The sequence below is a fragment of the Gorilla gorilla genome, chromosome 8 (genome assembly GCF_029281585.2).
Source record: "Gorilla gorilla gorilla isolate KB3781 chromosome 8, NHGRI_mGorGor1-v2.1_pri, whole genome shotgun sequence".
NCBI classification, from domain to species: Eukaryota; Metazoa; Chordata; class Mammalia; order Primates; family Hominidae; genus Gorilla; species Gorilla gorilla.
Window position 1 is genome coordinate 81,029,536 of NC_073232.2, and position 72,089 is coordinate 81,101,624.

Consider the following 72,089-nt stretch of genomic DNA (forward strand, 5'->3'; position numbering starts at 1 on the left):
GTTCATCACAAAGAGTTTGCATCTTAGCTCTTACCAGAGGAGATGGGAACTAGAAGTTACCTCATTATCTATCTACCAATGATTGGTAACACAAGCTTAGATGCATAATACCGGATAGTGTTCACATGTAATCCTCCCTTTAAACATGTAGACAGAGAACATGACAAGGAAATGCAAAACAACAACTCCATGAAATCACTGAACAAAGCAGGATGTTCATCTTCTGATACTGTTAGCATTTTGTATATATTTACATGCACCTCTATGCACAAAGCTGCCCTTTTTGTTATAATTTTTGTCAAGTTCAAGCCTCTTGGTTGTCTTTGTCTGTCTCCTCTCTTCCATTCAAGTGGTACCTTCCGAGAATACACCACGGATTACCAAGCTATGTCTGCTTCCACCGGTGCCTTAAAAATATCCTTAAAAAGGAAATGTGATTTATCAAGATATCTGTCTTTCCCACAGTTCCTTCATTCATTTGTGCTGTCTCCTTTCCATGTGAACCTGTGGGACCAGTCAGAATGCCTTGCTCTAGTTCATAGCTTGTATCTGCAAAGATGCCAGTCTGTTATTATTACACACGGACACAGTTGCATTTTGCTTTAGGGTTTCTTTAGGGTGTGCATACTCCAAACTCACTGTTTACTTCCAGATGATCGGCACATCATCATCCAGATGATACTTTTCCTCATTTTTTTTTTTTTTTTTTTGAGATGGAGTCTCGCTCTGTCGTCCAGGCTGGAGTGCAGTGGCGCGATCTCAGCTGACTGCAAGCTCCGCCTCCCGGGTTCATGCCATTCTCCTGCCTCAGTCTCCCAAGCAGCTGGGACTACAGGCGCCTGCCACCACACCCAGCTAACTTTTTGTATTTTTAGTAGAGACAGGGTTTCACCGTGTTAGCCAGGATGATCTCAATCTCCTGATCTTGTGATCCGCCCACCTCGGCCTCCCAGAATGCTGGGATTACAGGTGTGAGCCACCGCACCCAGCCTTTTGTTTTTTAAAAGAGACAGAGTCTTACTCTGTCACCCAGGCTGGAGTGCAGTGGCACCACCATAGCTCACTGCAGCCTTGAACTCCTGGGCTCAAGCAATCCTTCAGATTGATTCTATTAACTGGGGTATTACAAATCTCTCTCCCAACCTCACCTCACATACACAGAGGCTGCATGCCCATACACACGCACTCATAATAGTCTCACAGTTTCCCCTGAAAATAATCTGACAAATGTCTTACGCAGCATTGGGACCATGCCGTTAGGTGTTGAGTTTGATTTTTTTCAATAGCGTCCCAACATATTCCTCATGTGCAGAGATGAGAGTGTAGCATGGCCAAATGCCAAATTTCCAAGAGACATTTTGTCTTCGTCCATTTGTGTGAACCATGGAGTATAACAAACCACCTGAGACTAGGTCATTTATAAACAATAGAAATTTACCTCTCACAGCTCTGGAGGCAGGGAAGTCCAAGATGAAAGAGCCAGAAAGGTGAGTATCCAGTGAGGGCCAGGTCTCAGCTTCCAAGGCAGCCCCTCCTTGCTGTTTCCTCTTGAGGGGAGTGACACTGGGCCCTCACATGTCAGAAAGGGGAGGGGCAGAAAGGGGTCTAGCGTGTTCTCTCCAGCTGGCTCCTAAGATCACTAATCGTTCATGAGGTAGAGCTCTCATGACCTTACCACCTCCCAAAGGCCAAACCTTTGCAAGCTATTGCACTGAGGATTCAGTTTCAACATGACTTGTTTTTTGTTTTGTTTTGTTTTGTTTTGAGACGGTCTTGCTCTCTTGCCCAAGCTGGAGTGCAGTGGCACCAACTTGGCTCACTGCAACCTCTGCCTCCTGGGTTCAAGCGATTCTCCTGCTTCAGCCTCCCAACTAGCTGGGATTACAGGCACGACCATGCCCAGCTAATTTTTGTAGTTTTAGTAGAGACGGGGTTTCACCATGTTGGCCAGGCTGGTCTTGAACTCCTGACCTCAAGTGATCCTGCCGCCCTGGCCTACCAAAATGCTGGGATTTGTGCTCGGCCTCCCAGAGTGCTGGGATTTGTTGAGCCACTGCATCTAGCCTCAACATGACTTTTGGAGGGGGCACAAACACTCAAAGCATATTGGATGTCACAGTCACTCTCCCTATGTTCAAGGTAAGGTCATGTAGTCTGTGGCCCAGGTGTAGGCCATCAGGCCCCATGATTGCAAGGTTCACCCTGTGGCATGTTGGCAAGCAGCAATGCCAGGCCACGCTCAGGCACACTGGCAAGGGGTTTTGCATTTGGAGGGCAGGAGAGTTACTTCCTCTGGTAATCTGGGGAGAACTGGTATCTTTTTCTCTTCTCATCAGCACCTGGACCATGGGCCACCATGCATGTGCATCTTGACACTCTTAGGGGTCAGGAAAGCATGTGTGGTGGCAGCAAGTGAAGGAGCAGCACAGGAAAGGGGTGCAGGTACTACCCTTCCTGAATGCCTCGTTAGGCAACTGGAGTGCCACACTCACCTCCCTCAGTTGTCTCCTGCCTTTCCACAAACCTCACAATAGGCCATCTGCATGCACAAGCCAGGGGTGTGCAGTAACAAACAATAGTCTGTAGGGATGTTCCATGCAGCCAGTGATGATAATCAGAGAGCTCCAGCCAGACCTTTGGAAAGTGGGGCTCAAGTGCTGATCAGTTCGTCACTGTACAGTGACTGTCAAGTGCTGTACAGCGTAGTCACTACCTGTACAGGTGGGAGCCTCAGAGACCACCTGCCAAACAGGCTGAGCCCAAGTCAAGTCATGAAGGGATACAGCCAATAGGTGAGCACTCTTGTCCTGTGCACAAGAGCATTTTAGAATGGGAAGAGATGCGACACTCACCTCCCCCAAGAAAAGTGCATTACAGCACAGGCCAAGTGCAAACCTGCCAGCAACTGGTGGTTCTCTCCAAGAAGCCTTTGCCATAATATGGAACCTGACAGTTAGCTAAGAGCAGTTAGTTAAAATTGGACTAGATGACCCTGGCTTCGGATGGGCCATCCTGTTTATGCCAATGGTTGTAACTGCTTTTCACCCTGATGGTGAAGGAAGGATCCCCACCCCAATGCTATAGAAAGGTTGAACACTGAACACCTGACACTGGACAGATAAGATCTAGGTGAGTTTGTCAGTCACACCAACTCTCAGAAAGGTGAGAAGGACACCACATGCTGGGCAGAGCCACACAGGGTTCGACTAGGGAGCAGAGTGGAAAAGGAGGGGTTGTGGCGAGCAGTTGTATTATCCAGAGTACAGTGACCACTGTTTGCTGTGGGAGGATGTGAGGGGTTTGGTGAGTAATTCCAAGAGCTGGCAGGGAAGCAAATCTTACTACTTAGGAATAAGCAGGAATTGTGCCTGGCCCCCCTGACAAGGAGGACTGGCTGCTAAGTTACCTCACCTGTGGAAGCAGAGTGGGGATGGAAATGAGGTTAGGTCATTTGAGGCCCTATTGGCTTCAGATGTCAAGAGAACCAAAAATACTAGTCCTTAATTTCAGGTCACAGTTACCATAATTTAAAATACATTAAGGACGTACAAAAGCAATTCAATTGTTCATTAATGATGATTTACATGTTCAGTCAGAAACATGCAACTAACAAAAGAACACCTTAGTACAGAAACAAGATGTTCCTCAGGGTTGGTTGGTTGGTTATTTATTTACTCGATAAACTTCATTTTTTAGAGTAGCTTTAGGGTTACAGAAAAGTTGAGCAAAAAGTACAGAGAATTCTCCTATAACCCTTTCCCCTCCCATCTTCCACAGGCTCCCCAATCATTAACATCTTGCATCATTATGGTTCATTTGTTACAATTAATGAGCCAACAGTGATACGTTATTATTAACTGAAGTCCAGAGTTGACATTAGGGTTTACTCTGTGTTTTCCGTTCAGTTTTCCATTCTCTGCGTTTTGACAAATTACAGTACCCTAGAGAGTACTTTCACTGCCCTAAAAATCACCTCTCTACCTGCCATCCCTCCTTTCCCCTCAACTCTCAGCAACCACTGGTCCTTTCACTGGCTCAATAGTTTTGCCTCTCCCAAAATGTCATATAATTGCAATCATACAAAATAGAAAGCCTTTTCAGATTGGTTTTCACTTAACAATAAGCATTTAGGGTTTCTCCGCGTCTTTTAATGACTTGATGTCCAATTCCTTTTTATCATCTACCTGAGGACTGTATCCTGCAATCCTGCTGTAATTGCTTATTAATGTCAGCAGGGTTTTTGTTGTTTATTTAGAATTCTCTACAAAGACAATCATGTTACTTGTGAACAAAGTTGTATTTCATCCTTTCAAATCTATGTGCATTTTATTTCCTTTTTTTTTTTTAACACTGCATTAGATAGCACTTCCAGTACAATGCTGAAAAGCCGTGGTGTGGTGTTCCTTGCCATGTTCCTGATCTTAGTAGTAAAGTGTCTAGTTGGAAGCATCAAGGATGATGTTAGCTGTAGGGTTTTTTGTAGTATGTTCTTTACCAACTTGAGTAAGTTCTCCTGTATTCCTTCTGTGTTGAGAGGTTTTAACATGAATGGATATTGGATTTTGTCAAATGCTTTTTCTGTACCTATTGATATGATCGTATTTCATCTTTGAGCTGCTGCTAATGCATGCAATGGATTACACTGAATATCAAATGTTGAACAAGCCTTGCATTCCTGATTTGCTAATATTTTGAGGATTTCTGCATCTGTGTTCAATGGAAATATTGATCTGTAGTTTTCCTTTCTTGTAATATCTTTGCCTGGTTTTGCTATTAGGGTAATACTGGCCTCACAAAATGAGTTGGGAAGTGTTATCTCTGCTTTTATTTTCTGAAAGAGATGGTAGAGACTTGGCATCATTTCTACCTTAAGTATCTCAAAAACACATCAGTGAACCCATTTGGTCCTGGCACTTTTTTTTGGAAAGTTTCATTATTATTTTTTGAGATGGAGTCTCATTCTGTCACCCAGGCTGCAGTACAGTGGCACAATCTCGGCTCACTGCAACATCCACCTCCCAGGTTCAAGTGATTCTTCTGCCTCAGCCTCCTGAGTAGCTTCGATTACACATGCATGCCACCATGCCCAGCTAATTTTTTGTATTTTTAGTAGAGAGGGGGTTTCACCATGTTGACCAGGCTGGTCTCGAACTCCTGACCTTGTGATCCACCCACCTCAGCCTCCCAAAGTAAAGTGCTGGGATTACAGGCGTGAACCACTGCACCCGGCCTTGGAAGGTTATTAATTACTGCTTTGGTTTATTTAATAGATATATATGCCTATTGAGGTCTATCTTGTGTGAGCTTTGAGAGAATGCGTCTTGCAAGGAATTGGTCCATTTTAGCTAAGTTATCAAATTTATGGACAGAGTTGTCCATGTTTCTTTCTAATCCTTTTGGTGACCATAGGATTAGCTGTGATGGCCTCTTTCATTTTTGATATTAGCAATATTTGTCTTCTGTTTGTTCTTAAGCTAGCTAGAGGTTTATCAATTTTACTGACCTTTTCAAGGAACCAGTTTTGGGTTTTATCGATTTTCTCTTTTCAATTTCAATGATTTTTACTCTAATGTTTTTTCAGGTTACTTTGGATTTAATTTGCTCTTCTTTTTCTAGTTTCCTCAAGTGGAAGCTTAGATTACTTGTGTAATCTAGGATCACCAGACTGTATAATCTTAGATTATTTGTATGATCTGATCATGTAATATAGTGTACAATCTTCACACTGTCAATAAAAGCCCCACACCAGCTTGATTCTGGTTCTGCTCCAGCCTCAACCCTCCTCTTCATATTCTCAAAAGTCTGAGGGCCCAGATCCCTGTCTGGGGACAATGAGCCTTGAAATGACAGTCCAACAGCCCTGGGCAGCCCTGGGCTGTATGTGTGGGCCTTTCCAGGGCCCTGTCTTGGAGAGCAGCTGCTTAAAGAAAATTTGGACTATCACTTATGCTGAAGGCTGGAATGTTCACATATGTACCCTAGGCAATTCATGGCATGGCATGAGCCACAGGTAGGAAGAGAAAGGGAGTAACATGGAGGCAAGCCTAGACCTTCACATGTACAGGATAGATTTTTTTTAGATAATTTGTTATTTTGATTTATACTTTTTAAATGGATAAACATTAGCTCTGTGGGTCTCCTTTTAAATTGTTTCAGGACATGACAAACATTTGGGATGGGCCTGATAATGTAACCACTACTAAACTAGGATACCTACTTCCTATTCACAATTACGTTAAATTCCATTATGCATATGAAACACACAATTTATATCACATACCACTTATACATATGTAAGTCTTTTGAACTTCAGGGATAATTCGCAGATGTGCTTAATGCTATTGCCCTGATTATTCAATTTATCTGTGCTTTAAAAAAACTTCATAGTCAAGTGGATGCAAGGGATAGGGTTGCAGAAAGGGTGTGGTTATTAATACAAAAAGGGAACTACTTGAGGCTAAATCCTTTGTAATCCTGATACAGTACAGATCTCAGATTCCTTTTCAGTTCTGTAAACTAATCGTGTTGATGGTTACTCAAATGTAAAAGTGGTAAAAGTTTGATATAACCACACACACACACACACACACACACAGAGTGCATGCAAACCATAGTAAAATCTGACTAAGTCTGTATCTACCAGCAAGGTAACATCGATTTCTTGGACTTGACCATATACTATGATTATACATTATCCTTAGAGGAAGTTTGGTGAAGTGTACATGGGAATTCTCTCTACTCATTAAACTTCTTGTGAGGTTATTTTAATTATTACCTTTTTTTAAGTTCTTAAAGCTTTACATTCCACAATATACATCTATAAATTATTGTTAGGTGCCCTAAAAACTATTATGGCATCAAACTCAAAACATAACTTGTCGTATTTTATTTCTAAGCAAAATTTTCACTTTAGATTTCTTAATTTTCTCCTCAGTGTAAATTCTAACATAATCTTATTTGCATTTTTGCCAAAAACTTTCACAAATTCAAAAAAATCTGTAAGGTGTTATGCCCTTATTAACCATCTGATATTACATAGAATATCACTTCCTAACAAAAGCTGTCCTATAATTGTTGTAGTCTATGGGTTTATCCCCTACTGTTACTTTGGAGTAACATAAGGCGAGTTTGTGGATAGTTATTGAACATTCAGGATGTCATCAGGGCTTTCTCCACAGTGTGAATACTCTGAGGCATTATGGAGGCTGACTTGTGGCTGGAAATTTCTAATATCCATTTCATTCATAAGGTTTTCTCCTATATGTCTTCTCTGATGTACAATGAGATTTGACTTTTGAGAGAAAGTTTTCCTGCATGTGTTACATTCATAGGGCTTTTCCCCTGTATGTGATCTCTGATGTTGAGCAAGTTCTGATTTACGGTAAAAGATTTTTCCACATTCATTACATTGACAAGATTTCTCTCCTGTGTGAGCCCTGTGATGTACTGTGAGTGATGATTTGTGCCTGAAGAACTTCCCACATTCATTGCATTCATAGGGTTTCTCCCCCGTGTGCTTTCTCTCGTGGAAAATAAGTCCTGACTTTACACAGAAAGATTTTCCACATTCATTACATTTATAGGGCTTTTCTTGTGTATGGGTTCTCTGATGTACAATTAGAGCTGACTTATGGCAGAAAGCCTTTCCACACTCATTACATTTATAGGGTTTCTCCCCTATGTGAATTCTCTGATGCTGAGTGAGTTGTGACTTCTGGTAGAAGGTTTTTCCACATTCATTACATTCATAGGGTTTCTCCCCTGTATGTGTTCTATTATGTTTAGTTAGGTACGATTTATTGTAAAAGATTTTTCCACATTCATGACATTCATAGGGTTTCTCCCCTGTGTGTGTTCTATAATGTTGAGAGAGGGTTGACTTATGGCTAAAGAATTTCCCACATTCGGGACATGCAAAGGGTTTCTCCCCTGTGTGTGTTCTCTGATGTACTGTGAGGTCTGACTTCAAGCAGAAGGTTTTCCCACATTCATAACATTCATAAGGTTTCCACCCTGTATGAATTATCTGATGCCTGGTGAGTAATGACTTGTGGTAGAAAGTTTTCCCACATGCATTACATTCATAAGATTTATCTCCTATGTGAATTCTCTGATGCTGTGTAAGATTTGACTTTTCACTAAAGGATTTCCCACACTCAAGACATTCAAAAGGTTTCTCACCTGTGTGAGTTCTCTGGTGTACTTTAAGGTGCGAAGTCACACGGAAGGATTTTCCACATTCATAACATTCATAGGGTTTCAGCCCTGTGTGTGTTCTCTGATGTTTAGTGAGGTCAGATTTCTGGCAAAAAGTTTTCCCACACGCATTACATTGATAGGGTTTCTCCCCTGTATGTGTTCTCTGGTGTAATGTGAGGGCTGACTTATGGCTAAAGGCTTTCCCACATTCATTGCATTCAAAAGGTTTCTCCCCTGTGTGTGATCTTTGATGTTTAGTGAGGTTTGACTTATCCCAGAAAGCTTTTTCACATTCATTACATTGAAAGGGTTTCTCTCCTGTGTGCACCCTCTGATGTCGAGTGAGATGTGACTTCTCCCAGAAAGCTTTCCCATATTCATTACATTCAAAGTGTTTCTCTCCTTTATCACCTTTCTGAAGGTGTGACAGACACAATTTCCTCCTGAAATTATTCCCACTTTCACCACAATCATAGTGTTTCATAGATACCTCATGATGTTTAGAAAGGGTGGACTTCACACATAAGAACTTCTCACAATCACTAAATTCATAGTGATTGTCCTTTGACGGAGGTATCTGATGGAACAAGAGGGATGAACTATCACACAAAGTTCTCCCAAATTCATTATAATCACAGTTATTCTCTTCTGCATTCTCTCTCTTCTGGGTATTGAATACTGCCTTTTCAAGGAGGGTTTCCTGACATATACTGTATTCAAAATTGTGCTCTAAAGTTTGAATCTTCTCATGCTGCAAAGTCTCCTCATGATGACTCAGTGTGTTCCTATTTTTCAAAACTTCATTTTTCTCTTGAGTATGAGTTTCATCATGCTTAATATTGAGTAACAATTTCCCACAGGCATTAAATTCATCAGACTTTTTTCCTAAATAGTTTATCTTACTGATAACCAATTCTGAAACAGTGTTGAAACTCACTCCACATGAATCACACTGACAGAACATTTTTCTGGAAGGAAAAGAGCTTACGTCCACATTAAATGGTATTCCTATTACATCACCTTGTTCCTTAGTCAGCATTTCATTATTGATGAATACAACTTCCCACAAATGTTTAGATTGGTTTTCTTGGCTCCTCTCTTTCAGGTGATCAGCTGTCCAGACTTCTAAAAACAAGCAAAATTAATCTTACCATATAAATACCAAAACATTTCTTAGGGAATGAAATCGCTATACAAATGCCCCATGTTGTAGCTGACTGGTTTTTTGGCCAGTTTCCAGAGATGAACATAATTGCAAGTGCATATTTTTTGTATTTCATGGGTTTGGGGTGAAAAAACAAAAACAAAAACCAGAAACAAAAGTCCTAGGCTAGTGGAAAAACAGAGAGGAATTTATTGAATGCACACATTTGGTTTCTAGTGTAAGAAGAATAATAGCAACTGCTTACATCTGCATTTCCCCATGCATCCCCCCGAGAATTATAAAGGTCACCATAAGTGGAGCAAATAACACTATCTATAACAATCCATGACTTTAACATAACTAGGAGATGGAGAATATTACTAATTTCAAATCACCACTAAGCAACAGATACTCAAATACAGCAAAAAGTGACAGCCCATGCCTACAAAGAGAGTCAGCCAGAGATTGTGATGATTACATGGAATAGAGGAGACACACAGCCCAGAGAGGATGAAACACAAAACTACTCCCAGAAAGGGAAGGTTTCACTATGAGTGGGAAAATACTCAGAAGATGTCTGAGTTCACGTAGATTAAAGCTCAGGTTAGTGGGAAATCCAAGAGAAGAGACTTGGGCTGTATGCAAACTAAAGAGGCAAAGGGTAATCAAACTCAGGAATGAAGTTGTAAAGAGGACAGAGTAATCACAGAAAATAGGACTTGTAATTCAAGTCTTATTAAGACTTATTAAAGACATTCCTTATTAAGGAATCTGTTATGGACTAAACTGTGCCCCCCAAAAATGTGTATGTTAAAACCTCAACCTCCAGTGTGACTGTATTTGAAGATGGGGACTTTAAGGAGATTAACTAAGGTTAAATGAGGTCATAAGGGTAAGACACAAATACAATGGCATTGGTGTCCTTATAAGAAGAAGAGGATACTGGAAAGCACATGCATGAGCTCTCTTTCTCCCCCAACCCACCACCCCCAACCACTGGTCATATGCACAGAGAAAAGCCTGTGTGAGGACACCAGAAGAAAATGCCATCTGCAAGCCAAGGAGTGAGACCTAACCAGAAACCAACCCTGCTGGCACCTTGACTTTAGACTTCCAGCTTCCACAATTGTGAGAAAATTTATTTAAGCTACCCAGTCTGTTGAATTTTGTTACAGCAGCCTGAGTAAACTAATACAGAGCGAAAGGGGAAACTACACTTGACTGAAACTTGAATAAACAGCATTGCAAAGGAGAATGAAACAAGAAAAAGAAGAAGCAATAATTTTAAAAGAGTAAGAAAAAAGAAAATTGGATCAGAAAAAAAGTTCTGGATAAAGATGGTCTACAATTAAATAAATAAATAAAATTATAATATAGTATATATGTTATTGCAGTCCTTAAAGAAGAAAAAACAACAGAATAAATCTAATATTAAAAAGTATAATCTAAGAAAACTGTCCAAAAATAAAAGACCTGATCCACATATTCAAAGGAACCATCATGAACCTGGGAAAAATGTTCAGCAACAGTTTTCTCCAAAACATATCTTAATAAAACTACTAGATGTGAAAATTGAAGAAAAAGTACTCTGGACAAAAAGACCAAGTCTCAGCAAACTTTTACTTTGAGTCTTGAAATCAGGTAATCCTATCCATACAACTCAGCTTTTATTTTTCAAAGTTTTAGTTATTCTAGTTCCTGCGTATTTCCACATAAAGTTTAGAATTACGTACTCAATTACTACAAGAAATCCTGCTAATTACTACATGGAATTATATTATTTTGAATCTATAAGTCATGTTAACGACAAAACATGTTAGCAATATTGAGCTTTCTGACATAAGCAGGGAGTTCCACTTGTTTAGGTCTTCAATTTCTCTCTGCAGTGGGTTATTGTTTCTAGTGTGGTCTTGCACATCTTTTGCCAGACATAGCTGCAAAAAAAATATTTTTGATACTATTGCAAATGGAACTTTTAAAAATTTCAAGTTCCAATTGATCATTGCTAATATATAGAAGTAAAATTCATTTTTACATATTTTTCTCCTGCCACCTAGCTACACTTAATAATTATAGTCATTGTTTTTCCCATTCTTTTTCTTGGGTGACTCCATTAGATTTCCTACATAGATAATCATATCTTTTGTGAATAAAGACATTTCTACTTCTTTTCTATTCTAATCTCCTTTCTTTTTCTTCCCTGGTTATACTAGGTAGTATATATTACACTATCAAGTATGGGTGGACATCCTTGTCATGTTCCTGATATTGGAAAGAAATCATTCCGTTGTTCACAATTATATACAATGTCAATATAGATGACTTTTATCAGATTAAAGAAAGTTATCTTCTATTCTTCATTTGAGAGTTTTAATCAGAAATGGATGCTAAATTTTGTCAAATGCCTTCTCTGCATATATTGAAATGGTCATATGGGTTTGACTTTTTTTCTGTTTTTTTCTTTTTAATACAGGGCAGAGATGACTACATAATTGATGGGGCCAGTGCAAAATAAAAATGTGAGGCAGTTACTCAGAATGTATAAAAAGAAGTATAGTAAAAGGTAAAATAAATTATGCTTTTTTCTTTTAATATATTTTATTACTTGTAAAATGTAATAGGTATAATCATAATATATAACAAATTTACAAATCACAAAAAAGTTTTGTTGTAATAACTTTAAATGATACAATAATTACTAATAGTTTTTAATATGATATCTTGATTGATCATAAGATTTTCTGGCCCTCTTTTTGCAAATTAATTTAAGTCATCAAAATTTATATTTTTAGCAACTTTATTTTCAATATATAATTGAAAGTAACATGTATTCTTGGCAAATGCAAGGTAAGTAATTTTTGCTCATTTTTAATTTTGAGAAGGTTGATTTTTCAGCTGATGCAATCATTAGGAACCTGTTGGTTCTTTATACATTGTGACAATATGGGTTAAATTTCTGATTTCTGATACATTATTGCACAATAAAAGTTAAAAAAATACAAGTTTCGGTATGTACAAAGACTGGAGTAGCAGTTCTCTGAAATTAATTCTTCGTGAATATTAGTTTTGTACAAAGCAGAATTCAATTTGACATGTAAATTTATACAATGGCATTTTAATGTTTCCTCTGACATTTCCTACATCTTGTACAAGAAACCAAAAATGGCTTCATGATTTGCATATATAATTGGAAACACCTGTTTATGCAGTGTATTGCTGTATTTTCAGATGTAAAAAAAAAAAAAACTATTTTTAAAATTGACTTCTTTGTTAATACTTGATTGATCCAAAATTTTATATGAAAATCATGTTCTTTCCCATCAAATGAAATTCCTATTTCTAAGCCTGTGGATATTTGCTTTGCAATGTTGCAGCAGTTCTGAAGACCAGAGAATCTACACTCCAAAGAATTCTAGGAACTGCCTAGTGTGCCTTAACACAATGTCTACAAGTATGCTTTTATTTTCTAATACTTTACTGACAATGGTGACTGCCTGAAAGCTGGAAGTTACTGCCCAAGTATTCAGCCCAGAAAATTAGTATTTCCTAAGAATGTCAGAGGGACAGGCTCAGGGGAGAGACAAGCAAGCCAGCCTCACACTGTGGGTCCTCTCTGGGGTGCAACTGTTTGTGAGTTTGCTGCTGCTGCAACCAATGCAGACAAAGCTCATGGCCCTGGCTACCCACACACAATTCCAGGACACTCCCAGGCCATACTACATAGACCAACAGCTTAGTAGGGCACTGCCTCTCAAGTATCCTGTCTACTTGCACACGTAGTCCAGTGTCCATCAGACTTTACATACAAATCACAAGTTCAAAGATAAAACTGTGAAGAACTTCAAGATGGCAACAACAGGGCATTAAGCCAAGTACAGGATCCCTTCTTACAAGAGTGCAGCAACATGTGACTGCACAGGTCACCTAGCTATGAAGTTGGCCTAGACACAGTGAATTACACTGACTGCTTTTCAAATGTTGAAAAAGCCTGCCAGGAATTAACCACATTTGGTCATGAGGTATTAATAACCATGTTATACACCACTGGTTTCCAATCCCTAGAGTTTTTGAATTTATGTTCATGAAGGACACTGGTCTATAGCTTTCTTTCCTTGTAATGTCTTTGTCTCGTTTTGTTATTAGGGCAATGCTGGACTCAAAGAATGATTTAGGAAGTACTCCCTCTTCTTGAATTTTCTGGAAAAGTCTGTATAGAAGTGGTACTATTAATTGTTTGCTGGAATTCACTACTGAAGCATCTGGGGACCTGGGGTTTTCTTTGTGGAAAGGTTATCTATTTGTTTTGAAGTAAGCAGTAGTAGCTGTTTATTTGAAGGAAACTGTTCATCAAAATCGTCAAATTGATAACTTACAGGTATAGTATTTCCTCACTTCCTTCATGATATCTATAGAATCTTCAGTGATTCATCATTCTTATTTTTGATATTGATAATCTGTTCCACCTAGAAGTTTATCCATTTTATTGATCTTCTCAATGAAACAGCTTTTGGTTTCACTGATTTTCTCAACTGTTTTTCTGGTTCTACAGATTATATTGTTCTCCATTTTGTTTTTTGTTATTTCCTTTCTTCTACTACTATATGGATTTGTCTTCTTTTCTACATTCTCAAAGTAGAAGTAGCTAAGACCATTGATTTAGACCTTTCTTCTTATCCAACACAAGTTAAACTTCATACATGTGTATATTAGATATATACATATACATAAATACATACACATATGAAATTCCCTATATGTGAAATTTACACATTAATATACATTACACATAATACATTATATCCCATATATGAGAAACTTCATATATGCATTTACATATGGTAGATATATACGCACATAATACAAACACACACAATGCGTATTTGTGTTGCCTAAGAAAGATCTCAAATCAATGACCTCAGGTGCTTCCACCTTAAAAAGCTAGAAAAAAGCAAATTAAACCCAAAAGTAAGTAGAAAAAAGGAGTAAGGATCAAAATGGAAAACAATGAAATCAATGAGTATTATAGGTATTTTATATTTGCTATATCTAAATTTCCTATATGTAAATTTCCCATAAATTCTGTTTTCATTAAACCAAAGTTCAAAATACTTTCTAATTTCCCCTTTGAACTCTTCTTTGAAGAATCCATTATGTAGAAGTATATTCAGTTTCCAACTATTAGGGATTTTATAGATACTTCTGTTATTGATTTTTAATTTAACTAAATTTAAACCCCTTATGGTGGGAGAAAATACTCTATATGACTTCAATCCTTTTACATTTATTAAGATTTGCTTTATAATCAAGAATGTGATTTACCTTTGTTAATATATTCATTCATCTGCCCTTGAAAAGAATGTATATTCCACTGTTTTATTTGGGGAGGAGGGTGCAGAAGATATTTTATAAATGTCAATTAAGTTATTTAGGGTTAAGTCTATTATATCTTTGCTCCTTTTCCTTTTCCTGTTTTATCAATTATTAAAAGGATGCTAAAACCTCTGATTATAACTGTGGATCTATTTCTCCTTCCAGGTCTATCAGATTTTGCTTCAAATATTTTGTAAATCCATTACTAACCTAAAGCTTAGGATTGTTAAATCCTCTCGATGAATGGATCTCTATCAATATGAAAAAAATCTTTATCACTGGTATTCCTGGCTCTGAAAGCTATTTCATCTGGCTGTCACATCACTGCAGCCTTGTGAATAATTTTACCATTCTATATCTTTTCCCATTCTTTTTGTTTATTTGTCTTTGAATCTAACATGTTTCCTTTGTAGGCAGCATGACTGGATCTTACTTTTATTTATCTTATCAAGAAATCTCTGCCTTTAAATGGGGTGTTTTAGACCATTTATATTTTCTGTGATCATCAATATTTATAAAAGCTTTTGCAGTGTACTTTTCAGTAATAGTACATATATGGATCTTCCAATAGTATATACTTTACTTCTTTTTCACAGCCTTTTTAGGCTATGATTGTCATATATTTTAAATATGTTATAAACCCCACAATACATTTGATGTTATTTTTGTATAAAGTCAATATACTTTTTAGAGATTTACATGAAGAAAAATATCTTGTATACATATCCAAGAAGTCAATATTTCCTGTCCTTCACCCCCCTAGGTAGATCCAGATTTCCTCAGACATCAGAACATCTCTTGTGGTGCAGGTCTGCTGGAGAGGAAATCTTTCAGCTTTGTTTAACTGGAATGTCCTTATTTCTTCACTGTTTCTTATAGCTATTTTTACTGAGTATATAACTCTACATTGAGTTTTTTTGCTTTTAAAACTAAAAATAATGTTCTACTCTTTTCTCTGTTGCCTCATTTAAGGAGAAATCTGCTATCAACCTTACCTTTGTTCCTCCATAAAACATGTCCTTTGTCTCTGAATGCTTTGAGGATTTCATTTTAACACTGATTTAGAGCATTCTGGTTATGACTCATATGGCTTAGTGTAGTTTTCTTCATGCCTCTTGTGCTCAGGGTTTGATGAGCTTCTTAGATCAGTAAGTTCCCATCACATTTGGACATTTTTTCATCATCTCAAAATATGGTTTTCTGTTCTTTTCCCACTTTCCTTTTACAGACTCCAATTCCATGTGTGTTAGAGACTACTTGAAGTTCTCTTAAAGCTCACAGGGGCTTGCTTTTTTTTTTTTTTTTGAGACAGAGTCTTGCTCTATCGCCAGGCTGGAGTGCAGTGGTGCAATCTTGGCTCACTGCAACCTCCGCCTCCCATGTTCAATGATTCTCCTGCCTCAGCCTCCCGAGTAGCTGGGACTACAGGCGCCTGCCACCACGCGCAGCTAATTTTGTACTTTTAGTAGAGACGGGGTTTCACCAAGTTGGCCAACATAGTCTCGATCTCTTGACCTCATGATCCACAGGCCTCGGCCTCCCAAAGTGCTGGGATTACAGGTGTGAGCCACCACACCCAGCCCAAGGGCTTGCTTATTTTTCACATGTTTTTTCTCTGTTTCATTTGGATGGCTTCTATTACTATGTTAAGTTCAGTAATCTTTTTCTTCTGCAATGTTTAAACTGCTATTAGTTGTTGCCCTATGTGTTATTCTTTTTTTTTTTTTTTTTTTTGGCGGCGGGGGGGAGACGGTCTCACTCCATCACCCAGGCTGCAGTGCAGAGGTGCAATCTTGGCTCACTGAAACATCACCTCTCAGGCTCAAGTGATCTTCCCACCTCAGCCTCCCAAGTAGCTAGGACCACAGGCATGCACCACCACACCCAGCTAATTTTTTTGCTGTTGCATTTTTGGTACAGACAAGGTTTCACCATGTTGCCCAGGCTGGTCTCAAACTCCTGAGCTCAGGAGATCCTTCCCTTGGCCTCCCAAAGTGCTGGGATTACAGGCATGAGACAACAATGGCTGGCCATGTATTTCTCATGTCAAGCATTATAGTTTTCATTTCTAGAAATCTGATTTCTATCTTTTGTGTTATACTGAATTTTGATTTTTTTTTAAATCTTCCGTGTCTCTACTTAAGTTTTAGAACATATGGAATCCAATTATAATACTATTTTCAATGAACTTGTCAGTTAATTCTAATATCTATGGCAATTCTGAGTCCATTTCAATTTCCTGGTTAGTCTCTTTGAGAAAGCTCATGTTTTCCCACATGTCTGTAAGTCTGGTAACATTTCAATGGACAGAAGACTGAGAGTTTTACTTGGTTGGATGCTGGGTCCTTTTGGCTTCCTATAAGTATTTTTGTGCTTTTTTCTAGGATGCAGTTAAGTCACTTGGAAACAATGTGACACTTTCAGGTCTTGCTTTTATGATTTGTTAGGCAAATCTGGAGCAGTGCTCAGTTTGGGGCACATTACTCCTCACCACGGAGAAAAGACCTTTATGAACACTCTACCCAATACTCTGAATTACGAGTTTTTCCACTCTGGCTGGCAGGGTCAGTCCTTTTCCAGGCCCTATGTGAGTATTGTGTACTGTTCCCTTTGATTCTTTTCAAAAGTTATTTCACTCATTTCCTCATATACATGAGCTGATTAGTACTTTGCTGAACATTCATGGAGGCCCCTTTACAGATCTCCAGACCTCTCTCTGTGTGCATCTATCTCCTGCAAGCCACCAGTGCTCCTCAACCCCTACAGCTTCAAATTCTAGAAAAGAACTGCCAAAAGGCCTTGAGCCAGCTTCCTCCACCACCCCAATTAAAATATCCAGCCCAGTCATGGCAGTCTGAGAATAGCGGAGTACAATGCCCACCTAGGTCATTGAGAAGAGATTCCAAAAGAAACCAAGAAGACCAGAGACTACTGCCCCAACCCAGATCCCTGATCATAAAGCACAGTATCACTCACCCAGAGAAAAGCAAAACACTGCTGTAGCCTCTAGATCCTGAATAATGGAGCAGGACTCTCACCTAGGGCCAGCTGTAAGGACAGAGAGTTCCCAAACTCTCCTCCAGAAAACTCACTTTGTTCAGAGCAGAGTGTGGGTGAGTGCAAGCCTAAGGTCACCCTCAAAAAGAATGGAAATTCAATGATAACCAATTAAGAAGAGGGTGGCAGTTCTATGAAAGCAACAAGCTAAACCACAGACCAACTGAAAGTTTACTGGAGAGAGCAAGGGAAAGAGATGGCTAAGAAGAGACATCCAGGGCAATTAGATGTGTTCCTATCTACCAGAAACACTCATACGAACACATACACAGATTTTCTACAGTAACGATTTTTAAATTTATGTTTTCTAGGAGGTGACTTTCAGAATGGCAACATAAAAAGCAAACTCAAAGCCTCAAAGACAACCCTCTAGAAGGAACCCAAATTTAACAAGAGCAAACTAAGAGCAACATATGGTCCAGGACAGTGTTGAAAACAATAGAGCAATACATCAGCAATCAGTAGCGGCTATCAGCAAAGTGTAACAGCAACAGAGGCAGACAGGCTAACACAGCAATCACAGAAAGAGACACTCAAAGAGAGCGCTGTTAACACCACTGCCATCCCAAAGATAGTGTGCATTTCCAAGGAGGAGCCCTCTGACAAGCAATATCAGTGAGAACCCAATGGGAGTGAAAAAGCTTCTCTCAAATAGTACGGTCAAGTCACCTAAATAAATAACAACAAGCCCTAGAGAGAACAGAGGAACCAGTATCTAGAGGAAGCACAAAGTATTCTCTAAAATGTCTATACTTCAAAAAAATTACAAGACATACAAAGAAACAGGAGACTGTCACCTATATACGGGAAAAACGACAGGCAACAGCAACTGCCCTTGAGAAGACCCAGCTATCAGACTTAGCTGACCTCAAAGCAGCTGTTATAAATATGTTCGGGCCGGACACAGTGGCTCACGCCTGTAATCCCAGTACTTTGGGAGGTCGAGGCAGGTGGGTCACCTGAGGTCGGGAGTTCAAGATCAACCTGCTCAACATGGTGAAACCCCGTCTCTACTAAAAACACAAAAATTAGCTGGCCTTGGTGGCAGGCACTTGTAATCCCAGCTACTCTGGAGGCTGAAGCAAGAGAATGACTTGAACCTGGGAGGCGGAGGTTGCAGTGAGCTGAGATCATGCCTCTGAACTCCAGCCTGGGTGACAGAGCGAGACTGTCAAAATAAAAAATAAAAATAAATATGTTCATAAGGAAACACTACTTAGAAAAGGGAGTATGATGATGCCTCATCAAACAGAAAATATCAATAAGAAGACAGAAAAGAATACAATGAAAATTCTGGATTCAAAAATTATAACTGCAATGGAAAACTCACTAGAACGACTCAACAAAAGATTGGGCCAGGCAGGGTGGCTCATGCCTGAAATCCCAGCACTTTGGGAGGCCAAGGCAGGTGAATCACCTGAGGTCAGGAGTTCAAGACCAGCCTGACCAACGTGGTGAAACCCCGTCTCTACTAAAAATACAAAAATATTAGCTGAGTGTGGTAGCGCACGCACCTGTAATCCCAGCTACTCTGGAGGCTGAGGCAAAAGAATTGCATGAACCTGGGAGGCAGAGGTTGCAGTGAGCTGAGATAGTGCCATTGCACTCCAGCCTGGGCAACAAGAGAGAAACTCCATCTAAAAAAAAAAAAAAAAAAAGAAAGAAAAGAAAAGAAAACAAAGGTTGTAGCTGGCAAAATAATCAGTAAACTTAAAGATGGATCAATAGAGATTAAGTAATCTAAAGAACAGAGAGAAATAAGAGTGATGAAAAATGAAGAAATGCTCAAAAAAATGAGGAACACCATTAACTACATCAATATATTCATAACAGAAGTACCAGAAGGAGTGGAGAAATACCAAGTAGCAGAAAAAATATTCAAACAAATGAATGGCTATGCTCACCTTGCAACACATATACTAAAACTGGAACAATACCAAGATTAGCACAGCAGCTACACAAGAATGACACACAAGTTCATGAAGTGTTGCATTAAACAAAAAAAAAAAAAAAAAAAAAAGAGGCCAAAAACTTGCACATCTGTTGACAAAGAGAAAATCTTGAAAGCGTCAAGAGAAATACAACTTCTCACATGAAGGGAATGTCCTAAGATTAACATATGGCTTCTCATCACAGACTACGTAGAGGCCAGAAGGAGGCAGGATGACATATTCAGTGACTGAAAAAAATTTTTGTTTTTTTTTGCAATGAAATACCTTTTATTCATACAGGAAATTATTTCTTTGATCTTCACCACAATACTGGTGGAGTTGTTGGGGGGAGGTGGGGAAAATATTGTGTTCCCAGTTGTCAAATAAAGAAGCTAAGGCTTACAGAATTTGACCTGGGGTCACACAGCTATTTTTTTTTTAATTTTATTATTATTATACTTTAAGTTTTAGGGTACATGTGCACAACGTGCAGATTTGTTATATATGTATACATGTGCCATGTTGGTGTGCTGCACCCATTAACTCGTCATTTAGCATTAGGTATATCTCCTAATGCTATCCCTCCCCCCTCCCCCTACCCCACAACTGTCCCTGGTGTGTGATGTTTCCCTTCCTGTGTCCATGTGTTCTTATTGTTCAGTTCCCACCTATGAGTGAGAACATGCTGTGTTTGGTTTTTTGTATTGTGATAGTTTGCTGAGAATGATGGTTTCCAGCTTTTTAAATAACCTGTCACCTAAAATAGCAGAACTATTTGCAAAACAAAGGGTGAAAATTAAAAATCCTCAAATTAAAAAACAAATAGAAACCAAAAAAACTTGAGAATCCATTGCAAGTACACTAACCATGAAAGAAAAGAAGTTCTTTAGGGTGAAAACAAGTGATTTCAAACACTAGTTCAAATCCACAATTACTGTGGGTAAAGGCAATGATACGAGAGAGTTTCTCCTTTCTTTTCCTACCCAATTTAATAAGCAAATATGTATAAGTCAATGTTTATAACTGTATTGTTGGACCTATAACATATAAAAATGCAATGTATTTAACAATAAGACAGGCCAAGCACAGTGGCTCATGCCAGTAATCCCAACACTTTGGGAGGCTGAAGCAGGAGAATCACTTAAGCCCAGGATTTCAAGATCAGCTTAGGCAACATACCGAGACACCATCTCTAAAAAATAATTTGTTTAATAAGCTGGGCACAGTGGTGCACACCTATAGTCTCAGCTATTCAGGAGGCTGAGGTGGGAGTATTGTTTGAGCCCAGGAAGTTGAGGCTGCAATGAGCTGGGATCCTACCATGGCACTCCAGCCTCGATGACTCAGAGAGACCTTGTTTCAAAAAAAATAAATAAATACATTGATAAACAAGGAAACAAATAACAAAGCAAAAAAAAAAAAGAATAAAGCAAAAAAATAGAGCGGCTGGGTGCAGTGGCTCACGCCTGTAATCCCAGCACTTTGGGAGGCCAAGGCAGGCAGATCACCTGTGGTCAGGAGTTCAAGACCAGCCTGGCTAACATGGCAAAACCCCATCTCTACTAAAAACACAAAAATTAGCTGTCGTGGCGCATGCCTGTAATCCCAGCTACTCGGGAGGCTGAGACAGGAGAATCGCTTGAACCCAGGAGGCAGGAGGTTACAGTGAGCCCAGATGGTGCCACTGCACTCCCCCCTGGGCAACAAAGCGAGACTCCCAGGGGAAAAAAAAAAAGACAGAGGAACAAATCTGTGCCAGAGTAAGGAAATTACACTAGATGGTAACTCTGAATCCACACAAACAAATGAATTGAAGCAGAAATGATGAATAAGAAGGTTAGCATAACAAACTCTACGAATAGATACTTCCTATCTTTCTTTCAGCTTCTTTAAAAGACATCAACACATGAACACAGGGAGGGGAACAACACACACTGGGGCCTGTTGAGGTGTGGGGGCAAGGGGAGGAAACTTAAGAAGATGGGTCAACCACCATGGAACACATATACCTATGTAACAAACCTCCACATTCTGCACATGTATCACAGAACTTAAAGTAAAAAAAAAAAAAAAAGCAACAACAAAAAAAAGCCATCAAATGACATAAAGTAACAATTACAGGTTGAGTATCTCTTATCTGAAATGCTTGGCATCAAAAGTGTTTCTCACTTTAGATTTTTTCCAAATTTTGGAATGTTTACATTATACTTACTGGTTGAGCTTCCCAAATCCAGAAATCTAAAATCTGAAATGCTCCAACAAGCATTTCCTTCCAGCATGTTGAGCATGTTGGCACTCAGTTTCAGATTTGGGAGCATTTGAGATTTTCGGATTTGGGATGCTCAGCCTACATAACAACGTATTGTTGGGTTTTAAATATATATGTAATATATATAAAAATAACAAATAGAGAAGAGAAAATAGAGATACATATAAGTAATGTTTCTGTATTTTACTAGAGTTAAGGAAGCAGAAATCTGAAGTAGATTTTGATAAGGCAAGACTTATTAAGTAAGTTCTAGAGCAACCACTAGGTAAATAAATTTTCAAAGGGACAGTAATTTTAAAAATTAAAATGTTATACTAAAATATATTCATTTCATGTTGTATACACATAAACATAGAGAGTGGAATGAGAGACACTGGACACTTGGAGGGGTGGGGAGGAGGGTGAAGGATAAGAAATTACTTGATGGGTGCTATTCTGCTGATGGCCACACTAAAAGCCCAGACTTCACCTCTATGTGCTATGTCTGGGTAACAAAACTGCACTTGTACCCTCGAAACCTATAAAAATAATAAAATAAAATATATTCATGCATGTAAAAGAAAGCAAAAGTAAAAGGAATAGAGTACCAAAAAAGCAGGAGACCGAAAACAAAAATGGCAGAGGTAAAACCAACTACAGATGCTCCTTGACTTACGATCAAGTTACATCCTGATAATAGTCAAATTAGTTGAAAATATTGTTTTTTCACTTAAAATGGAAATACATTCTAGTAAGGACAGAAAAAATAGTAAGTTGAACCTCTGTAAATCCTAAACATACAAAGGGGTTTCAACCCAATAAACCTATTGAAAAGTTAAAAAATCGGCCGGGCGCGGTGGCTCACGCCTGTAATCCCAGCACTTTGGGAGGCCGAGGCGGGCGGATCACGAGGTCAGGAGATCGAGACCATCCTGGCTAACACAGTGAAACCCCGTCTCTACTAAAAAATACAAAAAATTAGCCGGGCGTGGTGGCGGGCGCCTGTAGTCCCAGCTACGCGGGAGGCTGAGGCAGGAGAATGGTGTGAACCCAGGAGGTGGAGCTTGCAGTGAGCCGAGATTGCGCCACTGCACTCTCCTGGGCGACAGACCGAGACTCCGTCTCAAAAAAAAAAAAAAAAAAGAAAAGTTAAAAAATCATAAGTCAAACCATTTTAAGTCAGGAACCATCTGTATAGCAATAACAGGAAAAAGGGAATGATTTGAAAATCCAATCAAAGAGCAACCATCCTCAGGTTGTCAAAAGTGTGAAAATCCAAACATGTGCTGTCTATAAGAGATAGATACAAACAGGTTGAAAATTTGAAAACAGAAAAAGATATATCCAGCACATGGCACCTATAAGGCTGGAGTAGCTATCCTAATATCACACAAAATACACTTTAATACAAAAATTTTACTAAGGATAAAGAGGGGAATTTTATTAATACAACAATAAAAGGGTCAATCAATAAAGGAGACATAACAATTCTAAGCGTATGTACTACTAACAGAGCCTCAAAGTATGTGTAGCAAAAACTGACAGAATTAAAAGAAAAAAATATACAAGTGTACAATACTTATTGCAAACTGTAATACCCCATTTTCAATAATGGTTAGGACAACTGGGCACAATATAAACATGGAAACAGAAGATATAGATGACACTCTAAAGCAACCAGATCTAAGAGATATAGACAGAACATTCCACTCGAACAGTGGAGCAGGTATTCTTCAAAAGTACACGTGAAACATTCCTCAGAATAAATTTAAAATGATTCTCTGACCACAGTCAAAATTACAAATCAGTAAGACAAAGGAATTTTTAGAATGCACAAACATGCACAAATTATATAACACATTCCGAAGTTAAAAAAAAAAAAAGTTAAAGAAGCAATAAGAAGGGAAATTAGAAAAAATGCTTTGAGATAAAAATGAAGACATACTCAAACTTATGGAACACAGATAAAGCAATCCTTAGAGATTTGTAGCTGTAATAACCATATTTAAAAAGATCTCAAATCAGTAAACTAATTTTCCACCTTAAAACACTTGGACAGGAGCAGCAATACAAAACCAAATCAAGCAGAAGGCAGGAAAGCAGAAAGATTATAGAGTAAAAATTAATGAACTAGAGAACAGAAAAACAATAGCTGATTCCTGGAAAAGATCAACAAAATATACAAACCTCTAGCTAGACTGACATTGAACAAGAAAGAGAGAGAAGGTTCAAATTACTAAAAGTAGGGATTAAAGATGTATTACTAGTACTCTTACAGAAATAAAAATAATTACAAAGAATGGTATGAACAATGTATGCCAACAAATTATTTAACTTCAACAAAATGGAAAAATCCATAAAACAAAAACAACTAAAACCAACTCAAGTAGAAAAAGAAAAATCTGAAAAGACCTATACAAGTAAAAAGATTGAAGCTGTAAATTTAAAACTCCCCATTACAGGTGGGATGCAGTAGCTCATGCCTGTAATCCTACCACTTTGGGAGGCCAAGGCAGGTGGATCACTTGAACTCAGGAGTTTGAGACCAGCCCAGGAACATGGTGAAACCCCATCTCTACAAAAAAAAATACAAAAAATTAGCTGGGTGTGCTGGCATATACCTGTAGTCCCAGCTACTTGGGAGGCTGAGGTGGGAAAATTGCCTGAGCCTGGGAAGTCAGGCTGCAGTGAGCCATGACTGCACCACTGCACTCCAGCCTGGGCAATATAGTGAGGCCCTGTCTCAAAAGAGACAAAAAACAGACAAGAAAACTTCCCATTACAAAAACAAAAAAAAACCCAGTTCCATAAGGGTTCACTGGAGAATTTTATCAAACATTTAAAAAGAATTATCAATTACTCAAAAACTCCAAGAAAATAAGAAGAAACACTTGCCAGCTCATTCTATGATCCCAATATTGCTACCCTGGTACCAAAATCAGACTTGAAAAAAAATACAGATCCATGTGTCATGATTACAGACATATAAATCCTCAACAAAATACTAGCAAATTTCATCCAGTAGTATATAAAAAGGATTACATACAATTATCAAGTGTGATTTATCCTAGTAATTCAAGTTTGGTTTATCATTGGAAAATCAATACACCACGTAAGTAGAAAAGAAACAATAACCACATGATCATCTCAGTATACAGAGAAAAAGCATTTAACACAATCCAATGACCATCTTCTCTATAAAAACAATCAGCAAACCAGGAATAGAGTTAAACTTCCTCAGCCTGATTAAAGGCATCTACAAAAAGTCCACCACTAACATCATACTAAATAATGAAAGGTACAGTGATTTTACTCTAAGAACAAAAAGAAGACAAGAATGTCCTCTTGCTGGTTACACATCACACAGGAGATTCTAGTCAAGAAAAGCAAGGGGAAGGGGAATTTAGATTGAAAACAAAAGTGAAACTATCTGTATTTGCAGTTGACTACTCATGCATATAGAAAATCTTAAAGAATCTGCTGAAACACTATTAAAACTAATAAAAGAGTTCAACAATGTTGCAGGGTGCAAGTTCACTAACAACAAACAAATCATAAATGAAAATTTAAAAATAATTCTGGCCGGGCATAATGTCTCAAGCCTGTAATCCCAGCACTTTGGGATGCCGAGGTGGCTGGATCACCTGACGTCAGGAGGTTGAGACCAGCTCAGCCAACATGGTGAAACCTCATCTATACTAAAAATACAAAAAAGTTATCCAGGCATGGTGGCATGTGCCTGTAGTCCCAGCTAATTGGGAGGCTGAGACGCAGTGAGCTGAGATCGCACCATTGCACTCCACCCCGGGCAGTAAGAGCAAAACTCTGTCTCAAATAAGTAAATAAATAAAATAAATTCCATTTACAATAGCATCAAAAAGAATAAAATACTTATAACTTTAATCAAGGAAATACAGAGCTTATAGTCTGAAAACCACAAAACAATGATGGAAGAAATTAAAGACAGCCTAAATAAATGGAAAGGCACTGAACAGTGTTCATATGGTTAAGATGGCAATAACTGCCAAATTAATACCTAAACTCAACACAATCCCTACCAAAATCCCATCTGCCTTTTTGGAGAAACTAACAAGCTGGTCTAAAATTTCATGTGGAAATTTAGGGAACTGAATATAATCAAAACAATCTTAAAAAAGAAGTAGAAAGTTAGAAGACATACACGTCTCAATTTGAAAATTTGCTACAAAATTACAATAATCAAGATGGTATGATACTGGCATAGAGGAAAACATATGAAATAAAATTGAGAGTTCACAAACACTACTATATATTATGTTCAGTTAATTTTCAACAATGATGCCAACACTATTTAATGTTGAAAAATCACCTTTTCGGCTGGGCACAGTAGTTCACACCTGTAATCCTAGCACTTTGGGAGGCTGAGGCAGGTAGATCACAAGGTCAGGAGTTCAAGACCAGCCTGGCCAATATGGTGAAACTCCATCTCTACTAAAAATACAAAGACATTAGCCAAGCATGGTGGCACATGCCTGTAATCCCAGCTACTCAGGAGGCTGAGGCAGGAGACTTGCGTGAACCCAGGGGGTAGAGGTTGCAGTGAGCCAAGATCATGCCACTGCCCACCAGCCTGGGCGTCAGAGACTTCCTCTCAAAAAAAAAAGAAAAAAGAAAAATTACCTTTTCAAGAAATGATGCTGAGACAACTGAATATTTGTATGCAAAACAATCAAAATTATTCCTTTCCTCACACCATATACAAAAACTAATTGAAAATGGATCACAGGTCTACATTTAAAAGCCATTACTTAAAGAAAATACAGGAGTGGATCTTCATGCCCTGGGGATAGACAAAGCCCTCTTAGATAAAGTACCAAAAATACAAGCAACAAAAGAAAAAAACAAATTAGACTTCATGGAATGAAAAACTCTTTTGCTACCAAGAACAAAGTAAAGACAATAAAATGACAACCCACAAATGGGAGAAAAATATTGGCTAATAATGTATGTAATTAGGGACTGCTAAACAGAATATGGAAAAAACTCTTAGAACTCAACAATAAAAGAACAAATGACACAACTACATAATGAAAAAAGGAACTGATTTTTCTATATTAAGCTTCTATCCTCCAACTTTGCTATAAAGACTTAATAGTTTTGGGAGTTCTCTAGAATTTTCTCCTTAGGCAATCATGCCTGTATGAAGAAAGTTTTATTTCTTCCTTTCCCATCTGTATGCCTCTTATTTTGTTGTCTTATGGCATTACCTACCATTTCCAATGAGATGTTGAGTAAGAGTGAAGAGACAGGACATCTTGTTTCCTTATCTTAGGGAGAAAGTATCCAGTGTCTCACCACTAAGTATGATCTTAGCAGTAGGTTTCTTGTAGATTTTTTTTTTACCAAGTTGAGGAAGTTCCTCTCTATTCCTAGTTTGCTCAGTTTTATCATGAATGGGTGTTGGATTTTATCAAATGCTTCTTGTCCATCGATTGACATGATATGGTTTTCTTCTGCATCCTGTTGATGTGGCGGGTTACAGATTTTTCATTTTTATTTTTTTTTTGAGACAGAGTCTTGCTCTATCACCCAGGCTGAAGTGCAATGGTGCAATCTCAGCTCACTGCAACCTCTGCGTTCCAGGTTCTAAGTGATTCTCCTGCCTCAGCCTTCAGAGGAGCTGGGATTACAGGTGCATTCCACCACGCCCAGCTTATTTAGTATTTTTAGTAGACAGGGTTTTACCACGTTGGCCAGGCTGATCTCAAACTCCTGACATCAGGTAATCCATCTGCGTCAGCATCCCAAAGTGCTAGGATTACAGGCATAAGCCAACGTACCCGGCCACATTAATTGATTTCCAAACTCTGACCAGCCTTGAGTGGTCACAGCATCCAATTATTTTCATACAATGTTGCATTCTATTTGGATTTTTGCATCTATATTTATGAGGGATATTAGTGTGTGGTTTTTCTTCTTTGCAAGGTCTTCATATGATTTTAAGATTAGAGAAAAAACAGCCTTTTAAAAAAGTGTTAAGAAGGTTCCCTTTGCATCTCTTTTCTGAAAGACACTGTAGAGAACTGGTATATTTCTTCCTTAAATGTTGCACAGAAATCACCAATGAAACCAAAAAAGTCTGATAATTTACTTTCTTTCTTTCTTCTTTTCTTTTCTTTTATGAAAGCTTTATGGATTCAATTTCTTTAACTGATATTGGTCCATTTGAATGGTTTATTTCTTCTGTGTAACTCTTGGTAGTTTGTGTATTTCAAGGAATTACCCATTTCACCGAAGTCATGAGTTCAGGAGGAGCCAGGAATAAAGGCATCCTGCACCAAAACATCTAATTGCATTACAAATGCAAAAAATAGTATCAATGAAGGACCCCCTTCAATACAGGAGGAAGTCCTGACCTTAATTACTTTGGAAAGAGAAGTCTGTGAGACTAAAGGAAAATCTGCACATAAGTACTGTATTTTAGTTGATAAAATTATAAAATTATTTTCCACATAGGCATAATTAACAATTCTGACAGTGCCATACATGTATGTATACAGGGAAAGAATAATGAAAGTAAATGGAAAGCCAGGCGCAGTGGCTCACAACTTTAATCCCAGCACTTTGGGAGGCCGAGGCAGGTGGATCACCTAAGATCAGGAGTTCGAGACCAGACTGTCCAACATGGCAAAACCCCATCTCTTCTAAAAACACAAAAATTGGCTGGGCATTGTGGTATGCACCTGTAGCCCCAGCTACTTGAAAAGCTGAAGCAGGAGAAATACTTGAACCCAGGAGGCGGAGGTTGCCGTGAGCTGAGATCACACCACTGCCCTCCAACCTGGGTGACAGAGTGAGACTCCATCTCAAAAAAAAAAAAAAAAAAAAAAAAAAGAAAGTAAATGGATGATGGATGGTTAGAGCCAGATTTCTTACTGTTGGGTATGGTAATTTGCAGGGAAGCAAGGGAAGAAAGCTAGAATGATCCATGTGGTAGTGAAGAGTTGAAGATATAAGTATAAACACATGTTTAGCTTAAGAGAGATACAGATGGTTACATGTAGAACTATTTATAAGTATATTACATGGTTTATACACCTGTATTTCCCTGTTCTGTCAGCTGAGATGGCCAAGCCCTACTGCTGCAAGCACACCATTAGCCCCTATCTTGGTTTCTAATACCATTTTCAAATAAAAGGAACCAGGATTACCTGAAGAAATGATGGCTGATTTTAGAAAGGAAATATACAAGATGAGCCTGGACCATCTTGTAGTGACAGAAAGAAAGTGCTCTAAAAAACAACAGCAACAAAATTCATAAATCTCCACTTCTTATGTGTGAGTTGTGCAGAGTAACATTGTTCCAATGTGTACAATATGGAAAATAGGAAAAAGATGTAACTTTATAGTGGACAAACTCTGTTTGCCAAGACATTTCAGGCCAACATCAAAAGTCATAAAACAGTGACAGTATGCATGCTTGATATAATGTGACAAAAAAGGTACTTTACCACTGTGGGCTTTTTCCCCCAAAACCTATAATCCCAGTCTTATCTTGAGAAAAACATCAGACACATTCCAATAAATGGAATTTATATATACCTCACCAGGACTCCTCAACTGTCAAGGTCATCCAAAACAAGGAAAGTCTGGGAAACCACCATAGCCAAGAGGAGCCTAAAGAGACATGACAACTAAATGTAATATGGTGCCCTGGAAGGGATCCTGGAACAAAGAAGGACATTAGGTAAAAATCAGCAGATGCTAAATAAAAATATGGACTTTAGTCAATAATCATGTACCAATGTTGGTTCAACAGCTGTTGCAAACATACCATCTTAATATGTTAACGACAGCAGAAACTGGGTAAATGGCAATTCTCTCTACTATCTCCCCAATTTTTCTATAAGTCATGAAATAAAGTGAATGTTTTAAATTGACAAAGGAGATACATAAATAGCCAACAAGTGCATAAAAAGATGTTCAACATCAGGCCGGGAGCAGCGGCTCTTGCCTGTAATCCCAGCACTTTGGGAGGCCGAGGTGGGTGGATCAGGAGATCAGGAGTTCAAGTCCAGCCTGGCCAAGATGATGAAACCCCGTCTCTACCAAAAATACAAAAATTAGCCTGGCGTGGTGGTGGGCACCTGTAATCCCAGCTACTCGGGAGGCTGAGGCACAGAACTGCTTGAACCCAGGAGACAGAGGTTGCAGTGAGCCAAGATCCCACCACTGCACTCCAGCCTGGGCAAACAGAGCGAGACTCCATCTCAAAAAGAAAAAAAAAAAAAAAAAGATGTTCAACATCACTAGCCATTGGGAAATGCAAAAAACCACAATGAGATACCTCTTTACAACTACTGGATTGGTATAATAAATATTAATATTAATAAAAAATGTTGGCAAACTAGAGAAACTGGAAAATTCATGCATTGCTGGCAGGATTGTAAAGTATTGTGGCTGCTATGAGAAACAATCAGGCAGTTCCCAAGAAAGTTAAACACAGAGTCACCATATAACCAGCATTCTACTTCTAGGTATATATCTGAGATGACTGAAAATACATGTCCATGTGAAAACTTATACATGAACAATTACAGCAGAATTATTCATAATAGTCAAGAAGTAGAACAAAAGCCAAACGTCCATCCACTGACAAATGGATACATAAAATGTAGTATATCTATACACCATGTTATATGGCCATATAAAACAAGTGAAATATTGATACATGCTACAACATGGATGAACCTTGAATATGTTATGCTAAGAAAAGGAAGCCAGGCAGAAAAGGTTACACACAGTTCCATTTTTATGAAACATCCAGATTAGGCAACTCCACACAGCAGAAAATTCAATTTTGGTTGCCAAGGGCTACAGGAAAGGGGAAAGAGAAAGTAACTGCTAATGGATATTGGCTTTGTTTCAGGGATGATGACAACGTTCTAAGAAACACTGTCAGCCGGGCGCAGTGCCTCACGCCTATAATCCCAGCACTTTGGGAGGCCTATGCAGGCACATCACTTGAGGTCAGGAGCTTCAGACCAGCCTGGCCAACATGGTGAAACCCCGTCTCTACTAAAAATAGAAAAAATTAGCTGGGCGTAGTGGTACACACCTGCAATCCCAGCTACTCAGGAGGCTGAGGCAGGAGAATCGCTTGAACCTGGGAGGTGAAGTTGCAGTGAGCCAAGATCGCGCCACTGTACTCCAGCCTGAGCGACAGAGTAAGATTCTGTCTCAAAAAAATAACTGTCAGCCGGGTGCGGTGGTTCACACCTGTAATCTCAGCACTTTGGGAGGCTGAGGTGCCGGATAACCTGAGGTCAGGAGTTTGAGACCAGCCTGGCCAACATGGTGAAAATATAAAAACAGCTGGGTGTGGTGGCATGCGCCTGTAATCCCAACTATTCAGGAGGCTGTGTAATCCCAGCTACTCAGGAGGCTGAGGCAGGAGAACTGGCTTGAACCCGGGAGGCAGAGGTTGCAGTGAGACAAGACTATGCCACTGCACTCCAGCGTGGGCAACAGAGCAAGACTCCATCTCAAAAAAAGTAAAAAAAATTGTCAGGAATGTTGCACAATCCTGCAAATACACTAACAATGATTGATTTATACATGTAAAATTGGTGAAGAGTACAGTATGTGAATTATATCTCATATAATTCTCAAGAAAATTGTTTCTTATATACCTGTTTCGTGGTGTATAAATAACACACAACTGATATTATGTATTGTTCTTACAGCCAACCACCTCACTAAACTAACTTTTTTTAGTAATTTGAATCACTTCTGTGTAACATTTACTTTTGCTTGTACAGATAATCAAATTGTCTGCACACAAAATGACAATTTGACTTCCCAACCCTTGTTTTATTATTTTTTTATTGTCTGTGTAATGGACAGTAGATCCTCTATGAGATTCAGTAAAACTGGCGATACAAGAGATCCAGCATCTCTCATATAGAAAGTGTGCTGTGATTTTTCAACAAATAGTGTACAATATGTTTTTGTCCATTACCTTTATTTTATTTTATTTTATTTTATTTTATTTTGTAAGATGGAATCTCACTGTGTTGCCAGGCTGGAGTGCAGTAGCGCCATCTCAGCTCAGTGCAACCTCCGCCTCCCGGCTTCAAGCAATTCTCCTGCCTCAGCCTCCCGAGTAGCTGGGACTATAGGAGTGCACCATCACGCCTGGCTAATTTTTTGTATTTTAGTAGAGATGGGGTTTCACCATGTTGGCCAGGATGGTCTCCATCTCCTGACCTCATGATCTGCCCGCCTCAGCCTCCCAAAGTGCTGGGGTTATAGGCGTGAGCCACCGCACCCGGCCTATTACCTTTATTAAAGATTAAGAAGCTGAATTATTTATAGTTGGTAGGCAATTTACAAAACTTTTTATTTGGAGACAATTCTTTTTTTTTTTTTCTTTTTTCTTTTTTTTTTTTTTTGAGGCAAGGTCTCACTCTGTCACCCAGGCTGGAGTCAAATGGTGCCATCACAGCTACTGCAGCCTTGACCTCCTGGGCTCAAGCGATCCTCCTACCTCAGCCTCCCAAGTAGCTGGGACGGCAGGCACGCACCACCACACCTGGCTAATGTCTTTACTTTTTGTAGAGATGGGTTTTCACCATGTTGCCCAGGTTGGTCTCAAACTCCTGAGCTCAAGTGATCCACCCACCTTGGCCTCCCAAAATGCTGAGATTACAGGCATATGCCACCACACCCAGCCTGGAGACAATTCTTAAACTGACATGCAGCTGGAAGAAATAATGAGAAGATTCTATATACCCCTCACCCAGTTTTCTCCATGGTAACAATTTGCAGAACTATAGCTCAATATCAGCCAAGAACTGACATTGATTCATTCAATCAACCTTATTCAGATTTCACAAGTTTCACATGCATTAGTTGTGTATATTTAGTTCTATAAATTTTGCCACAGGTATAGATTTTTGTGAAAACCACAACATTGGTGATACAGAACGGTCCCATCACAAGGATGCCACACATGGTAACTACAGCCATCTCCCACCCTCTCTGCCTTCCTAACACTGGCAACCACGAATCAGTTCTCCATCTCTATGTTGTCATTTCAAAAGTGTTATACAAATAAAATCATGAGGTATTACGATAAACAGCCTAACTGCATTTGTGGTAATTGGCTGCTAATAGATTTCAAATCCCACCCATCTCCCCTCTTACCCTACATTTGGGCAAGCCAATAATAAAGTCTAGCTGGTCACTCCCTCAATGCCAGTAGGAAACTCAAACCACACAAACTCCATCCCTTTTGTGTGCGCTTACCCCACCCCAAATTCCTACCGACAAGCAGCCATTCTTCTCCCTTCTTTCTCAACCCACATTTAGATCTGCTTAGGAGCCTTCTCTAGTCTCCCTAGAAACCTGTCTCTATAACTAATAAACTCCTTTTTACACTCTTAATATCATTACCAGTTTTGATATCCAAACCAAACGTTGGGGGTAGGAGGGTTCACCCCAACTCTATGGGGTGGACCAGAACAAATATGTAAATTTTTGAGATTGGGTTTTTTAAAACTCAGCTTAATCTCTTGAGATTCATCCACAATGTTACATGTATTGGTCATTCATTCCATTTTAATACTGGGTAACACTTCATGGTATGGACACACCACACATTATCCATTCAAGAACATCTGGATTATTCAGGTTTGGGCTATTACCCATAAAACTGCTATGAAATTTTTTTGATGGAACATAAGTTTTTATTTCTCAAGGATAAATGTCTAACAGTGCAACTAGTGATTGACATGCTGTTTGTTTTTAGTTTTAAATGGAACTGACAAACTATTTTCTAGAATGACTGTAGCATTTTACATGCCACCAAAAACGTATGAACATTTCAGTTCCTCTAAATCCTCACCAGCACTTGTATTATCACTTTTATAAGACAGGTCAAATAAGAGCATGATAAAAACATCTTTCAGTATGACGTGTCTGGGTATAAGTCTCTTTGCATTTATCCTCCTATGAGTTTGTTGAGCTTCTTGGATGAATATATTAGTGTCCTTCAACAAATTGTGGGTGTTTCTGTAATTCTTCAAAAAATTTTTCTTTCCCTTTCTGTTCTCTCACATTGATACTCCCATTTGTATATGGTGGTGCACCTAATGATATCTGTTTCCCAAGGTTTTGTTCATTTTTCATTATTTTACTGGCTCTTCCTCAAATTACACAATATACACTGATCTGCACCAGACAACCCCGTTTCTGCCAACTTAAATGGCAGAAACCATATTATTGTGTTGCCTGTTGTTAGTCCTGTGCATGGGTCACATTTTTCCCGTTTCTTTGCAGATCTCATTTTGTTGTTGTTCTTGAGTGGACAACAGGTCCACGTTGTTGAGTGACATAACCAAATGGTGGAGTACATAGCTCCAAACTGTCTCCCCACAGAAACACCAAAAAACAAGAACTATAAAAACCAACCTTGTTAGAACTCTGGAAAACAAAGGTTTACAGTAACCAAGTGAATGCCAAATCAGGAAAAAGGCGACTTCAAATGGTGGGAAAGTTTTGTGGCATTTTTACTTTACAAGAGATCCTCACTAATATTAGCAGCTGATATCTCCTTAGAAATCAATTGAAGGCCTGAAGACAGACGGATGACATATATAAATTGCTGAAAGAAAAAAACTATCATCTGAGAATTCTCTAGCTGGTAAAACAGTCCTTCAAAATGAAAGAGAAATGGAGTTAATCCCAGATAAACAAATGCTGAAGAGTTTGTTACTACTAAGCCTGCTATACAGGAAGCACTAAAGGGTGTCTTTCAAGATGAAATAAAAAGAAACTAGACTCAAATCTGGAGGAAAAAATAAAGATTTCCAATAAAGTTAACTATATAGACAAATATAAAAGCCAGGGTCACTGTATGTTTGCTTTGTAACTCCATTTTTTTACTTCCTGTGGGACTTAAAAGATAAATGGATAAGAACTAAATATAAATTTACATTATGGGTATACAATGTATAAAGACGTAATGTGTGAAAACAACATAAAGGGGATGAGTAAGATGCTAGGTAGAAGCAAGGTCTTCATATGACATTGAAGTTACGAAGGAATTAATTTAAACTAGATTTTCATGAATTTAGAATGTGAAAGTAATCCCCACGGTTAACTACAAAGGCAATATCTAAAAAATATACACAGAAGGAAATGAGAAGGGAATAAAGAAGGGAATAAAAATGATTCACTATAAAAATCAGTCCAGGCATGGTGGGCTCATGCCTGTAATTCCAGCACCTTGGGAGGCCGAGACGGGTGGATCACTTGAGGCCAGGAGCTCAAGACCAGCCTGGCCAACACAGCAAAACTCCATCTGTACTAAAGACACAAAAATTAGCTGGGTGTGGTGGCACGTGCCTGTAGTCCCAGCTACTTGGGAGGCTGAGGCATGAGAATCACTTGAACCCAGTAGAAGGAGGTTGCAGTGAGCCAAGATCGTACCACTGTACCCCAGCCTGGGCAACAGAGCAAGACTTTTGTCTCGAAAAAAAAAAAAAAATCAACAAAACACAAAGAAGACAGTAATAAAGGGAATATGAGACCAAAGAAGGTATACAACATACAGAAAACAAAATGCAGTATGGCAGAAGCGCTTCCTTGTTGGTGATTAGTTTAAATGATAATTGACTGAATGGACCAATCAGAAGGCAGAGGCTGGCAGAATGGATTTTATTTTATTTTATTTTATTTTATTTATTTATTTATTTTAGACAGGATCTTGCTCTGTCACCTAGGCTGGAGTGCAGTGACACAAACATGACTCACTGCAGCCTTGACTTCCTGGGTTCAAGGGATCCTCCTCCCTCATCCTCCCAAGTAGCTGGAACCACAAGCGCACGCCACCACACCCAACTATTTATTTTTTATTTTTTTGTAGAAACAGAGTGTCACTTTGTAGACCAGGCTAGTCTCCAACTCCTGGGCTCAAGAGATCCTCCCAAAGTGCTGGGATTACAGGTGTGAACCACCCAGCTTCAGAATAGATTTTTTAAAAACATGATCAAACTACACATTGTCCAAAACAAACTGACTTTAGATCCAAAGACACAAATAAATTAAAACTGAAAGGCTGATAAAAGATATTCCATGAAAATAGCCACCAAAAGGGAACTGGGGTGGCTATACTAATTTCACCCAAAATAGATTAAGTCATAAGCTGTTACAAGAGACAAAGAAGGATACTATATATGAATAAAGGGTCATTCCATCAATAAGATATAAAAATTATAACTATGTGTGTACCAAGCAGCATCCTGAAACATGTAAAGCAAACACTGACAGAATGCAAGGGAGAAACTGACTGACAGTTCTTACAGTTAATAGTTTTAGACTGAGGCTGGGCATGGTGGATAGCATCTATAATCCCAGAGGTTTGGGAGGCCAAGGTGGATCACTTGATGCCAGGAGTCCAAGATCAGCATGAGCAACATACCGTTTCCACCAAAAAAAAAAAAAAAAAAGATAGCTGGGCATAGTGGGCATGGTGGTATACAGCTGTAGTCCCCTCAGTAGGATGAATGGGGAGGATCACTTGAGCCTGGGAGTTCGAGGCTGCAGTGAGCCATAATCGTACCACTGCACTACAGCCTGGGCAAGAGTGAGACTCTGTCTCTTAAAAAAAAAAAATACAAATGCAAATGAATAAATGAATGAATGAATGATGCATATGAATACAGATACAAAGCTATACACCCACCCCCCCCCACACACACACACACACAAATTCCAGTAAAATATATTTAATGGTATATTAAGAGGACTATACACCATGACCAAGGGACCAAGGGCGGTTTATCCTGGAAATGCCTGTGTGGTTCAACATAAGAAAATCAATGTTAAAAAGAAAAGAAAAGAAAATGAACAAGAACAAAGTCAGAAGACTCAAAATCTCCAATTTCACAACTTATTAGAAAGCTACAGTAATCCAAACAGTGTGGTCATGGCATTGGTATAGACAGACAAATGGAATGCAAGTGAGAGACCAAAAATACACTACCTATGGTCAACTGATTTTTGACAAGGGTGTCAATTCTATTCACTGGGAGAAAGAAAAGCCTTTTCTTTCAGTTGATGCAGGCCAAATATTGTCACGCTACTGACAGGAAATATTCACAACAGTCACACTCACAGAGACAAAATAGATTAGAGGTTGCCACAGACTGGTCGGAAGGGGGAATGAGTAGTTACCGCTTAATGGTGACAGAGTTTCTGTTTGGAATGATGACAAATGACCAAAAAAAAGATGCTGGGTCAACTGGATTTCCACAAGAAAATAAAGTGAGAAAATAAAGTTAGATCCCTACTTAAAATGTTTAGAAGAAAACATAAGGAAAACTTTGGGTTTGCTGATGGATTCTTACCTATGACATAAAATGCATGAGCAACAAAAGAAAAAGTAAGTAAGGCTGGGTGCAGTGGCTCACGCCTGTAATCCCAGCACTTTGGGAGGTCAAGGCAGGTGGATCACCTGAGGTCAGGTGTTCAAGCCTGGCCAACATGGTGAAACCCCGTCTCTACTAAAACCACAAAAATTAGCCAGGCATGGTGGCATGTGCCTGTAGTCCCAGCTACTCAGGAAGCTGAGTCAGAAGAATCACTTGAACCCAGGAGGCGGAGGTTGTGGTGAGCCGAGATCGCACCACTGCACTCCAGTCTGGGTGACAGGGTAAGACTCTGTCTCAAAAACAAATTATCTATCTATCTACACATTAAAAATAATTCAGTGGTACCCCAAAAAGCTAAAAGAAATACACTTTGATAAAAGAATTCTACTCCTAGGTTTATATCCAAAAGAACTGAATACAGGAACTTGAGCAGATAATGATATGCCAGTGTTCACTGAAGCATTATTCACAACAGCCAAAAGGTGTATGACCCAAGTGTATAACAACAGATGAATGGATTAAACAGCCAGAAAAGAAAGTCTTGATACTTGCTACAATACAGTTGAAAGCTGAAAGTATCAAGCTAAGTGAAATAAGGCAGACATGAAAGGCCAAATGTTGTCACACTACTGACATGAAATATTCACAACAGTCAAAATTCACAGAGACAAACTAGATAAGGGGTTACCATAGGCTGGCGGGAGGGGGGAATGAGTAGTTACTGCTTAATAGCAATAGGGTTTCTGTTTGAAATAATGAAAATCTATTAGAAATTGTGGTAATGGCTATACAACACTGTGAGCGTAATGCCACTGGACTGTTAAAATGGCAAACTGTTAAAATGGCAAATTTCATGTTACATATATTTTACCACACACGAAACAAGATACGTTAAAATGCTCCAGCATCATTTGCTGAATACCTGACTGAATTTCTTTTGCATTTTTGTCAACAGTTTGTCAAATGTCTTAGCTTCGGCTGCCATAACAAAATACCACAGACTGTGTGGCTTAAACAACAGAAGTTTATTTCCTCATGGTTCCGAATGCTGGAAGTCTGAGATCAGGACGCCAGCATGGCCAGGGCCTGGTGAGGGCCTCTTCCCAGCTTGCAGAAGGCCACTGCATATTCACATCGCCTTTCCTCTATGCACATGGTGAGTGAGCAAGCTCTCACCTCCTCTTCCTGTAAGGCACTAACCTCATCTTGAGGGCCCCACTCTCATGACTTAATCTAACCCTAATTACCTGCCAAGGGCTCCATATCTCCAAACACCACCACACTTGGGGTGAGGGCTCCAACATATGAATTCCGGGGAGACATGAACATATAGTCTATATAACAGCATAATCAATGTTGAGGTTTTCCATTCTTTTCCATCATTCTATATGTATGTTCTGCCAATGTGTATATTCTACCAACATCCTGTCCTCTTGATTATTATAGCTATTAATATATACATACAGTAGTCACTCCTTATCCAAGGGGGGTACATTCCAAGACACCCAGTGGAAGCCTGAAACCTCAGATAGTATTGAGCCCTATAAATACTATGTTTTTTCCTAAATATACAAACCTATTATAAAGTTTAATTTATAAATTAGGGACAGGGAGAGATTAACAAGATCATAAAATAGAAAAGTTATAACAATATGCTAGCATCACTACTCTTGCACTTTAGGGCCATTATTAAGTAAAATAAGGGTTACCTGAACACATATCGTGACAATAAATAATCAAGACAGTTACTAAGTAATTAACTCATGGGTAGCATATACAGCCTGGGTATGCTAGACATAGGGTTGATTCATGTCCTGGGACAGGACAGTGCAAAATTTCATCATGCTACTCACAACAGTGTGCAACTTAAAACTTAGGAATTATTTATTTCTGAAGTTTCCTATTTAATATTTTTGAACCACAGTTGGCCTCAGGTAACTGAAACTGCAGAAAGCAAAACCACAGAAAAGGGGAGACTAATGTAATAAGCCTTAACACTGGATACAATAATTCCTACTATTCTTTTTCTCAAAACTTTTGAGAAAAATTTTCCCAAATTGTTTCAACTGTTTATGACTTTGACTGTTTATACAAATTTTGGAATAAGTTTATTTAAAGCTGAGAAAAACCTTACTGGAATCTTGACAGGAATGCCATTAAACCTACAGATCAATTTGGAGAGAACTGGCATACTTACTAAGTTGAGTTTTCCAATCTATCATGAGACCATGTGTCTTCATTTATTTCTATTATTTCTTTCATCAGCATTTTGTAATTTTCAGCACAAAAGTCCTATAAATATTTTGCTCAATTTATACCAAACTATTTAATTTTCTATGGAATAAGTGGTATTATGTTTTTAATTTAGATTTCCATATGTTCATTGTTAGTAGAGAGAAATTGATTATATGTGTTCATCTTGGATCCTGAAACTTTTTGGAAATCATTCATTCATTCTGGGAGGTTTACATTTTTTCTATTTTTTTTGTTTTGTTTTGTTTTTGAGACAGAGTTTCACTCTTGTTGCCTAAGCTGGTATGCAATGGCGTCATCTCGGCTCACCGCAACCTCCACCTTCTAGGTTGAAGCAATTCTCCTGCCTCCCGCGTAGCTGGGATTACAGGCATGCACCACCACACCCGGCTAATTTTGTATTTTTAGTAGAGATGGGGTTTCTCCATATTGGTCAGGCTGCTCTTGAACTCCCGATCTCAGGTGATCTACCTGCCTCAGCCTCCCAAAGCGCTGGGATTATAGGCATGAGCCACTGCGCCTGGCCTGAGGTTTTTTTCTAAGATTCCTTGTAATATTCTACGTATACAATCATGTCATATGTAAATATAAAGTTTTATTTCTTTTCTACGTGTATGACTTCTATTTCACTTTCTTGCCTCATTGTGCTTGATAGAAGTTACAGTACTACAATGAATAAGAGTGGCAAGAGCAAACATCCTTGCCTTGTTCCCAGTTTTACAGGGAAAGCATTCATCTTACCAGCAAATATATTTGCTATAAATATTTTGTGCATATTCATTTATCAAATTGAGGAAGATCCTCTCAATGTCTAGTATGGAGAGTTTTTATCATGGATGGATGTTGCATTTTGTCAAATCCTTTCTCTATTATTAACTGATGTTATGTAATTTTTCTTCTTTAGCCTATGCTGGGTTAATTACATTGATCGATTTCTGAATGTTGAACCAGCCTTGCTTGTATAACTCAAATAAATCCCACTTGGTTATTATGGTGTATACTTTTTACATGACTGTTTTCTATTTGCTAGTATTTTGTTAAAGATTTTTGCTACTAAATTTATGGGAGGTATATGTCTGTAGTTGTATTATTTTTGTACTGTCTGTATGGTTTTGGCATCAAAATAATTTTTTAAATGTGTTAAGAAATGTTCCCTCTTGGCCGGGTGCAGTGGCTCACACCTGTAATCCCAGCACTTTGGGAGACCAAGGTGGGCAGATCACGAGGTCAGGAGTTGGAGAACGGCCTGGCCAATATGGTGAAACCCCGTCTCTACTAAAAATACAGAAATTAGCCGAGCGTCGTGGCATGTGCCTGTAGTCCCAGCTACTTGGGAGGCTGACGCAGGAGAATCATCTGAACCCGGGAGGCAGAGGTTGCAGTGAGCCGAGATTACACCACTGCACTCCAGCCTGGGTGACTGAGCAAGACTCCATCTAATTAAATAAATAAAATAAATATTCCCGCTTCTATTTTCTGAGGACATTGTGTAAAATCATCATCAATTCTTGTGTAAATGTTTGGTAGAATTCTCTAGTGAGGACTACAACTCTCTTGTACTTGGAAATTGGTTTTTTGGGGGTTTTTAAAATTTAAATTATTTGATTCAAATTATGTCAACCTTTATGAAAACCTATGGGTCATTCAAATTATCTACATCACCCTGACTGAGTTGTAATAGTTTGTGGTTTCTGAAGAACTGGTACATTTCTTCCACGTTGTCATTTTTTTTTTTTTTTTGAGACAGAGTTTTGCTCTGTTGCCCAGGCTAGAGTACAATGGAGCAGAATCAGCTCACTGAAACCTCCCACTCCCTGGGTTCAAGCCATTCTCCTACCTCAGCCTCCTGAGTAGCTGGGACTACAGGCGTGCACCACCACACCAGACTAATTTTTGTATTTTTAGTAGAGACAGAGTTTCACCATGTTGGCCAGGGTGGTCACGAACTCTTGACCTCAGGTGATACACCCACCTTGGCCTCCCAAAGTGCTGGGATAACAGGCATGAGCCACCACACCTGGCCTATGTTGTCATATTTATAAACATAAAGTTGTTGACAAGATTCCCTTATTATACTGTTAAATGGATGGTGGAGTGATATTCCCTGTTTCATTCCAGATATTGATGATTTGCCATCTCATTCTATATTTTTAATCAATATTGCTAGACGTTTATCAATTTTATTGATTTTTTCCCAAAGAACCCTATGTTTCATTAGTTTTCTCTACTTTTTCCTATTTTCAATTTTACTGATTTCTGCTTCCAGTGTTATTTTCATCCTTCTACTTAACAGAGGTTTTATTTTGCTCTTTTCTAGTTTCTTAAGGTAGAAAGTCAATTATGGGTTTGCAACCTATCATCTTGTCTACTGTCAGCATTTAGTGCTATAAATTTCTCTATCAGCACTGCTTTAGCTACCTCCCACATATATTGATACGGTATGGTCTCATTTTCATTAAGTCTATGCATTTCTACTATTGAATTTGAGGCCCCTTCTTCACTCCAGACTTTATTTAGAAGTCTGATGTTTAATTTCTAAATGATTAGATATTTTCCTATTGTCACTCTATTACTGATTTGTAGTTTGGTTTCATTATGGCCAGAAAACATACATACTCAGAATGATTTCAATTCTTTTAAATCTGCCAAGGCTTATTTATGGCCCAGAATATGGTCTATCTTTCTGAATATTCCATGGACACTTGAGAAAAAAATTTTATTTTGCTATTGTTGGGCACTATTCTTTTTTTTTCTTTTCTTTTTTGAGACAGAGTCTTATTCTGTAACCCAAGCTTTGTAACACAATCTTGGCTCACTGCAAACTTCGCCTCCCAGTTCAAGCAATTCTCCTGCCTCGGCTTCTTAAGTAGCTGGGACTACAGGCATGCGCCACCATGCCTGGCTAATTTTTGTATTTTTAGTAGAGACAGGGTTTCACCATGTTATCCAGGCTACTCTTGAATTCCTGACTTCAAGCAATCTGCCCGCCTCTGCTTCCCAAAGTGCTGGGATTAAAGGTATGGACCACCGCACCCGGCCTTGTTGAGCACTATTCTACAATGTTGCTTCAGTCCTGTTGGCTGATGATGCTGTGCTGTTCTTCTGTATCTGCTAGCAATCATGGCTAGTAATTCTACCAATTGCTAACAGTGAAGTGATGAATTTTCCAAATACAATTAAAAATGTGCTTTCCTCTTTTCAGCTCAATCAGTTTTGTTTTGTGTACTTTGAGGTTTGCTAGAGACACATTTAGGATCATTGCATTTTTGTTGGATTGATCCTTTTATCATTATATATGTTCCTTTTGTCTAATAATTTTCTTTGCTCTGGAGTCTACTGTATTTGATATTAATAGTGTCACTCTGTTTTGATTAATGTTTGTACAGTTTATCTTTTTATAAACTTTATCAACCTATGTTGTTCATTATGTTATGAGTTTCCTAAGAAAACGTTTTTAGGATGGGTGGAGCAAGATGGCGGAATAGAGAACACCACCGATCATACCCACTCCCCCGCAGGAAGACTAAGATTGGCAACTATCCACACAAAAGCAGCAGTTTCACAGGAACTAAAAGTCAGGTGAGCACTTACAGAGCATGGTTTTCACTTCATATGGCTGAAAGAGAACAGTTTGGAAGTTCCTGAAAAAACTAAAAATAGAGCTATCATATGATCCAGCAATCCCACTGCTAGGTATATGCCCAAAAGAAAAGAAATCAGTACATCAATGAGATATCTCTGCTCCCATGTTTACTGCAGCACTGTTCACAAGAGCTAAGATTTGGAATCAACCTAAGTGTCCATTCACAGATAAACAGATAAAGAAAATGTGGTACATATACACAATGGAGTACCATTCAGCCATAAAAAAGAATGAGAGATCCTGTCATATGCAACAACCTAGACAGAAATGGAGGCAGAATGTTAAATTTTGCATGTTCTCACTTATTTGTGAAAGCTAAAAATTAAAATAACTGAACTCATGGAGGTGAGGTAGAAAGTAAAAGGACGGTTACCTGAGAATGGGAAAGGTAGTGGGGTGGGGTGGGGGGAAGGTGAGGATGGTTAAAGGGTAGAAAAAAATCTTTAGAAAGAATGAATAAGACCTAATATTTGCTAGCACAACAGGGTCACTATAGTCAAATTTAATTGTACATTTTAAAGTGACTAAAAGAGTATAACTGGATTGTTTATAACACAAAAGATAAATAATCACATTAGGGTAAATGTGATTATTACACATTGCATGCCTGTATCAAAACATCTGTACTCCAAAAATATATATACCTACTATGTACTCACAAAAATTAAAAATTTTAGAATTGTTTTATGTTTTTTCCACTCTATCAGTTTATATTTTAATTAGTATACTTTGATCATTTACATTTAAGGTAAATATTGCTCTGTTAGGCTGCTATTTGTTTTGTTTTCTGTTTTCCATTCATCTTTTAGATTCCATCTTGGTTTATTTATAGTGTTTCTAAGTGTATCACATTTTATAGTATTCTCAGTAGTTGTTCTAGGTATAAAAATGTACATATGTAACTTATCAGTCTATCAGACATTTTACCACTTGAAGTGAAATGCACCAAGTTTCATTCCACTTAGGCCCCTTTACTCTCCCCACTTTTAAAATATAATTGTCTTAAGTGTTTCCACTACATACAGAGCATTTTGCTCCAACCATCAAAAATGATTCTAGAAACTCATGAGAAAAATATATTTATCCCTATTTTTGCCAACCTCCAATCTTCTTTCTTGCCTGCATTCCAAGCCTTCTTGTGTTATTTCCATTCTATTTAGAGAACTTCTAGCCAATTTTTAAAGGTAGGTTTGCTACCAACATTTTCTCTTAGCTTCCCTGTCTAATAATGCCTTTAGTTCCCCTTTATTCATGAATATAGTTTCAAAAGATATAGATTTTTTATTTGATAGTGCTTTCCTCTCAGTACTTAAGAAAATATACTACTTCCTTCCTGCTGCCGCAGTTTCAGAAGAGAAACCCACAGTCATTCTCTGTAGGGAATGTGTTGTTTCTCTCTGGCTACTTTGAAAATTTTATTATAAATCATGCTGCTATAAAGACACATGCACACGTATGTTTATTGCGGAATTATTCACAATAGCAAAGACTTGGAACCAACCCAGATGTCCAACAACAATAGACTGGATTAAGAAAATATGGCACATATATACCATGGAATACTATGCAGCCATAAAAAATGATGAGTTCATGTCCTTTGTAGGGACATGGATGAAACTGGAAACCATTATTCTCAGCAAACTATCGCAAAGCCAAAAAACCAAACACTGCATGTTTTCACTCACAGGTGAGAATTGAACAATGAGAACACATGGACACAGGAAGGGGAACATCACACACTGGGGACTGTTATGGGGTGGGGGGAGTGGGGAGGGATAGCATTAGGAGATATACCTAATGCTAAATGACGAGTTAATTCGTGCAGCACACCAACATGGCACATGTATACATATGTAACAAACCTGCACATTGTACACATGTACCCTAAAACTTAAAGTATAATAATAATAAAATAAAATAAAATAAAATAATCACAAGCTCAAATTAAAAAAAAAAAATGTTTGTCTTTGGTTTTCAAAAATTTAATTACAGTGTGAGTTTGCCATGGACTTATTTGATGTTACTTCAGACTCGGGAATGTGTAGTTTTATATCTTTTCGCTAAATTTGAGAAGGTCCAGCCATTACTTCTTCAAATACTTTAAACACCTCTATCCCCTCCATCTGATGTTACAAATGTTAGTTCTTTTGTTATTGCCCCACTTTCCAAATACTGAGAGAATCAAACTACATCCCATTCCCTCCTGCCTTCCGGCTTTGTCTAAGCTACCACAATCACTCATAAGGAAAACTACCAAGGCCTTTAATGAGCTCTCTATGCCCTATGCCATGCCCAATATTTTCTCTACAGAGGTGAGAAAGATCTTATAGAAATATAAATCAGATGTTGCTCATCTGCTGAAAATCTACCACTAAATGAAAAATAAAATTAACTGAATAAGGCTTATGATGGGCTCACCTTTGGACTCTAGCTGTCTCCCTCACCTCACCTCCTGCCCTTCCTCCAATCAACCCCTCCCTTCAGCCACTGTGACTTTTTGGTTATTCCTGAAACCCACCAACCACATTCCTGCCCAAGGCTAGTAGCTGCTATTACCCCTGCTGAAAAGGGTCAGAATCCTCATGGCTCACACAGTCATTTCATTCAAATTTCTGCTCTAATGTTGACCTCATTAAGGTTTCCCCTGACTGTTCTTCAAAGTACCACATTCAGCCAATCGAACTTGCTTTAATTTCTTTCATAGTCTTTAAAACCACAGAACATTTAATATACATATACATATAAGTATACATAATATACTTACAGACATAATTTATTTTTTTATATTTATTTACTTATTTTTGAGACAGAGTCTCACTCTGTTGCTCAGGCTGGAGTGCAGTGGCGCAGTCTCAGCTCACTGCAACCTCTGCCTCCTGGGTTCAAGTGATTCTCCTGCCTCAGCCTCCCAATTAGCTGGGATTACAGGTACCTGCCACCACACCCAGCTAATTTAGTATTTTTAGTACAGATGGGGTTTCACCATGTTGGCCAGGCTGTTGTGGAACTCCTGACCTCAAGTGATTTGCCTGCCTCGACCTGTGCTGGGATTACAGGTGTGAGCTACCATGCCCGGCCTAATGTTTCTCATCATTATATCCTCAGCACACAGCAAGTACGCAAACATTATTTGCTGAGTTTAAAAATGAGTGTATAAAAAATTCTGACAACAGAATAAACACAAAACAAGGGAGGCAAGGTAGGACGCTGAAAGTGCTTGGAGAAAAATGATAACCAAGAAAAACAACAGTAAAGTTGAGGTGGGCAAAGACTGAACTATTGGCAGGTGTAAGAATAGTAAACATTCAAAAAATGATACAAAAAGGAGGAATTTTTTGTGAGTAGTATCTGGAAGTTTGATTTAGGAATCAATATTCTCCATCACTTCCAGAGGTTAGGACCCCCATGGAGATGTTCTTGAAAAATCTTCCAAAGTTGCCAAACCCTGAATTAACTGCCGGGAAACAACAAATCCCCTGATGTGAATCTGTGCAGTACATATGAACTCACCTGGAAAGCTCTGGCTTGGGAATTCTTCCTCCAGTTTCCATGGCTCTTCTCCTTGTTGCAGCCTGAAGATCACCTCTGGTTTGTGAACACAATACCCTGTTAACAGGAAATAATTTAGGATTTGGACCAAGCAGTCTAGACTTCAGGCCTTTGAAGCAGGAAGAAGCTTCTGGGGCTGCTTCGAGTTGCCAGTGGAACATTTTCACTGGAGAGGTGAACACAAGTATCTTCTGGTGCTCAGAGGTGATCAATCAACACTGACTCCTGAAGCCTAACCTTAAATATCATTAAACTATACAGACTGCCCATACGCTTCATAATCAAAAGAATAAACAAATGCTATTTAGAATGATACAGTGAACAGACCTTACCCACTGAGACAAGGTTGCTGTAGTTCTCCAGCATCACATCTCTATACAGAGCCCTCTGACTAGGGTCTAGGTGCTGCCACTCCTCCTGGGTGAAGCCCACAGTCACATCTTTAAATGATACTGACCCCTGGGACTTCTGTTCTACCTGAAACATTCAGAATTAGGTGGCATGAAAAAAGAAGTATGGGCTAATCCTTACCATGATTATTATTCACAGAATATTTGTTTTGCTTTATACTTTTAGGGAAAAAGAAATCGTAACAGAAATATTCTGCCATTAATGCATTAAGATATTAATTCATGCAAAAGAAATTATCAAGTTCCTACAAAGTACCTGGAACTATCATCACTGCTGGAAATACTAAGATTAATAAAAATCTTCCTGTGTTCAAAGAACACACAGAGTGGTAAGAAAACATGTGGTAATATGTTACAAGTACTAAGGTGAAAGTACAAACACAATAGACTAACGTTAGGAGCAAAGTTGGCTCTGTTTTGAGCTTAACTGAGGAAGTACAGCTGTTGGTTGAATTATGAAAAACACTCTATTACGTTCTTCATAAGCATAGGGCCATGGTACAAGCAAAGGTGAGGGCCTCCAACACACTGCAGACATCAACAAAATGGCAGACAGCACAGGAGATGGCCTGGTACTGTCTTGAGAAAAAAAGCCAAGGAAATGGGTTATAGAGTAATTTTAGACCAATGGTGTCCTAAGTATTTGATCATTTACCATTTTCAAGAATATTACTGAGAACTACAGATTTATATTTACAAATCACAGAAATAAATTGTCAGTACATTCATTATGAATTCTAATTTAACTCTCATTTGGATTTAAAAATGTAGAAAAAGAGCCTGACATTTTCTTCATCGCAATACATATTCTGGGTTCTAATCCTTTAATTCAGAGACAATAATAAGGATGTGTAGAAAATGGAAAGATTTTGGAACCATTATATTTGAAACCTCTGTGGAGTACAGAGGAGAAGACATCCAATTGGATTGTTCTGGATATCCTCTAGGGCACATCTTTTAGGGATCACTGCTGTGAAAAAGGGAGAGCCAAAGATGAGATGTGAGCATATACTGAAATTACAGGACCAGGTTTCGTTTACAGAACCAATTCTACTGAGAACGGCAAAGGACAAAACAACATTTACATAAACTACTGTAGAAGAAACCAGGATGCAAATAGGGCATGGATAATAGGAGACAAGAACAACAAAATGTGGTCACCAATTCATTAAGAAAAAAAATGTTTCCTCTGGCTATCTCCATGCACAGCTGCCCAGATACTAGGGCCACAATGTAAACCAGGGAAGTTAGGGCTAAATAGGTTGGACACAGTATTCTAGCAAGAAACATCCTAATTATATTAAATTTGAAGCATAGGCTTGGCATGGTGGCTCACACCTGTAATCTCAGCACTTTGGGAGGCTGAGGTGGGTGGATCACCTGAGGTCAGGAGTTAAGAGACCAGCCTGACCAAAATGGTGAAACCCCATCTCTACTAAAAATACAAAAAATTAGCCAGGCGTGTTGGTGGGTGTCTGTAATCCCAGCTGAGACACCCGCTGAGACACCAGGCTGAGACAGGCGAATCCCTTTAACCTGGGAGGCAGACATTGCAGTGAGCCGAGGTCAGCACCACTACACTCCAGCCTGGGTAACAAGAGCAAAACTCCAACTCAAAAAAAAAAATGAAGCATAATATGAAGATCAAGAATGAAACAAGGACTACAGAGACATTTATAATATAGTGGTGTTCAAAGCCATCAAGAGAAAATCAGAAGGTTGTCAGAAAACTGGGGAAAGAAAATAACCAAGAATGGAATTGGAGGCCAGGCACAGTGGCTCACATCTATAATCCTAGTACTTTGGCAGGTCAAGGCAGGTGGCTCACTTGAGGTCAGGAGTTCAAGACCAGCCTGGCCAACATGGCAAAACCGTGTCTCTACTAAAAATACAAAAACATTAGCCAGGCGTGGTGGCAGGTGCCTGTAATTCCAATTCCTCGGGAGGCTGAGGCAGGAGAATCAATTGAACCCGGGAGGTGGAGGTTGCAGTGAGCTGAGATTGTACCACTGCACTCCAGCCTGGGTGACTCTGTCTCAAAAAAAAAAGGTAAGTAATTCTTCCCAAATTTATATATAGGTTCAATTCAACCCCAAAGAAAGTCTCAGCAAGTTATTTTATTAATACTAACAATATTTGTATGGAAATGCAAGGAAATAGGAAGAGCCAGGATCTTGCTGAAGAAAAAATGTGTTAAACCACCTACTAGAAGCTAAGATGTTTCACCAAGTGTGGTACTGGCACAACCAACCAACAGAACATAGCCCAAAAAACACACAGACATATATGTACACATAATTGATGACAAATATCACAACGTAAAACAGTGGGGAAAGGATGGTGTTTTCAAAAATAATTCTACATTAACCACATGAAAAAAGGAATCTGACATCTACCTCATACAGAAGTAGACACTCATTCCAATGAAAGAGATGTAAATGTGAATGCCAAAACAATAAATATTTTAAAAGGTAACAAGAGTATCTTCATAACCTTGAAGTAGGAAAAATCATCTAGACTAGTACACACCAGCAACAAATAAACATAATAAACTAATCTAGGGATTGGTAAACTTCTTCTGTAAAAAATCAGACATTAAATATTTGGCCAGGCACGGTGGCTCACACCTGTAATCACAGCGCTTTGGGAGGCCAAGGCAGGCAGATCACTTAAGGCCAGGAGTTTGAGACCAGCCTGGCCAAGTAAAACCCTGTCTCTACTAAAATACAAAATTAGCCAGGTGTGATGGCGCGTGCCTGTAATTTCAGCTACTTGGGAGACTTAGCCAGGAGAATCCCTTGGGCCCTGAAGGCAGAGGGTGCAGTGAGCCAAGATCGCACCACTGCACCCTAGCCTGGGTGACAGTGAGACTCTCTCCAAAAAAAAAAAAAAAAATCAGACATCATTAAATTTGGGGCTTTGCAGGCCAAAAGGTTCCTGTCACAACTACTCAACTCTGCCACTGAAGCCAGATACTGTGGCTTATATGTAAATGAGTGAATGAGCAGGGAGGTGTCAGGATTGTGAGGGGGACAAGATGGCAGCTTCAGGAGTGCTGGCAATGTTTGTTTTGACCTGTGTATTCATTATTTGTGCCACGGATTTGTAATCATTCATTAAATTCTATATTTAAAATTTAGAGGGTTGTGTATCTATCTGCTACACATGTAGAAATAAGATTCATTAAAAATTAAAATACATAATCCCAGCACTTTGGGAGGCCAAGGTGGGGGATCATGAGGTCAGGAGACTGAGACCAGCCTGGCCAACATGGTGAAACCCCGTCTCTACTAAAAATACAAAAATTAGCTGGGTATGGTGGTGCGTGCCTATAATCCCAGCTACTCGGGAGGTTGAGGCAGGAGAATCACTTTAACCAAGGAGTCGAGGCAGGAGAATCACTTGAACCAGGGAGTCGGAGGTTGCAGTGAGCCAAGATCACACCACTGTGCTACAGCCTGGCGACAGAGCAAGACTCTGTATCAAAAAAAAAAAAATTAAAATACATTTTAATTTATTGGCTGGGTGCAGTGGCTCACGCCTGTAATCCCAGCACTTTGGGAGGCTGGGGAGAGCAGCTCACGAGGTCAAGATATCAAGACCATCCTGGCCAACACGGTAAAACCCCGTCTCTACTAAAAATACAAAAATTAGCCAGGTGTGGTGGCGCATGCCTGCAGTCCCAGCTACTCGGAGGCTGAGGCAAGAGAATCGCTTGAACCCGGGAGGCAGAAATTTCAGTGAGCCAAGATCATGCCACTGTACTCCAGAATGGCAAGACAGCAAGATTCCGTCTCAAAAAAATAAAAAAACTAAAATTAAAATACATTTTAATTTACTGATCAAACACTACATCCAAAAGAAAATTGGAACCTGTGTGAAATAAAAATTAAAAAAGCAGTTTGACTCAATAGGCTGCACTCATTTCAGGGTTATCACTGGAAGGTTATTCACTATGGGTCCCTATGTTATGACCAAAAAAGGTATCTGCCAGGAAGTCTTTGTGCCTTCAGAGGAGTCAGTCTGTCTGTATCCAGTGTCTTCCTTTCTGCCATGGTTGTTGGAAACATAAGAAACATACAAAGCTCAACTTATTGACTCTAACTTGGCCCTGCTATTGATCTGTTACTTTATATTTTCTGGGAAGTTCAATTTTTATCTATTACTAACTTCTCATCTTAACATACTGACTCTTGGCCAGACATGGTGCCTCACGCTTGTAATCCCAGCACTTTGGGAGACCAAGGCGGGCGGATTGACTGAGCTCAGGAGTTTGCGACCAGCCTAGGCAACACGGTGAAACCCTGTCTCTATTAAAACACAAAACATTAGCCAGGCGTGGCAGCATGCGCCTGCAGTCCCAGCTACTTGAACCCGGGAGGCAGAGGTTGCAGTGAACCGAGATGGGGACACTGTACTCCAGCCTGGGTGACAGAGCGAGACTCCGTCTCACAAAAAAAAAAAAAAAAAAAAAAAACCACCATATTGACTCTTACAAATCTCACAAAGTCCACTGCAAAATAAAGTAGGGAATTAATAAACAACTTACCTTGTTCATTTTGTTATGTTCTTGGAAAGATGGAGACAACTCTGAAGATACAGCTGAGTTAGAAAAAGAGGAATGGGGTCATGAAAGATTTGGCCTGCCTGGCAACTCCCGGACTCTTCCGCCCTAAGAAGCCATACACACCCACTAGGTAAAATGCTTCCTCTGGGAGAATATCAGTGTCCTCTGACACTTCGGAATAGGGGGTAGAAATGGTGGAAGAACACTTTGGAATAGGCGGTAGAAATGGTGAAAGAATAACTCCAACATAATTATGTAGCTCTTGGGCACAAGATTTTTTACCGGGTGAAAGTAAATATTTGCTTCCTAAGGATTTCAATCTCCCTCGGTGTTCACAAAAAAAGTATAATGACAATATTGGCCAAACAAATTAACAATATATTTAATGAAGGAACATTAACACTAAAACCATTGTAAAAAATAGGACTAAGCTATCTATTTTCCCAGTAATGTTACTTAACCTCTGGTGAGTGACTCCACAGAAAGCCATAAGCGGCAGTGCTTCAAAGAAAAAATCAGTTTTAATTTCTTCATCTAACTTTGTTGCTATTTCTCAAAGGGATATTTTAAACTTGCTTTGATGTGTGTGGAAAAGTAGACAGTACTGGCTTAGGGGTCAGGAGATGTGACTTAGTCTTCCCTACTAACTAACTGTGATCCTGAACAAGTCAGTGACCCTAACAAACAAAAAAACAAAAAAAAATCTTTTTCTTCTAACAAATGAGGCAAAATTAGGTAATTCTTTGGTTTTTTTTTTTGTTTTTTTTTTTTTTTTTTTGAGACGGAGTTTCGCTCTTGTTGCCCAGTCTGGAGTGCAATAGTGCGATCTTGGCTACCTGTAACCTCCGCCTCCCGTGTTCAAGCAATTTTCCGCCTCAGTAGCTGGGATTACAGGCATGCGCCATCAGCCCGGCTACTTTTCGTATTTTTAGTAGAGACGGGGTTTCACCATGTTGGTCAGGCTGGTCTCGAATTTCTGACCTCAGGTGATCCACCCGCCTCGGCCTCCCAAAGTGCTGGGATTACAGGCGAGAGCCACCGCGCCAGGCCAAAATTAGGTAATTCTTGAAGATCTTTCCTGAGTGCAAGATCAAGTCAGGACAGAGGAACAGCAAATACCAAGATGCAGTGATGGACCTGACTGGAGGTCAGTTCGGAACCTAAAGAGGATGAATGCAGAACGTGGAACCGAGTCTGCCGGTCTGGTGGGCGACTGCACCAGCCCTTCCCCGCCCACGTACCGCGGCGCCCTAGCACACGCGCACAGGCTAGACCAGAGAACTGCCCCTCCCGCAAGGCTCAGCGCGCGGACCGCGCAAGCGCACATGCCCTCAGCCGCGGCCCCCACAAACGGGGCGACACACGCTGCGTACCCCGCTCCGTACAGAGGCCGCGCCTTTGAGGAACCGTCCTAGCGTCGTGACCGACAAGCTGCAGCCCCGCCGTCCGCGCCTTCCCCTGTGAGGTCCCCGGGCCTCCTCCCCACCACTTGGTACCGGCCCCCTGCCGCCCGCCCCAGGAGTCGCGCGGGGCTCCCTCTCTGTCCCTGCCCAACCCACCGGGGCTTACCCCACTCCCTCATCGGGTTGCATTCGCCATAGAAAAGCGCGTAGACCCTTGAAATCCCGGGACCGCCTCCCACGCAAAACCTGAGAAAAACAAAAGGAAAGGCGGAAACGCAGATGTAGCCGGCGGGCGAGGCATGCGCAGAGCCCACGCGCACAGCTTGATGCTGTTGGCGCCCTACCTGGAAACTACCTTTCCCGTGAGGCCGGGCGAGCAGCCCTTCGGGATTGGTAGAGAAGTGCCCCGCTAGGCAGTGGGCAGATGCGGTCTGAGTTGGTGCCGGAACTGCCAGCAGCCCTGGCTTTCCCGGGGCACTCCAAAGGGATATACTGCGGGGGAGGTCTGTGTGCAGCCAGTGTGCAGTTTAGACACAGACGCTCAAGGAAAGGACCGCTGCGTGTCAGTTTCCGTTTAAATGTTAGGAAATAGATCTCGTCGATACAGTTTAAAAGACTTTGACGCTATCATCGATTCTTTGGGAGCGGGGGAAAAAAGGGGGAGGTGCGGCCGGAAAGCTACTTCATCAAAATGGTTAAAGCAATAAACGGAAATTGTAGCTCAGTAAGGAAATAGACATAATCTGAAAGAAGAAAATAAATGTCACATATGATTTCCTCTGTGACATTAAAATTGCTTGACTAAATGGAAATACTTTTAGTCTATCTGTACCTTTCTTAGGAAGACAAAATTCCTAAAAGAATATCAACAAATTTTTGTTATGTATTTTTTCTCTTTGATCTTTAGTGTATTCTGTACTTAACAAAAGCATTCTCAACTTTATCTAGAATAAGTAAAAACCCAAATGAACAGCCAGTATACATTTTAAAAAGCAGGAAAAAAAAATGCCTAAGGAATATCTGTATCTATCTACATCTATCTATATAACATTGCTCTATTCAAAGTAGTTTGGCACCTGCTCCATGGAAATAAGACAGCTTGATTCAGAGTATTCTTTAATGTGTAGTAGATACAGCATTTCAAAACAGTGAGGGAAAGAATGGAGTATTCCAAAGAGCATGTCATTCCGAGCAATTTGGAATGTAGAGATATACATAGATCACACATGTTAAAATCTCACATGTATACAATACTCAAACATTTAAACCACTGAAAGAGTAAAAATTTTTGAAAATTGACAAGTGGACCAGGCACAGTGGCCCACACCTGTAATCCCAGCACTTTGGGAGGCGGAGGCAGGAGGACCACTTGATCCTTGGAGTTCAAGACCAGCCTGAGCACTATAGTGGGGCCCCCATCTCTACAAAAAACTAAAAATAACAATTAGCCTGGCATGTAGGCAGGCACCTGTGATCCCAGCTACTCAGGAGGCTGAGGTTGGAGGATCACTTGAGCCCCGGGCTGCAGTAAGCCATCATGGCACCACTGCACTCCAGCATGGGTGACAAAGTGAGACCTTGTCTCAAAAAAAAAACAACAAGGGATGTGATGCCAAAGACAGAAACTATAAATTTAATATCAGTCACATTTTATAATAGAGAAAAATAAGCAACTCCATTCCAGCAAAACTTTTTAAGTCCATTATGAGAATTGAAAGTAATGCAAATATGGCCAGGCGTGGTGGCTCATGCCTGTAATCCCAGCGTTTTGGGAGGCTGAGGCGGGTAGATCATGAGGTCAAGAGATCGAGACTATCCTGCCCAACATGGTGAAACCCCTTCTGTACTAAAAATACAAAAATTAGGTGGGGCATTGTGGTGCACACCTGTAGTCTCAGCTACTCAGGAGGCTGAGGCAGGAGAATCGTTTGAACCCAGGATGGGGAGGTTGCAGTGAGCCAAGATTGCGCTACTGCACTCCAACCTGGTGACAGAGCGACACTGCGTCTCAAAAAAAAAAAAAAGAAAGAAAGAAATGCAAACATTTGAGTAAAAATACGTGGAACATTTATTGAAATTTACATTTTTTAATTTATGCTTTATATACTTTATTCTTTATTTGATGCATAATTTTATGAGTTTTGACAATGCATAGATTTGTGTAACCACCACCACAAGCAAGACACAAAATTGTTTCATCTCTGTCAATAAAATTCCTCCATGCTACCTTTTTAAAGTCAGATTCTCTCACCACTCTTAGCCTCTTGCAACCACTATCTATTCTTTGGGCCTATATGTTTGCCTTTTTTAGGATATTATATAAATGGAATCACACAGTATGTAGTTGTTGAATCTGGTATCTCTTAACACAATGCAGTTGAGATCCTTCTGTGTTGTTTTGTGTACCAATACCTCTGCTTTTCCTGCTGTTAGAAACAAGTGCCTGGGCCACAGAGAAAACCAGCGCGTAGGCAGAAAATTCCTCAGCAAGGCAAATTTACTTCTGCAGAAGGGTGCAGCTTGTGCCAGTCACGATCGCAAGAGTACACTGAGAAGGGTAGGGCAGGGGATTTTATCCCTGATACAGTTCCTAGCACTTCTGTGTCCCTTCCCCATTGGCTGGGGTTGGACCTCACAGTCTAAGCTAACTCTATTGGCTAAGGTTTAAAATTGAATAGGGTCTATTAGGCGGGAAGGAAGGAGGACTGTCCATTACTAGGTGGGAAGGCATATCTGGACTTGTCTGGGCAGGGCAAAGGCGGGAAGTCATATCTGGACTTGTCTGTGCACAGCAAAGGCAGGAAGGTTGTTTACAGAACAGGTAGCTAGGAGACAAGGAAGTACAAGGAAGTTGGTCTTAAGCAACAAAGAACAGGGAACTTAAGCTTTTTGAAGAGGAATTTATCATCTCTGACATTGCTGACTCCTATTTCTTGGTAAGGATTTACCAGTTTCCTTATCCATTCCCCAGTCCAGGGATATGCTAGTTGTTTCCAACTGGGGGAAATTATAAATAAATAAAATATTTTTAAATTTAAGATTTGAAAAGATTGAAAAAAACACTAATATACACCTATGGTATGGGCTTGGGGAAATGTTTATTCCCAGTATATTAGTCATGATTCTCAAGAGAAACAGAACCAATAGGAGGGAGTAAGGCAGAAAGAGACATTGGTGGTGAGAAATTGGTTCACATGATTATTGAGGCTAAGAAGTCCCACAATCTGTCATTTGCAAGCTAGAGATCCAGGAATGCTGGTGGTGTAATTCTGGTATGAGTCCAGAGGCCTGAGAACCAGGGAAGCCAATGGTGTAAATCCCAGTCTAAGGACAGGAGAGGATGAAATGAAATGTCCCAACTGAACAATGAGGCAGAAAATATGGGTGAATTCCTCCTTCCTCTGCCTTGTGTTCTATCTAGACCATCAGTGGATTGAATCATGTCCATACACATAAGGAGGGCAATCTGCTTTACTGAGTCCACTGTTTCAAATGCTAATCTAATCTGTAAACACCCTTACAGATGCACCCATAAGTAATGTTTAATCTGGACACACTGTGCCCAAGTCAAGTTTACCATCACAGCTCTTCTTTTTTTTTTTTTTTTTTTTGAGACAGAGTTTCACTCTTGTTGCAGGCTGGAGTGCAATGGCATGATCTTGGCTCACTGCAACCTCCACCTCCCGGGTTCAAGTGAGTCTCCTGCCTCCACCTCCTGAGTAGCTGGGATTACAGGCATGCGCTACCGTGCCAGCTAATTTTTTGTATTTTTACTAGAGATGGGGTTTCTCCATGTTGTTCAGGCTGGTCTTGAACTCCTGACCTCAGGTGACCCACCAGCCTCTGCTTCCCAAAGTGCTGGGATTACAGGCATGAGCCACCACACCTGCCCACGGCTATTCATTTTTATTGTGAATTTGATTAACTCTGTCTGATTTTTTGCCTCTCATTTTTTCTGTTTTTGTACCTTTTTCCCTTTTATATTTAGTTGACACCTAATAATTGTGAATATTTAGGGGATATAGACTGATATTACAGTCAATCATATTTACTCTACAGGGCTGTGGAACACCAGAGCTCATTTCTTCTATCTAGCTGTAATTTTGTATTCATGTACCAAACTTTCCCCATCCTTCCCTCCCCACTATCCCCTCACTCTCTAATGCCCATAATTCTACTCACTACTTCTATGAGCCCCAATTTTTTTAGCTCCCAAATATAAGTGAAAATGTGCAGTAATTATCTTTCTGTGTCTGACTTATTTCACTTAATGACATCCAGGCCCATCCATGTTGTTGCAAATGACAGGATTTCATTTTTATAGCATAATAATATTCCACTGTGTTTATATACCAGATTTTCTTTTTCCATTCATCTGTTGGTGAACATTTAGGTTGATATTATATCTTGGCTATTGTGAATAGTGCTGCTATAAACACAGGAGTGCAGGTATCCCTTAGAAATATGGATTTCCGAGACAGCAGCATGAGAGGAGCCAAGATGGCCCAATAGGAACAGCTCCGGTCTACAGCTCCCAGCGTGAGCAACGCAGAAGACGGGTGATTTCTGCATTTCCATCTGAGGTACAGGGTTCATCTCACTAGGGAGTGCCAGACAGTGGGCGCAGGTCAGTGGGTGCTAGCTGAAGCAGGGCGAGGCATTGCCTCACCTGGGAAGCGCAAGGGGTCAGGGAGTTCCCTTTCCGAGTCAAAGAAAGGGGTGATGGACTCACCTGGAAAATCGGGCCACTCCCACCCGAATATTGCGCTTTTCAGACCGGCTTAAAAAACGGCGAACCACGAGACTATATCCCACACCTGACTCGGAGGGTCCTACGCCCACGGAATCTTGCTGATTGCTAGCACAGCAGTCTGAGATCAAACTGCAAGGCGGCAGCGAGGCTGGGGGAGGGGCGCCCGCCATTGCCCAGGCTTGATTAGGTAAACAAAGCAGCCGGGAAGTTCCAGAAGCTCGAACTGGGTGGAGCCCACCACAGCTCAAGGAGGCTTGCCTGCCTCTGTAGGCTCCACCTCTGGGGGCAGGGCACACACAAACAAAAAGACAGCAGTAACCTCTGCAGACTTAAATGTCCCTGTCTGACAGCTTTGAAGAGAGCAGTGGTTCTCCCAGCACGCAGCTGGAGATCTGAGAACGGGCAGACTGCCTCCTCAAGTGGGTCCCTGACCCCTGACCCCCGAGCAGCCTAACTGGGAGGCACCCCCCAGCAGGGGCACACTGACACCTCACACGGCAGGGAATTCCAACAGACCTGCAGCTGAGGGTCCTGTCTGTTAGAAGGAAAACTAACAAACACAAAGGACATCCACACCGAAAACCCATCTGTACATCACCATCATCAAAGACCAAAAGTAGATAAAACCACAAAGATGGGGAAAAAACAGAACAGAAAAACTGGAAACTCTAAAACGCAGAGCACCTCTCCTCTGCCAAAGGAACGCAGTTCCTCACCAGCAACGGAACAAAGCTGGATGGAGAATGATTTTGACGAGCTGAGAGAAGAAGGCTTCAGACGATAAAATTACTCTGAGCTACGGGAGGACATTCAAACCAAAGGCAAAGAAGTTGAAAACTTTGAAAAAAATTTAGACGAATGTATAACTAGAATAACCAATACAGAGAAGTGCTTAAAGGAGCTGATGGAGCTGAAAACCAAGGCTCGAGAACTACATGAAGAATGCTGAAGCCCCAGGAGCCGATGCGATCAACTGGAAGAAAGGGTATCAGCGATGGAAGATGAAATGAATGAAATGAAGTGAGAAGGGAAGTCTAGAGAGAAAAGAATAAAAAGAAATGAGCAAAGCCTCCAAGAAATATGGGACTATGTGAAAAGACCAAATCTACGTCTGATTGGTGTACCTGAAAGTGATGGGGAGAATGGAACCAAGTTGGAAAACACTCTGCAGGATATTATCCAGGAGAACTTCCCCAATCTAGCAAGGCAGGCCAACATTCAGATTCAGGAAATACAGAGAACTCCACAAAGATACTCCTCGAGAAGAGCAACTCCAAGACACATAATTGTCAGATTCACCAAAGTTGAAATGAAGGAAAAAATGTTAAGGGCAGCCAGAGAGAAAGGTCGGGTTACCCTCAAAGGGAAGCCCATCAGACTAACAGCGGATTTCTCGGCAGAAACCCTACAAGCCAGAAGAGAGTGGGGGCCAATATTCAACATTCTTAAAGAAAAGAATTTTCAACCCAGAATTTCATATCCAGCCAAACTAAGCTTCATAAGTAAAGGAGGAATAAAATACTTTACAGACAAGCAAATGCTGAGAGATTTTGTCACCACCAGGCCTGCCCTAAAAGAGCTCCTGAAGGAAGCGCTAAACATGGAAAGGAACAACCAGTACCAGCCACTGCAAAATCATGCCAAAATGTAAAGACCATCGAGACTAGGAAGAAACTGCATCAACTAATGAGCAAAATCACCACCTAACATCATAATGACAGGATCAAATTCACACATAACAATATTGACTTTAAATGTAAATGGACTAAATTCTCCAATTAAAAGACACAGACTGGCAAGTTGGATAAAGAGTCAAGACCCATCAGTGTGCTGTATTCAGGAAACCCATCTCACGTGCAGAGACACACATAGGCTCAAAATAAAAGGATGGAGGAAGATCTACCAAGCAAATGGAAAACAAAAAAAGGCAGGGGTTGCAATCCTAGTCTCTGATAAAACAGACTTTAAACCAACAAAGATCAAAACAGACAAAGAAGGCCATTACATAATGGTAAAGGGATCAATTCAACAAGAGGAGCTAACTATCCTAAATATATATGCACCCAATACAGGAGCACCCAGATTCATAAAGCAAGTCCTGAGTGACCTACAAAGAGACTTAGACTCCCACACATTAATAATGGGAGACTTTAACACCCCACTGTCAACATTAGACAGATCAACGAGACAGAAAGTCAACAAGGATACCCAGGAATTGAACTCAGCTCTGCACCAAGCAGACCTAATAGACATCTACAGAACTCTCCATCCCAAATCAACAGAATATACATTTCTTTCAGCACCACACCACACCTATTCCAAAATTGACCACATATTTGGAAGTAAGGCTCTCCTCAGCAAATGTAAAAGAACAGAAATTATAACAAACTATCTCTCAGACCACAGTGCAATCAAACTAGAACTCAGGATTAAAAATCTCACTCAAAGCCGCTCAACTATGTGGAAACTGAACAACCTGCTCCTGAATGACTACTGGGTACATAACGAAATGAAGGCAGAAATAAAGATGTTCTTTGAAACCAACGAGAACAAAGACACAACATACCAGAATCTCTGGGATGCATTCAAAGCAGTGTGTAGAGGGAAATTTATAGCACTAAATGCCCACAAGAGAAAGCAGGAAAGGTCCAAAATTGACACCCTAACATCACAATTAAAAGAACTAGAAAAGCAAGAGCAAACACATTCAAAAGCTAGCAGAAGGCAAGAAATAACTAAAATCAGAGCAGAACTGAAGGAAATAGAGACACAAAAAACCCTTCAAAAAATCAGTGAATCCAGCAGCTGGTTTTTTGAAAGGATCAACAAAATTGATAGACCGCTAGCAAGACTAATAAAGAAAAAAAGAGAGAAGAATCAAATAGACACAATAAAAAATGATAAAGGGGATATCACCACCGATCCCACAGAAATACAAACTACCATCAGAGAATACTACAAACACCTCTACGCAAATAAACTAGAAAATCTAGAAGAAATGGATAAATTCCTCAACACATACACTCTCCCAAGACTAAACCAGGAAGAAGTTGAATCTCTGAATAGACCAATAACAGGAGCTGAAATTGTGGCAATAATCAATAGTTTACCAACCAAAAAGAGTCCAGGACCAGATGGATTCACAGCCGAATTCTACCAGAGGTACAAGGAGGAACTGGTACCATTGCTTCTGAAACTATTCCAATCAATAGAAAAAGAGGGAATCCTCCCTAACTCATTTTATGAGGCCAGCATCATTCTGATACCAAAGCCGGGCAGAGACACAACCAAAAAAGAGAATTTTAGACCAATATCCTTGATGAACATTGATGCAAAAATCCTCAATAAAATACTGGCAAAACGAATCCAGCAGCACATCAAAAAGCTTATCCACCATGATCAAGTGGGCTTCATCCCTGGGATGCAAGGCTGGTTCAATATATGCAAATCAATAAATGTAATCCAGCATATAAACAGAGCCGAAGACAAAAACCACATGATTATCTCAATAGATGCAGAAAAAGCCTTTGACAAAATTCAACAACCCTTCATGCTAAAAACTCTCAATAAATTAGGTATTGATGGGACATATTTCAAAATAATAAGAGCTATCTATGACAAACCCACAGCCAATATCATACTGAATGGGCAAAAACTGGAAGCATTCCCTTTGAAAACGGGCACAAGACAGGGATGCCCTCTCTCACCGCTCCTATTCAACATAGTGTTGGAAGTTCTGGCCAGGGCAATCAGGCAGGAGAAGGAAATAAAGGGTATTCAATTAGGAAAAGAGGAAGTCAAATTGCCCCTGTTTGCAGACGACATGATTGTTTATCTAGAAAACCCCATTGTCTCAGCCCAAAATCTCCTTAAGCTGATAAGCAACTTCAGCAAAGTCTCAGGATACAAAATCATGGTACAAAAATCACAAGCATTCTTATACACCAACAACAGACAAACAGAGAGCCAAATCATGAGTGAACTCCCATTCACAATTGCTTCAAAGAGAATAAAATACCTAGGAATCCAACTTACAAGGGATGTGAAGGAACTCTTCAAGGAGATCTACAAACCACTGCTCAAGGAAATAAAAGAGGATACAAACAAATGGAAGAACATTTGATGCTTATGGGTAGGAAGAATCAATATTGTGAAAATGGCCATACTGCCCAAGGTCATTTACAGATTCAATGCCATCCTCATCAAGCTACCAATGACTTTCTTCACAGAATTGGAAAAAACTACTTTAAAGTTCATATGGAACCAAAAAAGAGCCCGCATTGCCAAGTCAATCCTAAGCCAAAAGAACAAAGCTGGAGGCATCACACTACCTGACTTCAAACTATACTATAAGGCTACAGTAACAAAAACAGCATGGTACTGGTACCAAAACAGAGATATAGATCAATGGAACAGAACAGAGCCCTCAGAAATAACGCCGCATACCTACAACTATCTGATCTTTGACAAACCTGAGAAAAACAAGCAATGGGGAAAGGATTCCCTATTTAATAAATGGTGCTGGGAAAACTGGCTAGCCATATGTAGAAAGCTGAAACTGGATCCCTTCCTTACACCTTATACAAAAATCAATTCAAGATGGATTAAAGATTTAAACGTTAGACCTAAAACCATAAAAACCCTAGAAGAAAACCTAGGCATTACCATTCAGGACATAGGCGTGGGCAAGGACTTCATGTCCAAAACACCAAAAGCAATGGCAACAAAAGACAAAATTGACAAATGGGATCTAATTAAACTAAAGAGCTTCTGCACAGCAAAAGAAACTACCATCAGAGTGAACAGGCAACCTGCAACATGGGAGAAAATTTTCGCAACCTACTCATCGGACAAAGGGCTAATATCCAGAATCTACAATGAACTCAAACAAATTTACAAGAAAAAAACAAACAACCCCATCAAAAAGTGGGCGAAGGATATGAACAGACACTTCTCAAAAGAAGACATTTATGCAGCCAAAAAACACATGAAAAAATGCTCATCATCACTGGCCATCAGAGAAATGCAAATCAAAATCACTATGAGATATCATCTCACACCAGTTAGAATGGCAATCATTAAAAAGTCAGGAAACAACAGGTGCTGGAGAGGATGTGGAGAAATAGGAACACTTTTACACTGTTGGTGGGACTGTAAACTAGTTCAACCATTGTGGAAGTCAGTGTGGTGATTCCTCAGGGATCTAGAACTAGAAATACCATTTGACCCAGCCATCCCATTACTGGGTATATACCCAAAGGACTATAAATCATGCTGCTATAAAGACACATGCACACGTATGTTTATTGCGGAATTATTCACAATAGCAAAGACTTGGAACCAACCCAAATGTCCAACAATGATAGACTGGATTAAGAAAATGTGGCACATATACACCATGGAATACTATGCAGCCATAAAAAATGATGAGTTCATGTCCTTTGTAGGGACATGGATGAAATTGGAAACCATCATTCTCAGTAAACTATCACAAGAACAAAAAACCAAACACCGCATATTCTCACTCATAGGTGGGAATTGAACAGTGAGATCACATGGACACAGGAAGGGGAATATCACACTCTGGGGACTGTTGTGGGGTGGGGGAAGGGGGGAGGGATAGCATTGGGAGATATACCTAATGCTAGATGACGAGTTAGTGGGTGCAGCACACCAGCATGGCACATGTATACATATGTAACTAACCTGCACAATGTGCACATGTACCCTAAAACTTAAAGTATAATAAAAAAAAAAAAAGACAGCAGCATGAAACAAAAAAAAAGAAATATGGATTTCCCTTCCTTTGCATATGTGCCCAGCAGTTGATTGTTGGATTGTATGGTAGTTCTATTTTATTTTTTGAGAAACCTCCACATTGTTTTCTATAATGGTTGTACTAATTTACATTCCCACCAATAGTGTCTAAGAGTTCCCTTTTCTGTGCATCCTTACCAGCACTTATTTTTTATATTTTTTATAATAGACATTCTAACGAGGGTGAGATGATGCCTCATTGTGATTTTGATTGGCATTTCCCTGATGATTAGTGATGTTAGACATTTTTCATATATTTGTTAGCCGTTTGTATGTCTTCTTTTAAGAAATATCTATTCAGATCCTTTGCCCACATTTTAATCAGATTACTTGTTTTTGTTTTTGTTTTTGCTGTCAAGTTTTTTGAGTTATTTGTATATTCTGGATATTAGTCCCTTTTGGATAAATAGTTTGCAAGTATTCTCTACTGTTCTACAGGTTGTCTCTTCACTCTCATAGTTGTTTCCTCTGCTGTGCAACTTTTTAGTTTAATACAGTCCCATTTCTTTTTGTTGTTGTTGTCTGTGCTTTTATTTATTTGTTTGTTTATTTATTTTGAGACATGCTCTCACCCTGTTGCACAGGCTGGAGTGCAGTGGTGTGATTATAGCTCACTAAAGCCTCTACCTCCTGGGCTCAAGTGATCCTCCTGCCTCAGCCTCCCAAGCAGCTGGGATTACAGGTGCCCACCACCATGCCTGGCTAAACTTTGTATTTTTAGTAGAGATGGGGTTTCACCATGTTGCACAGGCTGGTCTCGAACTCCTGTGCTCAGGAATCTGCCCACCTCACCCTCCCAAAGTGCTAGGATTACAGGTGTATGCCACTGTGTCTGGCCTGTCTGTGATTTTTTTTTTTTTTTTTGAGATGGAATTTTGCTCTGTTGCCAGGCTGGAGTGCATTGGCATGAACTCGGCTCACTGAAATCTCCACCTCCCAGGTTCAAGCAATTCTCCTGCCTCAGCCTCCCAAGTAGCTGGAATTACAGGTGTGTACCACCACACCCAGCTAATTTGTGTGTGTGTGTATTTTTAGTAGAGATAGGGTTTCACCATGTTGGCCTCAATCTCCTGACCTCATGATCCACCCACTTCGGCCTCCCAAAGTGCTGAGAGTGAGTCACCATGCCTGGCCCTGTCTGTGCTTTTGTTTGTTTGTTTTTCTGTTTTGTTTTGTTTTGAGATGGAGTCTCGCTCAGTTGTCCAGGCTGAGTGCAGTGGCCCAATCTCAGCTCACTGCAAGCTCCACCTTCTGGGTTCATGTCATTCTCCTGCATCAGCCTCCCAAGTAGCAGGGACTAAAGGCGCCCACCACTACACCTGGCTAATTTTTTTGTATTTTTAGTAGAGACGGGGTTTCACCATGTTAGCCACGATGGTCTCGATCTCTTGACCTCCTGATACACCCGTCAGCTTCCCAAAGTGCTGGGATTACGGGCATGAGCCACCACGCCTGGCCCCTGTCTCTGCTTTTTAAGTCTTAGTCGTAAAATTTTTGCCTAGACCAATGCCCTGAAGAGTTTTCTCTAGGTTTTCTTCTAGTATTTTTACAATTTTGGTCTTATGTTTAAGTCTTTAATCCATTTTGAGTTGATTTTTGTACATGGTGTACATGGTGATAGGTAGGGATCAAGTTTTGTTTTTCTGCATATGGATATGCAGTTTTCCCAGCACAATTTATTGAGCAGGGGGCCGTTTACACAATGTACATTCTTGGCAAGAACCTCATTTTAATTAAACTTTAAAGGACTTATAATATTGTAATTCCACTTATATAACTTTATAATAATAAAATAAATTATTGTTGATTTGTGCAAGTGTATTTACATCAATCAGGTTTCAAATGGTAAAAGAGAGATCACTCAAGTATTACAACTGAGAGAATTTGATGAAGATTATTTAAAGCAGGTGTTTTAATGGTAAAAATGAACACTGAGCTAACACGGGATGACAACATCAGGTAGCAGCTACCTGTCTAGGGCTGGGAAACAGTGGAAAAGATTAAGGTCCTCAGAACTTAGAAACTCACAAGAGTGGCCCCAGAGAGCTAGAATTAGACAGACAGCGGAGGCAGGGGCAGTGCCAGGATCATGCTGGTACCTCAGGTATTCAGAGAAGAGCTTTGCAGAACTGGAATTCAGGTGCTGTGCAGTTCCTATGTGAACTTCCAGAAAGGCATGTTGAGGCATATTGTGTTCACCTCTGAGAGTCATTACTGTCCAGCTAGTGCTGGTAGCCAGAGTGGGATCAATGTGGAGAGTTCTGGGAGAACTAAAAGAAGCTGAAGGGTGATCAAAATGTTCTGGAATTAGATAGTGGTGATGGTTGTGCAACTTTGTGACTATAATTATTATTGAATTACACACTTTTAAGGGAGTAAATTTTGTATGTAAATTGTATCCCAAATTTACAAATACTTTTTTTTTTTCTTTTTTGAGATGGAGTCTAGCTCTGTCACCAGGCTGGAGCGCAGTGGCGTGATCTCAACTCACTGCAACCTCCAATGAAGAAGGAATTCATGAATTTTGCAAGTATAATCAAAGACCACCAAGAAATTTTTACTTTTTCCTTGATAAGCTAAGTGTAGTGTAGCCCCCACCCCCATAGTCTAAGTTAGAGAAGAATACTAACTGCCTGGTTTTCCTTCTGTGGTCAGCAAGCCTTATCTGTACTCACCAGTTTCCCATTCCTTGGGGCTCAGTGAATTCCTGCTTCACCTCCCTAGTGCAGCTGCAAAGTTACAAGGTTGATAAGTATATGTCACAGAAACATTGTTTCCCAAGGATGTGGAACAAGTAGTATAGATAAACGTAAAAGACTGATCAACTGCCTTTGTTCTCACTTCTGTAAGTACACTTCCTGCATCACATAGCTCCTGGCCACTGGAAGCTTAAAAGGAGGCTGCATTCTTTGTCCAGGGTTCAGACTTTCCTGGACGTTAGTCCTACTGAGCCAGGTGATCAACTTAATAAAGGCTTTCCTGAACTCTGTTTGGTCTCTCCCATCTCTGATTGTCCTGTAACATATCTGGGGGCCTGTCTGGGATTGGAGATGGCAGGTTTCTGTCTCCTTTGCCTGTGGGCTAGAGCCACAGGATGCAGGAGATTTGGGACCCTTGGTGCCACTGGGTAAGACTTAGCCCAGAAGGAGAATGGCTCTCCTGTGTATTGGAGCCTTCCCCTGACAGTGCAAACACAACCGACTCGGGAGTTGCAGGACAGTCACAGGAGCAGCACAGAGGCAGACTACTGAACTGCGGTAAGGTTGGGCCCTGGAAAAGTCCGTCCCACAAGGACAGAAGGGAAGCTTGATCACCTTCCTGGGAACGACCACTTATCCAACCCAGAGTGGCTCGGGGTGGCAGGAGTGGCCTACCAATTTTGTTGAAGCTTGTGTCCCCACTAACAAGTGAAAGTAGTTCACTGGATCTGGAGACAGAAACTGGGAGTGTGTGGATGCATGTGAACCTACCTGGAACATGAGAAAGGTTCATTTCATCCAATGAGGAGTCTTAGGGTTGGAGTGGTCAGTGTATGTCTGTGAATGTGGAAGCCTAACTAGGCTCACCACCCAGGCCACAAAAGAGGCTCATTTCATCCAATGAGGAGTCCTGGGACAGGAGAGGTGTGGGAAAGTGTGTGAAAGAGATACTCTCAGGAGAGGCCAATGAGGGGAGTGACATGGGGAGGTGCAGAACTCTTAGTGCAGACTGTGTCCTCTGAGGTGACTGTGGGACAAGCCAGACCTAGGTCACTGCATAAGACTGACAAGATTCACTTCATAGCTTCACAGCAGTAGTTGGCTGTGACCTGGCCAAGCAGCATCTGAACCTCCCATAATAGGACCCCATCTGGTGAATCCAAGAGTGAAAGTGAGAGTGAAAGTGTACCATGAGGGAGGAAATAGGAGGAAAAGAGTTGAAGTCAACTCCATTAGAATGTATGTTGAAGAACTTTAAGAAAGGCTTTGATGGTGATTATGGAACGAAGTTAACACTGCAGAGGCCAAGAACCCTTTGTGAAATTGACTGCCCCTCCTTTAATGTAGGGTGGTCAGCCGAGGGAACCATAGATAGGAAAATAATTGGCCAAGTGTTTCGGGTGGTCACTGGGGTCGGAGAACAGCCTGGGCACCCTGATCAGTTCCCATTCATAGACTCCTAGGTGAACGTGACTCAAACCCATCCAAAATGGCTACAGACCTGTTTTGAAAATTATTGTAAGACTCTAGTGGCTCATACAAAACAAGGAACCACAGAAAAGACCCACAAAGCATAGGCCCAGGAGAAAAAGCAGCAAGGAAAGCAGGAAAAACCTGTCCTACAGGCCCCGCCAAAAGAGCTAGAGACTCCACCTGCTTATGTTCCAATTTACCAACCTCTGGCAAAGCTTAGGCAGGAAGTCACTCCAGCAGCTGCCTCCAGAGGGTCAGACTTGGAGGAGAGTACCCCCCCAAACTTCACCATGTAGGGAAGAGCCAGAGCCACTGCCCAATAAATCAAAGGAGGAACTCCAGGATGAGGTTGGCCATTTCCAGTCACAACATGCCTGAGCCATGCAGATGCCCCACAGAGAAACTAGGGGACAGATCTATTTAGATGCACAAAATGAGGTTCAAGGAGGAGAATGGCTTTATGTTCATCAGCCCTTCTCTACTACAGACATTTTCAATTGGAAACAGCATACCCCCTCCTATGCAGAAAAACCCTGGGCTTTTATTGACCTGATGCAGTCCATCTTCTTAACTCACAACCCAACCTGGGCTGACTACAAGCAGCTCCTTCTGTCTCTGTTCAATACAGAAGAACACCACAGAGTAATACAAGTGGCTTATCAGTGGCTAGAAAGCAACACTCCAGTAGGCACAGGAGATGTCAGACAGTATGCTGAGCAGGTTTTGCCAGTGGAAACTGACCAGGCTGGGACCCAAATCAGGCCCAAGGGCTGCTGAACTTGCTGAGATACTGAGAGGCTCTGATACCAGGAATAAAGGCTGGTGGGGAAAAAGCCAACAAACATTGGAAATGTTTCAGAGGTCCATCAGAAACCAGATGAAAGCCCCAGTGAGTTCTATGAGAATCTTTGTGAGGCTTACCAGCTCTACACACCTTTTGACCCAGAAGTGGCAGGGAATCAGTGCATGGTTAATGTGGCATTCGTGAGTCAGGCACAAAATGACATTAAGTGACATTTGCAGAAGCTGGAGGGGGTTTGAAGGTATGAACATTTCCCAGCTTATCCTGGTGGCCACCAAAGTGTTTGTAAATCGAGATGAAGAAGCAAAGTGGGAGGCCAAGTGTAGAGCAAAGGAAAAGGCAGAGTTATTGGCCGCAGCCCTGGTTCAAAGAGAGGCTCAATTTGCAAGACGATGTGGACATGGTCATGGATGTGGTCACAGTAAAGGACAAGCTAGGCCAGGTCAGGAGACCAGGACAGGTCAGGAAGGTTGGTCTAGACTAGAGAGAAATCAATGTGCAAGATGCAAGCAAAGAGGGCATTGGAAAGATGAATGTCCAGAGAAAGAAAAGGATAAAGGCAACAACCAGGGACAGAATGGCTGGACAAGGCCTCCTTCCACCACTAGGCAACACATAGTAGGATCTGATGTGGATCTAATTGGGCTGACAGGAGCCAGTGACTACCTTGAAGACTGAGACAGATCGGGCTTCATCTCATTAGGCTCTGAGGAGCCCACAGTCTCAATGGTAGTAGGGAGCCTAAAAATAGACTTTATGGTAGACACAGGTGCTGAATACTCGGTTGTGAGTCAAACAATTGGGCTGTTATCAAAACTCTATGCTAATATTATTGGGGCCACAGGTATCACAGAAGAAACACCTTTTTTCAAATCAAAGAGATGTATGATTGGAAACTGAGAAGTCCAACACAAGTTCTTATACTTGCCAAACTGCCCAGTGTCCTTGGTTGGGAGAGACTTGTTGCAGAAGCTGCAGGCTCAAATCTCCTTCACACCAAGCGGAGATATGACCTTGAGACTAGGGCAAAAGAAGGCTATGATACTAACTCTTACAGTACCCAAGGCAGAGGAGTGGAGACTTTATGAAAGTAGTTGCCAGGAGTGTGGAAAGGAGTACAGCACAGCAGAAAAATAAAAACTGTTCACGGACTTACTCCTTAAGTTACCAGGAGTCTGGGTGGAGGACAATCCCCCAGGGTTAGCAGTAAATCAAGCACCTGTCATAGTAGAGCTACTACAAGGAACCTACCCAGTGTGGATCCATCAGTATCCCATTCTCACAGAGGGTCACCAAGGGATTGCAAAACACTTAAAACAGCTCCTTGAGTCTGGAATAATAGAGAGATGTGTCCCCTCATGGAATACTCCCCTATGGCCACTGTTAACCCTTCTGGCAACTACCAGCCTGTACAAGATTTAAAGGCAGCCAACAAGGTAGCTGCTACACTGCATGCTATTGTGCGTATCCCATACACTATGCTTGGACATACACCTGCTATTACTGCTTGGTTCATATGCTTGGACATTAATTATGCATTTTTCTGCATCTGATTAGCCCCTGTAAGTTGAGACTTTTTTGCCTTTGAGTGGGGCCCATCTCAGTATACCTGGCCTAGACTTCCCCAAGGATTTAAAAACTCCCCAACTATCTTTGGAGAAGCACTAGCCTCCAACTTAAAGGCTTTCTCACCACCAAGCGATCGCTGTGTCTTACTGCAATATATAGATGATCTACTGTCAGCCACACCCACAAGAAAAGAATGTATCCAAGAAACAGAGAGTCTCCTTTGAGTGCTGTGGGAAGCTGGCTATAAAGTGTCTAAGGAAAAGGCACAGATCTGTGGCCAAGGAGTTTGGTATCCTGGCTTTTATATCTCCCAAGGGCAGCATGAGCTTGGGCAGGTGCAAAAAGAGACTCTCTGTAGCATTCCTCAGCCAGACACAAGGCAGCAAGTGTGGGAATTCCTAGGGGCAGCTGGGTTTTGCCACATATGGATTCCTGACTACTCGCTCCTAGCAAAGCCTTTATATGAGGCAACCAAAGGAGGGTAAAAGGAGCCCCTCCTTTGGGGAAAAGAACAGGACATAGCTTTCAAGGAAATCAAGAAAGCTTTAACCCAGGCCCCAGCACTAGGACTGCCAGACATGACAAAGCCCTTTTACCTGTATGTTCATGAAAGAAAAGGAATGGCTACAGGAGTCTAAGTGCCAACGCTAGGGTCACAGTATCAGCCTGGAGCATATTTGTCCAAGCAACTAGACTTGGTGGCTATGGGATGGCCGCCCTGTTTCAAGGTGATGGCTGCCACTGCCTTGTTAGCTGAAGATGCTAACAAGCTCACATTTGGGCAAAAGCTGATAATTTGGGTGCCCCACATAGTTGTCACCTTGATGGAACAGAGAGGACTTCATTGGCTCTCTAACCCTAGGATGCTAAGATACCAAGGACTCCTATGTGAGAATCCATACATCACCTTAGAGACCTCTGGCCACACTGTTACCATAGAATGTGCAGAACAAGGAAAGCCCTGTTATGTGCCCCAGGGTACCACTGCTGTGTAGAAACAGTGGATGAAGTCTTTTCAAGCTGGAAAGACATAAAGGATCAACCCTTAAAAAACCCAGATGTTGAATATTTTACTGATGGCAGCAGCTTCATATCTGAGGGTATCAGAAAGGCCAGATATGCCGTAGTCACATTAAGCTCAGTGGCTGAAGCCTGCCCCCTACCGGTAGGAATTTAGCGCAGAAGGTAGAACTAATAGCTCTCACAAGAGCACTATTTCTAGAGAAGGAAAAGTCAGTGAATATCTATACTGACTCAAGGTATGCTTTTGCCACTATGCATGATCATGGAGCCATTTACAATGAAAGAGGACTGTTAACTGCTGAAGGAAAAGAAATAAAGAACAAAAAGGAAATAGACAGGTCCTAGAGGCTCTGTGGGCTCCAAAGGAAGTAGCAGTCATCCACTGTAAAGGACATCAAACAGGAGGAAGTGAAAAGGCTGCAGGAAACAGAAAAGCAGACAAGGAAGCAAAAAAGGTTGCAATGACAGAAAACACAAAGAAAGGAGAATTATGCGATGCCCTTATTAGAGCCTCCCCTTGCAGACACTCCTAATTACTCGTCCAATGAGAAGGCATGGTCTGCACAGAAAAATGGGAGTTGTTGGAAACGAGGCTGGTGGAAGTTTTCAGACGGGAGGCTTGCCATTCCAGAAGACATTGCCCCCTGATTTTAAAGCAGTTTCACCAAGGAACACACATGAGGAAGACAGCTTTAGAGATTCTCATAGGGCAGTATTTCTATGTGCCACGCCTAATTGCCATCACTTGAGTTGTCTGCGAGCA

The 72,089-nt window shown here is 40.3% G+C and overlaps 1 protein-coding gene across 11 annotated transcripts; it reads right to left on the reverse strand.

The window, feature by feature from the left end:
- Window positions 1-667: 667 nt before the first annotated feature.
- LOC101129219 (zinc finger protein 33A) lies at window positions 668-53,724 on the reverse strand. 11 transcript variants are annotated; one of them, XM_055353704.2, is made up of 7 exons: window positions 53,535-53,679; window positions 53,357-53,436; window positions 52,907-52,947; window positions 51,770-51,822; window positions 47,143-47,287; window positions 46,772-46,867; window positions 3,652-9,324 (listed from the first exon to the last, which is right to left on the reverse strand). In XM_055353704.2, the coding sequence occupies exons 2-7, from the start codon at window positions 53,377-53,379 to the stop codon at window positions 7,139-7,141; spliced, it is 2,544 nt and encodes an 847-aa protein (XP_055209679.2). In that variant the 5' UTR covers window positions 53,380-53,436; window positions 53,535-53,679; the 3' UTR covers window positions 3,652-7,138. The 11 variants fall into 11 exon arrangements, with proteins under 11 accessions (XP_030871358.3, XP_055209683.2, XP_055209684.2 ...); XM_063710144.1 differs by lacking the exon at window positions 52,907-52,947 and having other exon boundaries at window positions 53,535-53,724; XM_063710145.1 differs by lacking the exon at window positions 52,907-52,947 and having other exon boundaries at window positions 3,652-9,321.
- Between the last annotated feature and the right edge of the window lie 18,365 nt (window positions 53,725-72,089).

Bases quoted from the DNA above. Each gene is read 5' to 3' on its own strand.
- LOC101129219 (XM_055353704.2), bottom strand. From the start codon at position 53,379: ATGCAACCCGATGAGGGAGTGGG. The intron at 46,868-47,142 runs GTAAGGTCTGTT...TCCTGTTAACAG, and splicing joins CAGCAACCTTGTCTCAGTGG to GGTATTGTGTTCACAAACCA. The intron at 9,325-46,771 runs GTGAGTTCATAT...GCTTGTTTTTAG, and splicing joins CCCAAGCCAGAGCTTTCCAG to AAGTCTGGACAGCTGATCAC.